The sequence below is a fragment of the Tripterygium wilfordii genome, chromosome 23 (genome assembly GCF_013401445.1).
Source record: "Tripterygium wilfordii isolate XIE 37 chromosome 23, ASM1340144v1, whole genome shotgun sequence".
Taxonomy (NCBI): domain Eukaryota; kingdom Viridiplantae; phylum Streptophyta; class Magnoliopsida; order Celastrales; family Celastraceae; genus Tripterygium; species Tripterygium wilfordii.
This window is the reverse complement of record NC_052254.1, coordinates 5,562,961-5,635,049: the sequence shown is the minus strand read 5'-3', so window position 1 is coordinate 5,635,049 and position 72,089 is coordinate 5,562,961. Positions and strand designations below refer to the sequence as shown.

General features: G+C 37.4%; 3 protein-coding genes and 2 long non-coding RNA genes across 5 annotated transcripts; 2 read left to right on the top strand and 3 right to left on the bottom strand.

Annotated features, from left to right (window-relative positions):
* Nucleotides 1-1,205: 1,205 nt before the first annotated feature.
* On the bottom strand, nt 1,206-7,630 carry LOC119992731. Its single transcript, XM_038839524.1, has 6 exons — nt 7,402-7,630; nt 7,019-7,136; nt 2,613-4,931; nt 2,217-2,531; nt 2,027-2,126; nt 1,206-1,934 (listed from the first exon to the last, which is right to left on the bottom strand). Exons 1-6 carry the CDS (start codon nt 7,628-7,630, stop codon nt 1,206-1,208), a joined length of 3,810 nt encoding a protein of 1,269 aa, XP_038695452.1.
* A 4,281-nt stretch (nt 7,631-11,911) lies between these two features.
* Nucleotides 11,912-13,441, bottom strand: LOC119992730. Its single transcript, XM_038839523.1, has one exon. The coding sequence runs from the start codon at nt 13,439-13,441 to the stop codon at nt 11,912-11,914; it is 1,530 nt and encodes a 509-aa protein (XP_038695451.1).
* A 34,355-nt stretch (nt 13,442-47,796) lies between these two features.
* Nucleotides 47,797-48,509, bottom strand: LOC119992591. Its single transcript, XR_005466414.1, has 2 exons — nt 48,207-48,509; nt 47,797-48,102 (listed from the first exon to the last, which is right to left on the bottom strand). It is a non-coding gene; the product is annotated as an uncharacterized LOC119992591 (long non-coding RNA).
* Nucleotides 48,510-48,961: 452 nt separating this feature from the next.
* Nucleotides 48,962-50,352, top strand: LOC119992592. Its single transcript, XR_005466415.1, has 4 exons — nt 48,962-49,101; nt 49,218-49,288; nt 49,367-49,425; nt 50,060-50,352. It is a non-coding gene; the product is annotated as an uncharacterized LOC119992592 (long non-coding RNA).
* An 8,123-nt stretch (nt 50,353-58,475) lies between these two features.
* LOC119992729 (putative disease resistance RPP13-like protein 1) lies at nt 58,476-65,857 on the top strand. The gene is made up of 7 exons (XM_038839522.1): nt 58,476-59,120; nt 59,185-59,925; nt 60,058-60,414; nt 60,481-60,687; nt 60,748-61,164; nt 64,526-64,980; nt 65,716-65,857. Exons 1-7 carry the CDS (start codon nt 58,476-58,478, stop codon nt 65,855-65,857), a joined length of 2,964 nt encoding a protein of 987 aa, XP_038695450.1.
* The last annotated feature ends 6,232 nt before the right edge of the window (nt 65,858-72,089 follow it).

The window sequence follows — 72,089 nt, the reverse complement described above, 5'->3', positions numbered from 1 at the left end:
TGCCAACAATTGCAGGTGACACGCCAAAAATTAAAAGAACAAAATTATCTACATCAACAACAAAATTAGAAGAACCACATTAAACTGAAGGTTTCCTAACCTCACGAGCAAACACATAAACACCCAAACCCAGTATCATCACTAATTAACCAAATTTTACGAAAGTTAGTCATCAATATTTATCCAAAATGATGAAGCACAATCGAATATACTGACCACGTGAGGGAAAAGAACAGTATTCCCATATGCCGCCCATCATCAATGAGATGGTATAACCCATTGGAAAACCAATAAAAGAGTAGAAGCATTCAATTGTGTACTAAATTTCCCAAGAGACTAAAAAATTTACACCAATAAAAGAGTAGAAGCATTCAATTGTGTACTAAATTTCCCAAGAGACTAAAAAATTGACAGGAGGAAAAATAATTTCATAATATCATTAAATAAGCAACTAAAAATCATATAAGCTGAAAATTGCCGTATTCACTCAGATAGACCCACGAAAATCCAAAATTCAGAGGGAACAAAAAGCTCTTGCAACTCCACAATAAGCAGAACAACTCCCCCACAAGTAGAACAAATCCAAAATGATGAAGCAAAATCGAAAATACTGACCACGTGAGGGAGGAAAGCTTGAAGCATGCGTCCTTGTTCATCCTGGTACGCGTGAGCAGGGTGGAGCAGTGGTGACGGCGTGGAGCAGTGGTACGGGTGGCAGTCGTCGACGGCTTGGAGCAATGGCGACAACGGATGTGGTAGAGGCGTGGAGCAGTGGTGGGTCGACGGCACACATAGAAAAATAGCACTTCGTTCTCTTGTAAAAGTAAAGTGTAAAAATGAAGTTAAAGTAACAATTAGTATAAGTAGTGACGGAATTATGCAATTCCGTCACTATTTGAAATGTTTAGCAAATATGCCGCCTCTGAGTATGGCGCTATTTTTTGGCCTGATTAGATTTTTTTAATTTTTCTTTTGTTTTCATACGATTTTTCTATTAATTAGATAAATATCTACTTTATAATTATTTGCCCTTTGCCTATTAATTATTTTTCATGGTAATTAGTAAAATAATTAGTTTCTACTTATTTTTACTATTAATATTATTATACTATTAATTAGAAAAATAAACAAATATAGTAATTAATAAGATTTATGCATAAATATTAATAACCATATTTGTTACATTAATAATCATCTTCATTACATTAATCGTAGTCTTCGAGATCTCCCTCAGTATCCGAATCATAAGATTCAAATTCTTCTTCATCGTCATCCTCAGTATCTTCTTCGACCATTGGTTGTCTTGTGGAGTTTTGTACAACTACTTCCTCGGGTTCAAAATCATTGTCAACAAGAGAATCGAGTTGGTGATCAGTATCTACTCTAACTGGCTCAACATCAACTTCATTCTCTTGGAAGGCATCATCTACCTTTGCTGATTGTGCGGTAATTGTGTTCCTCGCTTTTGTCTTAATCACAGCCAACCAATCTTGTCGATCACGTATCCCTTCTGGATAAGGAGCAAAATAGACTTGCTCTGCTTGTTGTGCTATTATAAATGGATCATACTTTCTGTACCTTCCCCTACGTTTAACCTCAACAAGACCATAATGTTTATTGATTCTTGTACCTCGATTAGGAGTTGGGTCGAACCACTCACAATTGAAAAGAACAATCTTCTTTATCGGTAGTCCTGAGAATTCGAATTGTACAATTTCTTTTAGTACTCCATAGTAGTCACTTTCTGATTGTCCGTAATCAGTCCCCCGTATGCATACACCACTATTGCTTGTTGACTTGCCTTCACTCCACGCATCGGTGTCGAATTTATATCCATTGACATAATATGTGTGCCATAGCTCAACCTTTCTCAACGGTCCAAATGCTACATTTCGAACTGTTTCATCGGTTATCATGTTGACTGGATCATGAACCTTCAACATGAAAGATAATAAGTTTTTATCAACGCATATATTGGCTATTTAAATAAAAATGTGTGATGTTAGTATAAAAAGTGTATACTTACATATTGTCTGAACCATGACGCGAAACCTATCTCAATCTGATAATCGACAGCATCATCATTCAATGTAGGTGCTGATGCTCTAACATAATCTGTGTACATGCTGCAACGAATATACAAATGTCATCCGTTAGCCTTCTTTAATTAAAGTATGTACATATAACAAAATGTGTCAAAATTTGTTTACACTTACTTTATAAACGGTTGTACGATGTCGCAATTCAAAAACACGTATAATGTGGCAGCATTGTATTCTCTGTCAGTGAGGTAGCGTTTACCGGCAACACCAGCAAGACGACCAGGTTGATTGAATATTGAAATTCTTGGGATTTCCATGTCGAATGTACCCCAATCATAATTTCGAGGAACTCTAGTTCGTCGAGAGCTCACATGTGGTTCAAAATAATATAAAGCAAATGACGACGTCTCTTCGACTATATATGCTTCACAAATAGATCCTTCCACACGAGCTTTATTTTTAACCTTCTTCTTCAAGAAATGAAGGAACCTATTGCATAATTTAATTGCACATGTTATTAAATAAGCAAATTTATATGATAACAGTATTATATATATAAATAAAGAATACCTTTCAAAGGGATACATCCATCTATATTGTACTGGCCCACCCATCCTTGTTTCGAATGGTAGATGTATCAGGAGATGTTCCATCGAGTCAAAGAATGATGGAGGAAATATACGCTCCAATTTGCAAAGGATCATAGGAATATTGTCCTCCATGATGCTCAATTGATTCTCCCTCAAAGTAGTCGAACATATATCTTTAAAAAAATGACTGAGCTCAGTAATTGTAGCCCAAATGGGCTCGGGTAATGCCCGCAATGCAATCGGAAGTAGCCGCTGCATGAAAACATGACAGTCGTGACTTTTCATCCCAAATAGCTTTCCTTCCCTCATATCTACACACCTGCCTAGGTTTGATGCATAACCGTCTGGCAATTTCAAATTGCAAACCCAAGAACAAACAGCTCTTTTTTGCTCCATAGTGAGGCAAAATTGTGCTTTCGGTTTAAAGGATTTGCCATTATCATACTCCACCAACTCTAAAGCTCTGCGCTTACAATAATGTGAAAGATCCAACCGAGACTTCACATTGTCCTTTGTTTTTCCCTTAACATCCATACACGTATTGAAAATATTATCAAACACGTTCTTCTCAATATGCATGACATCCAGGTTATGTCGTATGATATTGTTGCGCCAATAAGGTAGATCCCAAAAGATGCTCCTTTTTGTCCAATTATGTTCTTGACCATATCCCGGGAATGATAATGGACCTGTCTCAGTAATCTTTGGAAAGTTCCAAACTCGTGCCAACACTTCTTCTCCAGACAAACGTGGAGGAGGTTGTGATTTCTCCAATCGATTCTTGAAAAATGCATCCTTGTTCCGCCGAAACGCATGTGTTGTAGGCAAAAACTGTCTGTGACAATCAAACCATGAATTTTTCCTACCGTTTTTCAAGGTAAACGCCTTCGAACACTCCATGCAATAAGGACATGCTAACTTCCCCTGTGTCATCCATCCAGACAGCATACCATAGGCAGGAAAGTCGTTGATAGTCCACATCAACGCAGCTCTCATAATAAAATTTTCTTTCATAAACACATCGTATGTTATGACACCTTCGCACCACAATTGATTTAGCTCGTCTATCAAGGGTTGAAGATAAACATCGATTCTGCTCTTTGGATTATGAGGACCCGGAATAATTATTGTCAGAAACATAAACTCTCTTTTCATGCACATCCCAGGCGGTAAATTATAAGGAGTCAAAATGACAGGCCAACATGAGTAGTTCTTACCAGATTGTCCAAAAGGAGTGAAACCATCTGCACACAAGCCTAATCTTACATTACGTGGGTCTGAAGCGAAATCTTCAAATGTTCTGTCAAAATATTTCCATGCTTCTCCATCAGATGGATGACACAAGAGGTCGGACTCGCTTTGATGCTCATAATGCCACCTCATCTCCTTTGCGGTAACTGTCGAACTAAATAACCTTTGAAGCCTGGGAATTAGTGGCAGGTACCACATACGTTTGACCGGAATATCCTTCAAATTTTCACGTCCAGTTCTCCGAGGTTTATAACGGTTTGCCCCGCAAAATTTGCACTGCGTCAAATTCACGTCGTTCTTATAGTATATCATACAACCGCCTATACAACAATCGATTCGTTGATACCCAAGTCCAAGTTTAGACACTGACTTCTTGGCTTGATAGAAATTTTCAGGCATACTATTGTCTGCAGGCATCGTCTCTTTCATAAGGTGAACGACGTCATCAAAACAATCCTGCGACATATTATAGTCAGCTTTAATGCTTAAAAGCCTCATTGTGGCTGACAACTCCGAGTGCGACTCACATCCATCCCATAATGGAGCTTGAGCAGCCGACAACATGTCAAAGAAACTTTGCGCATCGGGATTAGGTGGTTCCGGCACGAACTGCTGGTTGTAATTTTCTTCTTGTAAGAGATCCTCCCTAATCGACGGTCCAGCAGCGTCCATTACCATCTGCTCGTACGGATTGAAATTAGACCGATCATTGCTTTGCCAGTAATAATTTGCAGCATCTGCTTGCACATCAACAGCTGGGTCACGGGGAATATTCGGCATTTCTTCACCATGACTGGTCCAGTAGTGATATCTAGGCTGAAAACCTTTTTGGTATAAGTGCATCCTTATATCATCCAAACCACGATATCTTGTGCATTTGCACCTAACACATGGACACCTTATTTTTCCTGTATTTTGAAAATCTGAACTACTTTGACAAGCAAATTGAATGAAATCCTCAACCCCCTTCAAGAACTCTTCAGTAATTCCAACTCGATTGGGGCCGATTCTGTTGTACATCCACTTACGAGACTCAGGCATCTCCATGCTGAATAGAAAGAAAACCAAATATGATGGAACAAGTTGAAAGAAGTAGCAAGAAAGATAGAGTAGAGGTTGAAAGAGGTAGCAAGAAAAATAGAGTAGAGAAATGAGAGAATAAACGGGGGAGAAGTAGAAAAAGTGAATTGGGTCAAAAGAAAAGTTGCAAAGTAGAAAATTTTTATTTTTAATTTATTTCTTTAGTGACGGATTTTGTGACGGAAATTAAATTAGTGACGGAATTTGTGACGGAATTTAATTTCCATCGCTAAGAAAAAGCTGATAATTATACCCGTTCTGTGGTAATCAGTTTTGTCAGAAGCTTTAGTGACGGAATTAGTGACGGAACGTTATTTCCGTCACAACAATTAGCAATTAGTGACGGAATTGGTGACGGAAATGCATTTCCGTAGCTGATAAAAGGTTGATGATTAGACACTTGATGTAGAAGTTTTTGTCAGAAACTTTAGTGACGGAATTCGTGACGGAAATGCATTTTCGTACATAGCCTGCAAAAAGTTGATGATTTGACACTTCATGTAGAAGTTTTTGTCAGAAAAGTTAGTGACGGAATTCGTGACGGACATTATTGTCTGTCACTATAATTTCGTGACGAAAATGATTTTCCATCGCAAAAAAGCCACACCTATGACAGGCTGTCTTATCGGACATATTCGTGACGGATTCAGTGATAGAAATTTTATTGTCCGTAATATTAGTGACGGAATTATGTTGTCGTCACTAATCCGTCACTAAATTACGTCACTAATCCGTCACTAAATTTGGAGGGTTTTCGCGCGAAAATCTGTGACGGAATTAGTGATTAAATCTGTTAGTGACGGACACTTGCGTCACTAAATCCGTCCCAAATTGATTGTTAATAATATCGTCACTAATTCCGTCACTAATAAAAAATATCAGTGACGGAATGAAATCCGTCACTAATTTCCGTGACAATATTAACAGTTTCTTGTAGTGAATCATAAACCCTAAACCGTAAGTGAACACATCCATACTAAGCAAACAATCATTAATCAACCCTAAGGCCTAAACCCTAAGTGAACACACCCATACTAAGATATTAATAAGTCAACAATCACGAATCATACAAAATGATGACAATGATCAATGTTTATAAATTATAACTATGGTTTTATAGGTTCCAATTAATATTTGGTTACATATACTGTAGAGGATAAGTGTATGTAAGTACTATTTACATTAAGCTTTCATGCAAAATGATAGTAAAATTGCATGTATATTTCGTATAGACTATTAAAAAAATGTAATAGATTAAAACAAAAAGATATAATTATTCATAAATTAGTCAACATCTTTTTTTATATGAAAAAGATAATCTATGGAAAAGATAATCTTAAGAGTTGGAAATTGGAACTAACAGTTGGAATTTGTAAAATATGAAGAACCTATTGAAAACACATTGGAAATCTCTGTTTATTTTTTTTATAACCACCCTTTCTTCACTCGTCATCTCCATAATTCATCATTTCATCTTCTTACTTTACTTTACTTTTCTATTCCTGCCATAACGATCCATTCATATCTGCATATTTTTAAGAAATATGGTGTTTGGAAGAAGAAGAGTGGAAGAGATTTCAAGTGAGGATCAAGATGACATAACTGACATACAAGAGGATTCAGGCCAAGAGCAAATTTAACAATCTCATCCTCAGGCTCATCCAATTGAAACGTCAGATTCAAAATCAAAGTCATTGCTCAATGAAGTTATAAGTGGTGCAGCAAAGGGCAAAAATCCAGGTGGTTCAAAGTCATGGACATGCAAGCACTGTATGGGTCAATTTACTAGTTCATATACTAGGATTCACTATCATTTCTTTGGTGGTCCACCTGGCTCCAAGTCACAAATCAAACATTGCCAAGCTTTGCTGAAGAATCGGGATGAATATGAACGAGTGAGAAGGAGAGTTCAAGAAGCAGAGAAGTCAGGGGTGTCCTTGTCCTTGAAAAATTCTACCATTACTAAAAGACAAAAACCATTGCCTGCTAAGTCCATTGAAGATTCTTTCAACATGAAAGAGAGGGACGTGGTTGATTTGAAAATTATAATCAAACTATTCACGCAATAATTTATTTTCTGTGGCATTTTCAGCCATCTTTTCAAAAGCTTCCATGACACCCATAACAACTTCCTTATCAACATTTGGAGCCCTTCTTGCAATTCCTCCAGGAGCTAGTGTTTCAAAGTAACATGGATTATAAAATCTTGGAGTAAGTGCAAAACCAAGAAAATGCATAGGAATATTCATCTGTTCCCACCTTGCTAACTCAAGGACACCCCTGACTTCTCTGCTTCTTGAACTCTCCTTCTCACTCGTTCATATTCATCCCGATTCTTCAGCAAAGCTTGGCAACGTTTGATTTGTGACTTGGAGCCAGGTGGACCACCAAAGAAATGATAGTGAATCCTAGTTATGAACTAGTAAATTGACTCATACAATGCTTGCATGTCCATGACTTTGAACCACTTGGATTTTTGCCCTTTGCTGCACTAGTAATAACTTCGTTGAGCAACAATGACTTTGACTTTGAATCTGACGTTTCAATTGGATGAGCCTGAGGATGAGATTGTTCAATTTGCTCTTGGCCTGAATCCTCTTGTATGTCAGTTATGGCATCTTGATCCTCACTTGAAATCTCTTCCACTCTTCTTTTTCCAAACACCATATTTCTTAAAAATATGCAGATATGAATGGATCGTTATGGTAAGAATAGAAAAGTAGTAAAGTAAGAAGATGAAGTGATGAATTATGGAGATGACGAGTGAAGAAAGGGTGGTTATAAAAAAAATAAAAAGAGATTTCCAATCTGTTTTTAATAGGCTCTTGATATTTTACAAATTCCAACTGTTAGTTCCAATTTCCAACTCTTAAGATTATCTTTTTCATAGATTATCTTTTTCATATAAAAAAAGATGTCGACTAATTTATAAATAATTATATCTTTTTGTTTTAATCTATACATTTTTTTAATTAGTATATACGAAATATACATGCAATTTTACTATCATTTTGCATGAAAGCTTAATGTAAAAAGTACTTACATACACTTATCCTCTATAGTATATGTAACCAAATATTGATTGGAACCTATAAAACGATAGTTATAATTTATAAACATTGGTCATTGTCATCATTTTGTATGGTTTGTGATTGTTGACTTAGTATCTTAGTATAGGTGTGTTCACTTAGGGTTTAGGCCTTAGGGTTGATTAGTGATTGTTTGCTTAGTATGGTGTTCACTTAAGGTTTAGGGTTTATGGTTGATTTGTGGTTGTTCACTTAGTATGTGTATTCACTTAGGGTTTAGGGTTGGATTGTGATTGTTGGCTTACTAGGGGTTTGTTCACTTGGGGTTTAGGGTTGATTTGTGATTATTGGCTTAGTATGGATGGGTTCACTTAAGGTTTAGGGTTGGATTGTGATTGTTGACTTACTAGGGGTTTGTTCACTTGGGGTTTAGGGTTGATTTGTGATTATTGGCTTAGTATGGGTGTGTTCACTTAGGGTTTAGGGTTTATGGTTGATTTGTGATTATTTGTTTAGTATGGGTGTGTTCACTTAGGGTTTAGGGTTTATGGTTGATTTGTGATTGTTCGCTTAGTATGCGTGTTCACTAAGGGTTTAGGATTTTAGGTTTGATTTGTGATTGTTGGCTTTGTATGGGTGGGTTCACTTAGGGTTTAGGGTTGGATTGTGATTGTTGGCTTACTAGCGGTTTGTTCACTTGGGGTTTAGGGTTGATTTGTGATTATTGGCTTAGTACGACCCGTACGGGTGTGTTCACTTAGGGTTGATTTTTTATTATAATGTAATCATATAAAACCATATTATATTATAATGTATTTAAAACTGATAAATAAACGTATTTTTCAAATTGATGATGTAATCATTTGTTCCAATATTATATTATAATGTATACATTAATTTTATAATTACAAGATTATTAATATTTCTAACTCATTCTCAAGATTTTATATTTTAGTGCAACTTATTTTTAATTTTTTTGAAAACTGATAAATAAAAGTATTTTCAAATTGTGAATGTAATCATTTTTGGGAAAATTAAATATAAGTCCTTTATGGGAGAACTTTGTTCCAATAGGGACATTTTTAAAAGGCTTATTCCATAAAGTCCATGTACTTTAAATTAATATTCCAAAAAGGACAAACTCTTATCCTAATTTTTTTAAATGACTAAAATAACCTTAGTTTAGTTATTTAAATTTTAAAAAATTAATCATAAGGTTTATAGAAATTCTTCTCTCACTTACGAAAACTCCTCTTTCACCATTATAGCTGTAGGGAATATTTTTATTTCCAATTTTCTTCGTGAAATTGATTTTCTAATATGAATCTTTCATCAATTTTGAATTTGTATAATGATTGACCTTGCAATCTTGTTGATTTTGGATATTCTCGGTGTTTGAATTTCTAGATCTGATCATACTCACCATGGGACGTGTAGTTTTCCTTCGATTTGTCATCAATCATTACTTTTGAAAGTTTCTATGGTGATTTTTCGTATTTTTTTGGTTCTGATTCCTGTTGCAAACTGCAGGTGATATATTATCTGTTTCGATTAATTTGATATTTGTTATAATGTTATCTGTTTTGTTAAAATGTTATATGTTCTTAATGAAATGTTATCTGTTTGAAGTTTCAAAAGGACAAAAATATAATATCTACATATTCATATTCGATTTCAGAAGAATATTGACCGATACAAAACATATATTATTGACAGATACAAAACAGATATAATATCATATACGAAACAGATATAATATCTGCAGATTCAAATGGAAAAATAAATTCGAAAAAAAATAAAATCTCAAAGGTGATGTGCCTTGGTCTATGGAGTTGATTGGAGGTGTTGATGGTCGTCAGCGTTGACCGTATTGGTCGGATCTAGCTCTTTTTTCAAATGGTGACCGTTATTTCATGAAGTTTTTTTGGCGACTCAAGTGATTTTCTACTGTTGGTGATGACTGGGCTTTAATCGGGCTGATCTAGAGCTTCATTTCGATAGTTTGTTCGTCGAAAATGATGGCCGGACGACCAACTACCGATATGGTGGCGCAAGGAAGAAGAAAGAGGAAGAAGAAGAAAGGAGGAAGAAGAAAGGAGGAAGGAGGAATGAGGGTATTTTGGTAAGTTGTTAGGCTTTGTCATTTTTCTAAAGGTTTTTTTAGATTGTCCTTGTTGGAATACAACTTTTAAGTTTTGTTCTTATAAATAAAAACCCCATCATTTTTTTCTATATTATATTATAGTGTTTACATTAATTTTATGATTACAAGATTCTTAATAGTTCCTTCTAACTCATTCTCAAGATTTTTAATATTTTAGTACAACATAATTTTTATAATTTTTTAAAACTGATAAATAAACGTATTTTTCAAATTGTGAATGTAATCATTTTTTCCAATATTATATTATAATGTATACATTAATTTTATGATTACAAGATTATTAATATTTCTACTCATTCTCAAGATTTTTAATATTTTAGTTCAATATAATTTTTTAAAATGATAAATACACGTATTTTCCAAATTGTGAACGTAATCATTTTTTTCTTTGAATTACAGTTTATTTTATCCAAAACAAATAATAACAAATATTAAAGATTGGATGAAGGTTAAAATCTTCTGCAATTGTCCAGATAAATTTAAAATCTAACCGGTAAACCACTCATATTTTATAACAAATATTAAAATTTGGATGAAAATATTGTACAAAATTGTTAATATGGTAGTTGTATTCTTGTTTTGTAGGTAAGTATTATTGGGATTGTTGGAATTTCAGTAGATATAGAATATTAATTGAATGCAATGAGTCTAAAATCTCAATGAATAAACATTTTAAAAAAAGATTTAAACATTTATATATTTTCTTTCTTCAGATGTCGTTTGAAACTTTTTGATGACATTTGTTAAACAAAATAAATAAATAAATAACGAATTTAAATATCAATTGGTTATATCCATTTATATATATATATATATAGATATAGATATATCCATTCCATATTTATTAGCCGCATTTATCTCTCTATTCCCAACATATCTTAAACCCTAACTTTTCATCTTCCGTTGAAAATTTCAATCCACCAAGACTTTCATCCATTCCCATCAAGGGGCAAAACAGGATATTGGAATGATTTAAAAAATAAAATAAAAATCTGATATTTGAATGATTAATATTAAAACAATTCATTTTTGTAAAGATCAAAACGTTTCGTTTTGGAATGTTTGGTTTAGGGAAAACAAACAATTGACACCTAGCCCACTTCCCCGAACATCATCTTCTTATCAATCTTGACGGCACTTGAGCAAAACTGAAGAAGAACAGACAGACGGTAAAATCAAAAATCTACTTGAAGCCATTTGTGCCGATTTCGACGAGGAAGTTTGCTTTCTCCTTGATGCTCAGTCTGAGTCTTTGAGAGGTTATTGAGCATACTCGGGCTAGGTGGGTTTCTCAGTATACCACCAACGTCGGCATTCGACGTGCTTTGACAAAACACACCGAATTGCAACGGGTAAAAGTTGTTGCATAAGAACATGATAATCATGAGACTTTAGGCCTTAAAGTTTAAAGTCTTTCACTGACACAAGATTCTTGATGTTTGACGAATACCTATCAGGAACCTTGATACTCTTCAAAGTTTTGCAAAAGCTTGCCTTTTCATCTCTAGTTAATGTGTAAGAAACTGGAGGAAGAAAGATACGCTTACCATTTACTAATGGTACTAATTTGTCCCTAATTATCATTGCCACAAGATCCTTCCTTGACTTAAGACCATCTTTGGTCTTTCCAGGAATGTGCAACAGTGTTCCATATATGCTCTCACACATATTTTTTTCGATGTGCATATTATCTAATTGATGTCGTACCAGCAAGTACTTCCAATAATCTAAATTATAGAATATGGATTTTTTCTTTCACCAGACACGTTCATCATTGTTGATCCTTTTACGTTTTTTAGTCTTGCTCTTTCCCCATTCATGTTCAATAGACTCAACTAGCTGTAAAATCTCCTCACCGTTCAACGATTTCGGAGCTTGGTCATGCTCTATTGTGTTGTCAAAGGCTTTCGCTTGGCATCTGAATTCATGATTAGAAGGAAGCCACTGACGATGACCCATATATGCATTTTTTCTACTATGTTTCGGTCTACATTTGGGTGTGTTTACACTACAATATGGACAGGCATTGTACCCTTTAACGGTGTAACCCGCTGAATTCCCGTATGCTGGAAAGTCAATTATAGTCCATAGTAACACAGCTCTTAAATTAAAGAATTCCTTTTTGTTGGCATCATAAGCATCTACCCCAACATCCCACAAAATTTGTAAATCTTCTATCAAAGGAGCCAAGTACACATCAATGTCATTGCCCGGTTGTTGAGGACCAGAAATCAATCGGGACAACATCATAAATTTCCGTTTCATACACAACCATGGCGGAAGATTGTATGTTATAAGAAGAACTGGACAACAACTATATGTACTACTAAGAGAGCTATGTGGATTGATTCCATTAGCTGAAAGGGCAAGATGAAGATTTCTAGGATCCGATGTAAATGTAGGCCATTTCTCATCAACTAGCTTCCATGATGGTGAATCAGCCAGATGTCGGAGCTTACCATCAATGGCCCTCACATTTGCATGCCAAGTCAAGTCCTTCGCAGTTTGAGATGAATGAAACACACGCCTAAATCTAGGAATGGGTGGGAAGTACCATAAGACCTTCATAGGTACACCATTCCTATATTGGTCAACTCTACCATCCTTTTTCTTCCATCTAGATAAACCACAAGTAGGACATTCAGAAAGCCGTTCATACTCTTTTCGGTAGAGTATGCAATCATTTGGGCAAGCATGTATTTTCACATATTCTAAGCCCAAAGCGGACATTGTTTTCTTTGCCTCATACATGGATTCTGGAATTTCACTGTTTTTAGGCAACAATTCTATCAGAAAACTCAGTAGTTCGGTAAAACTATTATCAAACCATCCAAATTTACCCTTGATATTGAACAACTTCACCAAAGTGCCTAACTTAGTGAATTTTGTACATCCTGGGTACAAAGGTTTCTGAGCCTGTTCTAGTAGTTCCTTAAATGCCTTAGGATCTCCATAACAATTTTTGTAAGCATCATTCACCATATCCCCTGTGTTACCATCGTTGTAGTCCATAGACTCAAACGGAAAATCTACATTACAAGATGGTGTGGTATGAATATCTTCCACATGCCACGTCCAGGTTTTATAAGCCACATCAAAACCTTTCCAAAATAGATGTTCGGTTACTTTCTTAGTAGGGAGAAAGGCTAGATTCCTACATTCATAACATGGACATCTAATGACGCTAGCATCCATGACATTTTCAACAGCAAAATTCATGAAATCTTTGACCCCTTTATCATACTCAGGTGATGTTCTACTACATTCAATCCAAGCCTTATCCATTAGAGTTCCAAATCAACAATTTTTTTATCCTGACACATAAAGGAGGGTAAAAATGAAACAAGAATTACTTTTTTAAAAAGGTATTCCATTTTGAGTAACATCTTTTGACAATAACAGTAACTTTAACAAGAAAACCAAAATTTTAGTGACATCAAGACCTTGGCCACCCAACAAAAATTCAGTTCCATAGAAAAAAAACGCACAACCAACAGAGCAAGCAATTGACTACCTTCCTAACATCATTCAAATACCCACTGTTACCTTAAACTTTATCTTTTTCTGGATAGCCCAAATACCACATCAAATATTTTCAAAATTAACTAGAGAAAAGGCAGGTAAATTTATAACACAAAAGGCAATAAGCAGTTATAAAATGATAAGATAATCACCTGTCTGGTTTGTATATGGCTTGAAGGCTTCTATGGGGTGTCAACGGTCTACAATGGAGGCTAGGGCTCTTTTTATGTCAATGGTGTCCACTAGGCTTGGATTATCTGGAATCGCAGAAAACCCACAACAAAAATCATAAATAAAAGCAAAATGCACAATGGAGTAAAAGGAAAGAAGAGGATGCACGTACCTGAGTTAGGAATGAAAGATTCGTCGTGGGTGAGTAGAGGGTCGCCCGTCGATGGCTTCCAATTTCAGTGGCTTCGATCTTCAAACAGCTGCGGAGATGCGTAGAGGGTCGCTTCGTCGATGGTGTCAACGGTGTCGATGGCGTCGGATTTCAGGCCGGTCTTGAGATTTGAGAGTGAATCGTGACTTCGATATCCAATTTAGGTCTTGCGAGTTGTGACAGTGAATCGTGAGAGAGTTGAGCAAACACTTAGAAACACTAGGTAGGCAACGATTGTATTAGGTTAGCAAAATGCACCGTTTGCTTTATTTTTTTAATAAAATATTATGAATATACGGCTTATTTTGTCTAACAAAACGCAGAGTTTGCTTTATTTTGTCTAATAAATAATTAATTAAAATTTGGGTCAAAATATGGTTCATATTAAAATTTTATCAGAAAAAATGTGATAGATATAATTTCTATCACAAATGTATCATATTTTATTGATAGACAAAAATTATATCATACGTCTATCACAAGACTATCATCTATTCACAATATACAAAAGTTCTATCACAAATCTATCATTAATAGTCTGATAGACCGTTTTTCTATCACAAATTTGTCATTGTTTTGTGATACAACGATTTTTATCATAAATACTCTATCATCTATTCCCATTTTTCTTGTAGTGGAGGGATTTGATGGTGGAAGAAGTGGAGAAAAATAACTTTTGAATGGTGGAAGAAGTGGAGACAGAGAACTTGTGGCTTCATCAAGGAGGAGAAGGATCTTTGGAGAATTACCTAATCGACCAAGGTTGTAGATCTCAAGGGGATTTTTGGTTTGATTTTTATCTTTTTGAAAATTTGATTTGTCAAAATCCATGTCAATAAGTTCATATATTACTAGTATTTACTTAATTAAATGACATGTCAGAAAATGGTGTCCACGTCTGTGATTTTTAAGGTTAATGGATGGAAGAACAAACGTGGATCATCTGTTGAAGTCTAGGGGCTCATTTGACAAGGAAAAAAAAAAGTTTGAGGGCTCAATTGACCATTTTTGATAAGTTTAGGGGCTTCTGTGATACTTACCCCTTTCAAATTCTTCACAAAATTAATGATAATGCTTATCTTATCGATCTTCCAGATACATATGCCATTTCGAAGACTTTCAATGTAGACTTATATGAACATCATGGATCACATCTGCAAGCACTGCCTTAGACGAACTCGGGGACGAGTTTTCTAAGAGAGAGGGAATTGATGTAGGAGGAAGTCAACTAAATCACATATTTTTTTTCCGTTATTTATCTCCCCATTTTATTCCCATATTATCTCTTTATTTTGTTCTCTTTATTTCCCTTTCGTAATTACCTCCTTAATTGGAGCAAGACCATTTGTAATAATCCCTATTTAATGGGGATAGTATTAGCTTTGTTTGGTATCTTTTCATCAATCAAAAACTCAAGAGAATTATTCTCTAATATTGGAGAATACGTGTGTTCCATTTTCTCTTCTATGAGAACCTATAAGCTAGAGCGAAATCTAGCTAATCGCTACGTCAGTTGCTGCGAAGAAAAGAATATGGCTAACTTTTGTTGTGGTCTCTAGCGTTTACAATATATAGTCTATTTATACTATATGAGAAGTTTCAAGTGACTTGAAACTTTAAAACACCCAAACGTCCTGAAATACTAAACTGATCCACGTTAGAACTGCTATTGTACGTCAGTCGTCCGCTCATATCCTTGGACGGTCTTCAGGGCTTGGTCTGCTATGGGCCAGAGACAGTCATCGAGGTCATGTGGGGAAGGTCCCTGGACGGTCGTCAGATGACGATCTTATCTTTAATAATATTTATGTTTTCATTTTTTTGTTTTAAATACGCAACCAAGGTAGTCAAATTTATGTTTTCATTTTCAGTTTAATATTTTATGTTTTTATTTTGCGTTAATTATATTTTTTGTCGCCGAAAGATGGGTGTCGTTCACTTTTAGCACCAAAATCTTTTATATTACAAAGTCGTCATCCATTGGTTCAAAATGAGACATTTAAGCTGGATGCCAAATAAGCATACACATCAGCACTTCTAATGTTACAATACTTGACCATATGTCAAATTAGCTTTGACCTTGCCCCTTACTATAACAAATCTGACCAAATCCCTTAAATGTCTCTTTTTGAATCAATGAGTGATCACTTTGTAATAAAAAATCTTTTCATGCTAAAAGTGAACAACGCTTATCTTTTGTGACGAAAAATATAATTAACCCTTTTGTTTTCATAATTTTTAAAAGTGATACCAAACACAACCTTAGTTTTCCTCCAACAAGTCCAACAAATTTTGTTCCTAAAAAGCATGAAGTCCTGAGACAACTCCTAAAATCAGAGTTATGTCATTATCACTTAAATGGACCTTCTTCTTGCCCATCACAAAACATCCTTTGTTCTCGTCGAATGTAGAAATTATGTCACTTATCACTTTATTTTGTGTCCTAGTCTTCACTTCAATTTGATCTTCTTTCATAAACCTTTTGTACATCGACCAAAATGGAGTCTTTTTAAGACTCCTTCTATGTATTCTCTTAAAAGTAAGGCTCTTTACTTGGGATATAATCCCTAGGATGTTCGACCTATACTGATTGGCATGAATATTCTTCTCTTTCGACGCAGATCGAACCACCTTCTCTTTTGAAGAAGAGGCAACCATATCGCTTTTCTTGTCAATCCGTCTTTTCTTAACTGCTCTAATCTTTGTCATTCTGAAGACCATGAACATGTAATATAAATCTCAAAATATGTGATTATGGATAAAGGATGCCAATGATAAACACTAAATACTAAGCACCAACTAAAACCGAATTTATACCATGTCATTATCAAACAAAAACATATGACCATTATGTAATAACGTGTAATAACTACATTAATACCTTATAAACACAAAAACACTTAATCGGACCCTTTTAGATCTCAGTATTGTTATATGTTTTTCAGACTAAGACGTATGTAATTATAAGTACAATATCCATACCCAAACAAATTTTTAACCCAAGAAAGTGTCACAACGCCCATCAAATATGTAAATATAACAAATTTCAAGGCATCAATCTCCAAATAATTTATAAAATCGCCTTGGTATATCACAATCAAGAACACTGTCAAAACTTTGTCGGAATAGTGCAAGAACACCATCGGAAAAGTTCAAGAACAATGACGGAATAGTATAAATGTTCAAATAACCTACTTTAAATCTCGTCGAAATAGTTGGATTTACCTGTAAATCTTCTTTTGCCCAAATCTCGTCGAGTTTCCGGTCACTTCTGTATGTGAGAATCGATCTTCATCTCTCCACTATTTTCTCGGACATAACGTTCGGTTTTAGGGTTTCCGCCTTTTTTATCTGTTAAATGCCGCTCAAATTTTTCGTCAGTTTCAATTTCGAATTTCAATTACACTTTGAAAGTCAAATGCTTTAATATACAGTCAGCAACACATGTGGCATGCCACATGTGTTAGGTATACTTATGTATAAGACTTTTATGTACAACTAGCGGGACCGGGAAACTAATTCTCCATTGTAATCGGGTCAGCATTCAAAAAGAAATGGCCCAAACCTTAAGCGAATAAAATGGGTAATTATCAATTTGGTTTAGAAGCAGAAGGCATGGAGTCAAGGGTGCAAATGGGGTGAATGTGTTTTTTCTTCATTTCCTTTAGCCATTTTTTAATCAAATTGATGACGCCTTCCAAGAAGATGAAGTTGTAGTTCAGCCAATTAGAGTAGACATTGACCAAATAGAGTCTCTAGTGGACAATGACGTTGAACCTGAGAAAGTAGATGAAAATGCTGCAAGGCAACTAATGGTTGAGCAAGAGACTGTTGATGATGAACAAGAATTGGAATCTTACCAATCTGAAATAGAGAAAGAACCCAAGACCTATGATGTGTCATTAAGATGATTAACTTAATTTAATTAATTATATAATTTTTGTTTTACTATAATGGACAAGGTACAAAAAAAAACTAAAAATACAATATAAAAATGAAATTATAATATACAATTATATTTTTAAACAGCAACGGAATATCTATCCATCACAATTTAATTGATTTTTTCGACGGAATAGTACATGTCGGCGTCAATATATTTGGGACCCCGTCTATGATCGTGAAATAACGAAATTGTGGAATAAGAAGAATGGAGAGTTATTGGGGGAATGATGGAGAAGGTTCAAAATAATAAAGACAATTGTGAATGGGGGAAACATAAATATAGAGATGACATTCACAGGATTTGGGCGGACCCAGGTTACATGAGGAAAAGGGATAAGGGAAATATGAACCGAGCATCTGAGACTGTTGGGTGCACTAATACAGGTGGCTCTATTCCAAACTTGAATGATTATAAGAGATTCGTAAATTTTATAATTTTAAAGCAAGTTTACATTTTCAATTGTTTATCAGAAAAAAGGGTACTCAAGAATTCGTTGATAAACGAGCACTCAAAACATATGTGAATAATATAAATTTTATTAAATGTTAATATTTTTTGGCACTATTAAATGTGAATATTAATGTGATATTTAAATCATGATAATATTTGATATTATAAATTTTTTAATATTGATACAGGATGACTACAATAAGTTTTGAAGGAAGCCCGATTCACTTAAGCATTGACCTCTATAGAATCATCTCTTGAGCCGTTGGATGAGTTGCGGTTCTTTAAGCAATTTGTCCAAACACAAAGCCAAATGATGTAGGAACAAGACCGGAGGTTGTGTTGGGGAAAATGATAGGAATGTAGTGATTGTAACAATCTTGTACAGAAATTGGTGCTTTAAGGCGCGTAGTCGCTTTCCTTAAGACATTATTTACCCCCACCAAATGGTTAGACTGGGTTACAATAAATCGACCTCTAGGATACAATGAAGCCTAGTCTATGGACCACATTCCTTTTGGTGCAATGACAGTAGAAGGTCAGAGTAATTTGGAAATAATCAAGAGAGAGAAAGATTTCTCTCTTTTTATTTTTGCAGTAATAGAAACACAATAGAAATCTTTTTACTAAAAGAAAATGTGAGAAAGTTGATAGAAAATTGGATTTTAAAATGGTTGGAGAATGTTTCTATTTATAGAGTTTTTGGTGACTCTTCATATAAGACTCCATAAAAGATATGTTTTTACAATGAATGGTCATGTATTTACAATGGTGATTATTCACATAAGACATCATAAAAGGACATGTATTTTCAATGTGAATAATCACGTCTTCTAACGGGAAGAGTTGCATCCAAACCAATAAAACATGTGTTCTCAAATGAAAGAGTATGTTAAATAGTCATGCCTTTTCAAATATGGAAGAATTTTTTAAAAACACCAAATAGAAACTCATACTTATTTTGAAGAATCTTCAGCAGGTTGTAGGTACAAGACCGGATGATGGAGGTACAGAGTTGAATGATGCGGGACCACTTTTTTTGGTTTGGGATGCAACCACCCTATGATATCTCTGATGATGATTGCGAGGAAGCTGGGCACACTTCAAATGAGGGTTAGGTTTTGAGGTTGTTTTGTATTGCAAACAGCGTGAACATAATTGACTTTAATTGTAAATATTTTTAATTCATTTTAAATACAATTATATTATTAATAATTGCATTAAAATATTAAAAATACGAAATATAAAAATAAAAATTTATTAAAATATTCAGTCATAAAATAATAAAATATATAATTTTTAAAAAAAATTTAATAGTTCATTAGCAACAAAAATACAGTTGCTAATTGCATCGAGAGTTGGCTTGATTGACAATCAATTAGGTTAGACATATGTGTGTTTAATATTCGATTTCAATTGCAAACATGATTCTCTGTGATATTTAAAAAAATATATATTGGATTAATAATCTTCCACGAAAATCATTATGCAAGTAATGACTACTAATACCTTCTCCAGGTTATGTTTTGATGGGTACTTTTTATATGTAATCTCTTACAGATTGTACTCTTTTTTTAGTCTGGCAATTTTCATCACATTGAATCATTACTCAATTATTTCGAAGCAAAGGGACCCAGAAGGCCAATTGGCATTTGAACCTGGTGGAGGTAGACCACTTGGATGATTTCCAAGTCTTGGCAATAATTTTGTTTATTAAAAGACCAATTAAATGATAGACCCAAACAACCAACCAAATTTTATTTCTTTATTTATGAATCAAGAGTGCCGCCTTTGTCTTTACCTATTTCATTTAGATGCTTTCTAAGTCTTGGCAATGATTTTTTTTTAAATATTAAAAGAGCTATCATAGGCCCCAACAAAAACTAACCAAATTTAATTTGTTTTTATATGATAAGAGTGCTTCCTTGTCTTCCCTAATTCATTTGGATGCTTTCACACTCTTTTTTTAAGTCTTGGCAATAATGTTTTTTTTTATTAAAAGACCTAACAACTCTGTTTTTTTGAGGCCTAATAACTCTGTTTCGTGTAATTAGAGTGCCGCCTTGTCTTTACCTAATACTTTCGTGAAGGTCTTTGTTTTATAGCAGTCCTCCAAATATTAGAAATTTCCAATCAGCATAGAAAAGGAAAAGAAAAAGATTTTCTTAGGATAAAGCATCACAAAGAAGGATGGAGACTACATTTTCATCGAAGTAACTGTACTATGCACAATAATACAACTCTATAATTACTCAATTATTTCGAAGAAAAGAGATGCAGATGGCCAATTGACATCTGAACTGGTGGAAGTGGAATAATTTTGACTATTATAATATGTTTTCGAAGACTAATTTTCGTCCTCCATAGCGTCCCAACTGGGGGCTGCCCGGTTGAGATCATTTTCAAGCTTAAATTACTTGTTTAAGACAGGCTGACGGATGGTCAAAGTTTTATTATTTTTTGTTAACGTTTCGTTTTAGTCTGTTTTGTTTTAGTTAATGTCATTGTTGGTGTTTTTACTTAATTAGAGTTACCTAGTGACTATTTAAGCAGTTGGTTGTTTGTTATTTGGATTATTGAAGTTAATAAACTCTTTGGTTTTACAACCTGCTTTCCTTAGTGGATTTCAAGTTTGCTCTTGAGGATTTTCATTTGTATTTTCGTAGATTGTTTCCCACTGCATCATATGCACAATAATACGACTCTATAATTACTCAATTATTTCGAAGAAAAGAGATGCAGATGACCAATTGACATCTGAACTGGTGGAAGTGGAAGTGGAATAATTTTTTACTATTAAAAGACTTATCTTCACTTGGATGAATATACACACGGATACATTTTCTCTGAAAGCAGCATACATAAAGGTGTCTTTTCGTCTAAACCGGAAAGAACCACATCATTTCATTGGAGACACGGCTACAAGACTCTGTCCTGCTTGATAATTTTCAGATACGTAAGTCCCTTATCACTCCTATTACGCCTTCTATTAATATGTCGTGTGCGGAGAGTCTCTGTGGATGTGTGCGATAATCCCAAATTGGTTAGTAGTGTTGTGGATTTTATATGGCTATTTGAATTGGTGGGTATGGCTTTGTGTATCATCAAACTCTTCAAGTTGAATTCTTTGATTGCAGTGATAAAGGCATTATACTCGGGCCTTAATCCGTATATAATTACCTTTCTCATTCTTTTCTTCAATAATTTTGCTTTAGAATCTAATTCTGCAATTTCACGACATATATATTTATAATTTTCATAAAGTAATCACAGATAGACTTACCTCCTTGGGTGGTAGACATAAACTCATTCTCTAAATACTGGAGCCGAGCATCATTAATCTTTGATTCGCCGGAACAGTTCATCCTCAATCGTTGTCTTAAGCACATACATAGCCTTACTGGCCTTGATCTTCCACTTTTGGAGTGCTCCGACATTGGAGGGTGCGCCGATATCACTTCCGTCAACAACTTCCCATAAATTCAAGGTAGAACTTGATGCAACTCCTCCCTTCAAGGTAGGACCGGAAGTGCTGAGTTTAAACTCCTTTTTAGAAAGAAAATATATAAAATAAATTTCAATTGCAAGTGCTGAGTTTAAACTAATTTACTCCCATACTTGTTATAGTCAGTGACAATGTTTCACTTTGTCTGTGACTATAGAAAATCAAGACAAAGGTAAGGAGAATAAAACTTTTGAGAAATGGCAAAGATTGTTGTTCCAATTTTATGTTGCTGTGTGAATTTGTGTGTCTGGTTTTGTGTATGGTTGAGTTCAATAGATCATATACTCTGCAAGTTGAATTCATTCTTTGATTGCAGTGATTTTGAATTCCTATGAATTTCTAGTGGCTCTACTTTACTTGGGCTCCTTCCACCTGCCGCTTTCTTCTTCGCAGGTATTTGCTTTGGTTATATTTACTTTGTAAGTATCGTTAATCATTGATGAAGTATCACTTGATCAATGATTTCTTAGCTAATTTCTTTTCATGTAATAAGAGTGCAGCCTTGTCTTAGCTAATGGTTGTAGGTGTGAGTCTTAATGTGAACTAATGATGGATGGAGACTTCTCATATATTGTTCAAATGTATTCTCTTTTCGACAGCTTAACAGAATATACATATAGAAAATTTACACATAGACCTCACAAATGATGCTACTCTTTTGCTCTTTATTATTGCAGGTCTTCAACGGCAGAGAGTAATAGCTGTGATGCATGGATAGAGTTAGAGATCCCAAGAAGAAATAACACAATTGGTGCAGTTGGTGATAGAGTTACACTCTGTCCTTCATTGTAAATTTAGGGTACGTGAGTCGTGAGTCGCCTGTCATCCCTTCTACTATTCTATTATTAATACTCATCATTCATCAATGAAGTACCACTTGATTTATGAAAAAAATCAGCATATGTAGAATCATATTTTTTTTAAAAAAAATTTATCATTTACCCGCGTATCTTATTATAGTCAGTGACATTGTTTCACTCTGTGTGTAACTACAGAAAATCAAGACCAAAGTAAGGAGAATCAAGCTTTTGGGAAATGGCTGAGAAAGTTTTTTCCTTTGTTGCAGAGCATGGAGGTGTAAAATGGATTAAACGTCAAATTAGCTATGTGCACAACTTCGAAAAAAATGTAGATAATGTTAAAGATCAACTCCCTAATCTGAAACGTAAGAGAGAGAGAATTGAGCATGCTGTTGTCGATGCAACCAATAGAAAACTGGAGGTGACTGAAAGGGACGTTGAACACTGGCTGCAGAGCGAGACAACAATTAATGAGAATGCAGAACGTCTTTTCGAGGAAACAGAGAGGGCAAAGAGGAGGTGTTTGTTTGGGTTATGTCCTAATCCAAAGGCAATGTACCAGGTTAGTAAGAAAGCTGAGGACTTATCAAAGGCCGCCAATCTTCTACTGGCAGAGCAGTTTGCTAGTGTTTCATATCGTCCTCCTCCACGAGGAATACCTTTTGCAACCATCAAGGATTATAAGACCTTAGAATCAAGAGCACGCCATTTAGAAGAAATTATGAAGGCCTTAAAAGATCCTAATGTCAACATGATTGGCGTTTGGGGTATGGGTGGTGTGGGCAAAACTACACTTGTGAAGAAAGCTGCTGAACAAGCCAATGAAGACAAGGTTTTTGATGTGGTGGTTTTTTCGGAGGTATCTTTAAATCAAGACTTGAGAAGGATTCAAGTAGAAATTGCAGAAACCTTAGACTTCACATTCGAGGCAGAGACAGTTCATGGGAGATCCAACCAGTTACGTAAACGTTTGCTGAAAGAAACGAAAATTCTAGTGATTCTTGATAATATTTGGGCAAGGCTTGATCTGGGAGAGCTGGGAATACCTTTCGGGGATGAACACAGAGGATGCAAAATATTGATTACATCTAGAGATAAGCATGTATTAACCAAGATTGGTACTGATAGTTTGAACATCAGGGTTGATACATTAAAGGATGTGGAGGCTTGGAATTTATTTGAGAAAATGGCAGGGGATGTCGTGAAAGTTCCCAACTTGCTACCTATTGCTATTGAAGTAGCTAAAAGATGTGGAGGTTTATCAATTTTGATTATCACAGTTTCAAGGGCTCTAAGAAATAGAGATGATTTACATACATGGAAAGAAGCCTTACGACAATTAGAAAGGTTTGAAAATGCTGAATTTGATAAACGAATGTATTCAACTCTAGAGTTAAGTTACAATCACTTGAGAAGTGATGTGATGAAACAGTTGTTCTTGCTTTGTGGTCTACTTGTAAGTAATGATTATGCCGTTGAGGATTTGTTGAACTACTGCATGACCCTTGATTCTTTCAAAGATATTGATCAGTTGGAAGATCGGAGAAACAGGTTGCATAAATTGGTTAGAGACCTCAAATCCTCATGTTTGCTATTAGATGGTGAAAAAAATGGTTACAAAAAAATGCATGATGTGGTTCACAAGTTTACTGTGTCATTTGCACGAGAAAAGTATAATATGTTCATGGGAGAATATGATGGTGAATTGGACGAATGGCCCAAAAAGAATACAGTTGCAAAGTTCTCTTCGATATGTTTTCCTCACAATTATATTCACAGACTACAAGAAGGGTGGAAATGTGAAGTGCTAAAGTTATTTATTCTGCATTCAAAAAATCGTGATTTGGAGATTCCTAGTTCATTTTTCCAGGGGTTGAGAGGAATTATAGTCTTAGATATTAAGAATATAATAATTCCATCTTTGCCTTTATCTCTCTGTCATTTAAAAACCCTTCACACTCTCTCTCTTGAAGACTGTGAGTTGGAAGATATAGGCATAATAGGAAATCTGGTTGGACTAGAAGTTCTTCGCATTGTGAATACAAACATCTCCCATTTGCCTGATGAAATAAGACAATTGACTCGTCTGAAGTTGTTAAGTGTCAACAGATGTTATAATCTTGAAGTGATTCCGCCAAATGTAATTTCATCTTTGACTCGATTAGAAGAATTGTCGATGGAAGAAAGCTTTGTAAACTGGGAGCTGGCTGAAGGAGTTAATCGTCAAAATGCTTGCCTTGTAGAGTTGAACAAATTATCTAAGCTAACTAGCTTAGACATTCACATTCTGAATTACCATATCATGCCGAATGACTTGTTCTCAGTCAAGTTAGAAAGATTTAAAATTTTAGTGGGAGATGGCTGGGAATGGAAATGGCCTAGCAAGTATGAAACTTCACGAAGGTTAAAACTTAAACTCTCCACAAGCATTCATTTGAAGCATGGTGTTAAGTGTTGAATCGTGTAAATATATTTAGGAGATTTCTTAGAATATTTTGTTTATTCTTTGTGATATTCTTTTTGATTGTATTATATTTAATTTAGGAGTCAATCACGTTTCTTCCTTATTTAGAAACATGTATACGATATATTTACCTCTAGTGGTGAGAAGAATAAGAATTATTATTATTCCTCTCCTCAATTTGAGTTGGTATCATAGGCAGGAAACCCTAACGCTCTAATCTACCACAAATCGCCACCTTCTTGGAGCCTACTGCTCTCATACCTTCTTGGAGCCTACTGCTCTGACCAGTTTCATCAGGCCGACTGCTTGCTGAACCAGACACCTTGAACATGGCTGCGTCCGGTGACTTACCTACAGCTGACCTATCTACTTCTCTTTCAATACCACCATCTGTGGTCATGCCAACACCACAAGAACCAACCTCAATTCCTTATGGAATTAAACTGAATGGAGGGAACTATACACTTTGGTCTCAAGTGGTTACTATGTTTGTTGCCGGAAGAGGGAAGATGGGATATCTCAAAGGTACAACTCCTGCACCTGCTGTTAATGATTCTATGTATAACAAGTGGGTTATGGAGGATGCGACCGTGAAAGGATGGCTTATTGGCTCCATGGAAGCCGATATCATGAATTTATTTATTCGTTTACCAACTGCCAATGAGGTCTGGACAGCCGTGTCTCAGACATATTATGAAGGGGCTGACAAGTCTATTTTGTATGATTTATCTTGAAGAGCTATGGTGACTAAACAGGTTGGGCGACCTGTAGCCACATACTATTCTGAGCTTAAGGTTATCTGGCAGGAGCTCGACCATCGCCGCCCGATTACCTTTACTCAGCCGGATGTGATTAAAACCCGTATGGCTGAGATTGACGAGGATCGAGTCTATGTCTTCCTGGCTGGACTTGATGATATATATGATTCTATTCGAGGAGATATTCTTCGTACAAATCCTCTTCCTGGACCTGATTTGGCTTTCTCAACCGTAAGACGCGAAGAACTTCGTCGAAATACAATGATGACTGGAGAAATTCCTCAGATGGCTATGGCAATTAAAAAGTTTGGAACCAATACAGTCCCATTATCTCCTTCTATACCTACTGGTGGTAAGTGCACCCATTGTGGTAGTTCTAAACACACTGAAGCTACTTGCTTTAAGAAGCATGGTTATCCCGACTGGTGGCAGGCTCACAAAGAGCGACTACATGCTCGGAAAGGTGGAAAAGCCGCTCTATGCACCTCCATGTCACCACCATCTGTATCAATGCCATCACCTTCCCTAGCGGACACAGTAACTAACCCAACTGATGTTGCTCACTCCGTAGTAGATCCTACTCTTCTCCAACAGTCAGGTAGTATGGGTCTAGCCCTTCTTGCAACAAACTCTGAAAAAGATCCTGGTTGGATCCTTGATTCTGGTGCAACAAATCACATGACTTTTGATGCATCTTTATTACGTGATATCTGCCCACCTAATTGTTCTACTGTTACCAATGCTAATGGTGTATCATATCCGGTTACTGGGGCTGGAAGGGTGGATTTAACCTCTACTTTACCATTGGAACATACCTTATTGATTCCTGCTCTATCTAATAATCTTTTATCTATCCCACAAGTTACTACGCAATTAAATTGTTTAGTATTAATTTATCCCACTTTCTGTCTTCTTTAGGATCTCTGCCGCGGGGAGATAATTGTGCGTGGTACTAAGAGAGAGGGATTATATTATGTCGACGACGTTTGTGTGGGACGATCTTTATCAGCAAAAGACTCATCTCGGGTATCTGAAGATCAAATTCGGCTATGGCATAACCGTTTAGGTCATGTTTCTTTTGGTTATTTGAAGTATTTGTTTCCTACGTTATTTTTAACATGTGAACCTTTAGACTTTAAGTGTGACACATGTATCTTGGCAAAGAGTCATCGTGCTACTTATTCTGCTAGTCCTAATAAAAGCGGTGTGCCATTTTCATTGGTTCATTCAGATGTTTGGGGACCTGCCCCTGTTACTACCTCTAGTGGTTTTAGATGGTTTGTTTTATTTATCGATGATTGCACTCGTATCACCTGGCTTTATCTGATGCGTCGTAAGAATGATGTTGTCACTTGCTTTCGTACTTTTCATACCATGATCAAAACCCAATTTTCTGCTAATTTACAAGTTCTTCGCTCTGATAATGGTGGAGAGTTTGTAAATCAGGAGTTACAGGCTTACTTTTGCGCTCATGGAATTTTGCATGAGACCACATGCCCTTATACACCTCAGCAAAATGGTGTAGCTGAGCGCCGAAATAGACAGATTTTGGAAATTACACGAGCAGCTCTTATTGGGGCCCACATGACCCCACGTTATTGGGAAGAAGCTGTTACTTCTGCTGTGTACCTCTTGAATCGTGTCCCTACTAGTGTTCTACAATTTCAGACACCACTTCAAAAATTGGCCTCCTATATCACGTTACCATCTCATCTAACACTCCCTCCCCGGGTGTTTGGATGTGTTGTCTTTGTTCATCTACAAAAACACCTTCGCACCAAACTTGATCCTTGTGCTCTCAAGTGTGTCTTTGTTGGTTACCATCCTTCACAAAAAGGTTACCGATGCTATCATCCTCCTACTGGTAAGATTTATGTTACGATGGATGTTACATTTTCTGAACATGAAATCTATTTTGATTCCAACAATTCTAAGCTTCCGGGGGCAAGTGGTACTGAAGCTTCTAATTGGTTGGAGTTGTTTCCTGATAATGAGTATGAAACTGAAGTAGTCAGTGAAGTTGAAGGTGGTCAACCTGTTGAAGAGGCAGTTTGTGATGATACTGAAGTAGTTAGTGAGGCTACTGAAGCAGTCGATCCCTCTCTCTCGCACCAAGTACTTACCCCAGATTCTCCTCGTACAGATACTCCTGAGGTAAGTATAGATTGTGTTATTAATACTAACAATGATTGTGATGTTACTTGTCCACAAACTGCAACTGACAGATATATATTACCACCAAGGAGCAATCGCGGGGTACCGCCAGACAGGTTTTCACCAGAAGCTACGAAGAAAGTTAAATATCCAATTGCTCACTATTCTTCTACTCATCGGTTGTCAAAGGAATGCCAAAGCTTTGTTGGTAATATGAATGCTATACATATTCCCACCAAAGTGCAAGAGGCATTGTCAGATTCGAAATGGGCGACAGCAATGACTGACGAGATGACGGCACTTGAAAAGAATCAAACTTGGGAATTGGTGAAGCTACCGGAAGGAAAAAGGCCTGTTGGTTGCAAATGGGTATACACTGTCAAGTGCAAACCTGATGGTTCGGTTGATAGATATAAAGCCAAACTTGTGGCTAAGGGGTTTACTCAGACTTATGGGGTTGATTATCAGGAAACATTTGCTCCCGTTGCGAAGATTAATACAGTTCGAGTACTAATATCTCTAGCTGCAAATTACGATTGGCCTTTGCAACAATATGACGTAAAAAATGATTTCCTGCATGGTGATTTACAGGAGGAAGTTTACATGTCTTTACCACCAGGATATGAGGCTCCAGGAGATCCGAGTGTTGTGTGTAGACTAAAGAAAGCTTTATATGGTTTAAAGCAGTCACCTCGAGCATGGTTTGGGCGGTTCTGTCTTGCTATGAGAAAGTTTGGGTATGAGCAAAGTAATGCAGATCATACGCTATTCTTAAAGAAATCAGGTGGTCTATTGACAGCTCTTATTATCTATGTTGATGACATGGTTGTGACAGGCAATGATCCGGGTGAAATGCAGAGACTGAAGGACTATTTGTCAACTGAATTTGAGATGAAGGATTTAGGTGGACTAAAATATTTTTTGGGTATTGAGGTCGTTCGTTCTGAACATGGCATATTTTTGTCTCAACGAAAGTATGTACTTGATTTATTGACTGAAACTGGTATGCTTGGATGCCAGCCAATTGGGTCTCCTATGGAACAGAACCATGGATTAGAAGAAACCTCGAATCAAATCCCAGCAGATAGAGCACGGTATCAAAGGCTAGTTGGACGTCTAATTTATTTATCTCATACCAGGCCTGATATTGCATATGCCGTAAGTGTCTTGAGTAGATTCATGCACAACCCTGGTAAACAACATATGGATGCAGTTATTAGAGTTTTGAGATATTTAAAATCTGCACCTGGAAAAGGCTTGCTCTTCTCTCGAAATGGACATGCGGATGTATGGGGTTTTACGGACTCTGACTGGGGAGGTGATGGAGATCGAAGGAGATCAACAACTGGTTATCTGACTTTTGTGGGAGGAAATCTAGTCACTTGGAGAAGTAAAAGGCAAAAGGTTGTCTCATTATCCAGTGCTGAAGCCGAGTATCGAGCAATGGTTAAAGGTATTTGTGAGTTGTTATGGCTGAAACGGCTTATGGGGGAGTTGTGGTTGTCTGTTGACAAACCAATGGACTTGTATTGTGATAATCAATCAGCCATTAAGATTACTGAGAATCCAGTGCAACATGATCGGACTAAGCACGTGGAGATTGACCGGAACTTTGTGTATGAGAAGTTGGAAGAAAAGATAATCAAAGTGCCATATATGAAGACTAAAGACCAATTAGCGGATGTGTTAACTAAGGCTGTGTCAAATTCGGTATTCAACGATTCACTTGTCAAGCTGGGCATGTGTGATGTCTATGCGCCATCTTGAGGGGGAGTGTTGAATCGTGTAAATATATTTAGGAGATTTCTTAGAATATTTTGTTTATTCTTTGTGATATTCTTTTTGATTGTATTATATTTAATTTAGGAGTCAATCACGTTTCTTCCTTATTTAGAAACATGTATACGATATATTTACCTCCAGTGGTGAGAAGAATAAGAATTATTATTATTCCTCTCCTCAATTTGAGTTTAAGGAATTGTTGAAGAAAACTGAAGATCTATATCTCGATGAATTGAGTGGTGTTAACATTGTTTCTGAGTTAGATAGGGAAGGTTTTCCAAGATTGAGATGTTTACATGTCCAAAAGGGTCGCAACTTTCAATACATTGTAAACTCAAACACAAGGGCTCCTTGTCACATTTTTCCTGGCTTGGAGGTATTGTCTCTTACAGAATTGATTAACCTTGAGATGATATGTCAGCGCCAACTTGGAGAAAACTCCTTTAGTAAATTGAGAATTGTGACAGTGAGAAGGTGTGACATCTTGAAGAACCTTTTCTCATTCTCTATTGCCAAATCCCTTTTGCAACTGCAAGAAATCAGAGTGAAGAAGTGTAAAAACATGGAGGAGATTTTTTCCTGTGAAGGTGAAGAGGATGGAAAATGCGATGTGATTGAGTTAAAGCAAGTACAATCCATAGAACTATGGCATTTACCGAAGATCAATAGCTTCTGCTATGATGTGAAGATTGTAAAACAGAAGCCGCAAACAATGGACTCATCGGGGTCATCTCAAAACTTGCAACTTATGACTAAGGAATCTGTGTCCATGGGACTCCAAATACTCACCTCTCTTAAATATTTATATATCGGAGGCTGCCCCAAGCTCCGATCCCTGCCAAAGGAAGCCCTGCCTCTCTCTCTTACAAAAATAGATATCGCTGGTTGTCCGCTCCTAAAAAAAAAACTACTTAAGGGACGAAAGGGATTAAGCGTCCGCTATTATGATTGAGAAGATAATCAGTGGTGGTATTATTTGTAGTCCATTTTCAATATGTGAGTAACACTTCCTTTAACATATCCTGCTTCACCTTTTCAGTACTTAATTCCTGCTACTTCTGTAACTCTTGCCAAAGTAATTAAAAATACTTGTTATATATATTGCAGAGCTTCAGAGAGTTTAAACCAAGTGGGTCTCTTTGATCATACAAGGCAAGTCATAAATCATAAGCAATCAGAGTTTAAGAAGTCCTGCAGGTCTGCCCACCCAGCAAACACAAAAATTGTTTTTTCTTGTTTATGTGAATCTACTAACTAATTCATAGTTGCTGACATGCTTTGTAATTTCACTGCCAATTTGAATTCTCCTACCATCCTTTTTATATCCATACCTTTCAGGTCGCTGAACGAGTTTTCTGAGGTCGTTTTATCAAAAAGTGGATATTGATGCAAATTGGTAGTGGACTAAGTCGGTGTTTTTGTTGCTGAGATGTAGAGAGCTTGGTCCTCTCATTCCATGATAAAAGGAGGGTTATTTATGGAGCTTTGGATGGCTGAGAGATGACGTAGGCCATGTCAGTATAGGTTGCAGAGCAGTCGTGTGAAGGTGGGGTTGACAGTCGGTGCATGACAGAGTGCATGATGCAATGTGATTGGTTGAGGGGAAGATCGTGCCTAAATCGGTGACTTTGTGTCCGTGAGTAGACAGGTAGCGATTGCAGATTATGTTTGTTTCCACCTGCGAGGCTCAGAGGCTGTGCTTGGTTGGTGGGATAAGAGTTGACAACAACCTATGATGACTGCCGGCGAGACAGAGCGAAGAGGCAGTTGACAGAGCAGAAAGGTTGGGGAGTCGGGTGATCTGACAGTGATGGGACACTTGAGAACATGAGTATCAACAAAAAAATCTGATCGAAATGAAAGACACTACTTGTGCAGAAGAATCCTCAAAATTCATATCTGATATTTTTGTAGATCTACTGAAAAATATAACAGGAAGAGAACTTGCATTATAACGTTGATGTACACCATGTCAATCCATAAGCGTAGTAGGCCAAACAAAACAAATAAGCTTTGCTAACGTGGGAGGTTGTAAATTAACTCACCTCAACTGTTTCAACATTATTTCTCACACGGATTTCAACTTAATCTTTCTTGTCGTCAATGTAAAAGCAGACCGGAGTTTAGAATTGACCTAACTGTTCGGGTAGTCATGTTTGGTTGGGTAATTCCCGATTACCCAAAAAACCCAAAAAAGAGTAGGGACAAACAATGTTTGAACAACATACCGGCTATTACCAGAGCAATTAGAGCCAATAAAGCCAGCCATCATTCTTGCTCAAAAAATAACCAACGGTGAAAACAACATGAAAATCAAGAACCAAGCACATATTCTAAGCCCTAACCTTTAACCCACCAAAAGCACTACCCACTAAACTCCACAACAATGGTAAACCCATGTGTAACCACCAAACTCCACCCCAATGATAAATCTATGGGTCACATGCAATACCCACAAACTACATTGTCTGGTTAAGGCCTGAGCCACAATTCAATGCAAAAATAACACCAAATTGGGCCAAAATGGGTGTTAGAACTTGCAACCTCCCAAACACATGCGCTAAGTGTAGTACCCGGTTTTCGTCCGGCCCAAAAAAAAAATTTTGAAAAAATAGAAAAATTAAAAAATACAATAATAATAATAATAATTCAAAAGCCCGTTCTGGAGCCCGTAAGCTCACAAAAAATTCAAAGCCTGTTTCTTGGACCCACAAGCATGCAAGAAATCCTAAAGTCTATTTCTTGGACCATAAGCCCATAAAAATTCCAACCCAAACCCAATATAACTAAATCCTAGAAAATATCTAAAAAATAGGAAAATTAAATAAATAATAAAGAAAATCCTTAAGAGGGAAAGGTGGTTCCTTTATTAGGGTTTCACAAAAATAAGGAAAAGACAAAAATGTAAGTCTTGAGGGTTTTAGAGAAGGAGAGGAAAATAGGGTTTTTGGGGGCATTTTGGGATTTTTTGAAATAAAGATAAGTTAAAAGGGAGGGCAGCCGCACAAGAAAAAGTGGGGTTTTGGATTGAGAGAGGGAGGTAGCAGCCGGACAATTAGGGAGGAAAAAAGAGGAACAAAAAAAGAAAGGAGAGAAGGGAGCAGACAGAGAAAAACCGGGGGAGATAAAGAAGAAAGGGTTCTTGATAGGGGGTACCGAGAGAGTAAAGGGGGGACTGCACAAACACAAAAACCAGCAGAGAAAGGGCCAAGAGAAAACAGAATCGGGAGAAGGCAAGGAGAGTGAAACCGAGAAGAAAGAGAAGAGGTAATTTCTCATTACTCTATGGTGTTTTTGCTTCAATTTCTTTTTCAATTTGGTTTAATGACGTGAAGATTATTCAACTTAGATACATGGATTTGTGTTTGGATCTGGATTGATATAGGTTTATTCTCAGCTTCATTTATCTGGGTTTGTTTTTGATTCTTCTAGGTTTATCAGTTTACTGTTTGCATTAATACATGATTTTGATTTGCTGGTTTTGATGTCTGGTATTGGCATGTTGTATTGATATCGGGTGGTGATATTATGGGGCTGAAATGTGATTGTTAATACCTGATTTGGCTCACCGTGTATGAAGTTACTGTTGGATATGTATGGATTTTAACCCGTTTGTGGATATATGTGGGCTTGTTCTCCATGGTGCTTTGTGCGGCTATATAATGTTCAGCTTGAATGTTTGATTCAGTTTGGTACCTATGGTTACATGATGTTTAGCTCGAATGTGTGATTTAATTGATACATGCCTATTTCTTGATTGTGTGGATGTGCCTTATGCGCTATTTCGAATGAGAAAGTTCTGGGCCTGTAGCTAATATTCCTGTTATGAATGCAAGGTTGATTGTTATCCATGTTACCATGATCATGATAGACTATTGGTTCTAAACACAGTCCTGAATGTTCGGTGTTGAAATTGTTGATTGTTTTGGCTTATGATTCGTGCATCTTTGAGTCTATTGAATTGGTTGAAATTGAGTATCCATTTTAACCCATTTTTGTGTTTGCTTGTTGGGTTTGGATCGGGCTCGACCCTACTTGGGCCGAGGGGCAAATTAGAGGACTTGGGCCGAAGGGAATATTTAGAGGATTGGATCTGGTTTGAGCAGTTAATGGGTTCCGTGGGCCATATTTATATTTGTATTTTTATCTTTATATTTCATTATTTGTATATATTTTTATCTTATTTGACATGTATATTCTTGTAAATATAAGCCATGTAATAGGGTAGTGAAAAATAATGAAAGTAGTGTAAAGTAGTGTAATTTATATTTATGCATATTTAAATTGATTAGTATGCATGTTAGGGATTATTAATTTAGAATGCATGTTTAGAATGTATATTAGAATTGTATGCATAGATCATTTTACGCAAATCCGTCAATTCAACAACCACGTCTTTACCAACTTTTCACAAAAAACAAATTAATGGATACTACATTAAAGTCAATTAGGAGGAGGACTTGATGACATTCAGCTCCTGCCTAGACTTTAATTGTGTTATCCTTATTTAAACAAAAAAACAAATGATAAATTAATTTATTAGATACCTAAATTAAAGTTCATTAGGAGGAGGACTTGATGACATTCAGCTCCTGCCTAGGCTTTAATTATGTTATCTCTTCAAATTAAGGTATCATTTGTACTCGAAAACATAATGGTAACTAAATTGAAGTTAATTAGGAGGAGGACTTGATGACATTCAGCTCCTGCCTATGCTTTAATTATGTTATCTTTTCAAATCAAAATATCATTTATATTGGACAAACAACTTTTCAAGAAAAAGCACATAAATCCATCTAGGTAACCTTTTAGGGAGTTGTGGGGTGCCTAACACCTTCCCCACACTCAATAGACCCCCTTACCTATTCTCTGGTTCGTAGACCATTTTTAGTGTCCAATTGCACTTAAATCAATTGGTGGCGACTCTAAATCATTTTTCATCCATTCATCACCGGTCCACGTCGTGACCCCGGTTACGACAACTGGCGACTCTGCTGGGGATATGGATTTTATCCCAAAGGGGTTGAGCCTGTATGATTGATTTTTGTGCTTTTCTTGTATAGTTTTTATGTTAGTTCCTATTTGTATTTGTATATTAAATTTGAAGAATTTGATGGATTTGTTCAATGTTGTAGATTTCTTCATCAGATATGGGCCTTGTGAGATTTAAATGTTAGGGATATTGGTTTGTATGCCCCCGCACACACATTCACTTATCATTGCACACACATAACCCTATACCCGGGTTACTTAGTGATTAGTGAAGGTTGACCTACCACTTTCATGGGATTCACTTCCCTGTATGGGTGGGGGAAGACACCTTCCTGGATTGACGTCCTCTTATGACATTAAGGGATGGGCTTTTGTGATCCAATGGAGCAAAAGCCACCTGATCCAGAGACCTCGTGATTAGTTAGTTAAACCACCCATATGCACCATAGATAAACCGTAGCCATGGTTCTAAACCTCCAGACATTTTTAGGCGGTATTACCCATTTTAGGAACAAAAGGGGGCATTCCTATCCCTAACTATTTATTTCACATGCTTATATTATGTTATATTCTTGTACATTTATATACCATGTATCTTTATCCCTTATTTACATACTCATATGTACTTGACACATCAATTAGATTACACTTGTATACACATTTCTTAAACCACACTGTTCATACATTTGCCATGTATATGTTAGCCTAGGTTGTACCCATGTGCATGCTTGTTAATTATCCATACATGTCCATATATGCTTGCACACTCATTAATCATCCATACATGTACATATATACTTTTCATATACATAACTATTGCACATATAATAGATCAATTTTTTTTAAATCATCTTGTTAATTGTAAGGAGTACTTAGGATTTGCACAAATAATAACCACATGCATGCATGTTCTTAAAATAAAATAAATGAGGACTAATGTCATTGTTTTCAAAATGCACAGAAAATCATAAATAATCATAGCGTCCAAGAAGCACCATCGACACCCCTATCAGACTCGCCTACAATCAAGAATTATTGAGAATATGGAGCAGGAAAGGGGTGAGCATAGTTAGAATCAGGATATAGCTGAACTGAAAGAGCAGATGGCCTTATTGATGAAGAATATGGCGTTGCTAATGAAAGGAAAGGGAGTAGTTGAAAATTCTGAAACACCAGAGGTTCCTGAGAATCATTTGCACCAAGAAGTACCAGTTTACCCACCGGGGTTCACTCTTGTCCGTAACCAATCTTTGCCTGGTTTGCACCAGCATCAGTATGTTTCTCAACAGGCGACGACTCAGAACCCAACGTACATTCATCAAGTTGATCCTCATGGGCATGAGAATCCCTTCCCAGTCGGTGCTGATACCGCGGGAACTTTTATTGGCGGGGTAGTAACTGAGGGAGTTCAGAATGAAGATAGTAACTCGATGGATGCGATTAAGAAGTTAGAAAAGCGACTAAGAGCTATGGAGGGTTTCAATGCTTCGGGAATGTTAAACCCAGCTAATTTGTGCTTGGTGAAGAATTTGAATGTTCCACATGACTTTGTACTACCAAAATTCAGTTTGTTTGATGGCACTGGAGTCCCTTTGGATCATTTAACGATGTATTGTAGGCGCATGCAGCCATATGCAAGCGATGAGAAAGTGTTGATGCATTATTTCCAAGATAGTCTGACTGGGGCAGCTCAAAGGTGGTTCAATACCCTTAATCCTTCGTCAGTAGCTTCGTGGGAGGATTTAGCTGAAATGTTTATGAAGCAGTATAAGCATAACGAAGAAAAGATCCCTACCATTTACGATCTGCAGAACACAGCAATGAAAAGTGGGGAAAGCTTTAGGGAATTTGCCCATCGATGGAGGGATTTAGCAGCCCAGATAATTCCACCCCTTTCAGAAAAGGATTTGTTGAACGCTTTCATTGATGCTCTCCAGGAGCCTTATACTTCCAATCTGGCGGGAGGCGGTTATAGTAACTTAGCTGATATGATACAAGCAGGGGAGCGAGTTGAACGATGCATGAAGAGAGGTACTCTGTATTATCCCACCCTTGATAAATCAGACCCAGCTAAAGCAAGTAAAGGCAAGAAGGCTGAAGTGCATTCTGTGAATTTTGATTCAAATCCAGCTGTTTATGGTGTGCCTACTTCAGATTATCGCCCTAGAAGCAATGCCCCAAGGATGTCAAGCCCAGGAGCCTACTATAATCATACCCACACCTAAAATCCTTATCCACCCCGATTCAATACACCATTACCCAATCAATACTCGCAAAACCCAAGCACTTACCAAAATTTTCAAAACCCAAACACTTACCAAAACCCTCGTCCAAATTTCCAAAACCAAAGACCCCGAAGGCCTGTTGAGCATTTCGATCCTTTGCCCATAACCTATGCTGAATGCTTCACGAAACTTCAAGCGCAAGGAGCAGTGGCTCCTGTTCCGGGACGGGTCCACCAACCTCCATATCCCCATTGGTATGATCCTAATGCTACATGCTTATATCATGGAGGTACACCCGGGCACTCTAGTCCAGGGGATGATTGAAGCGAAATGGCTGGATCTTAGTGCAATCAATAAACCAAATGTCAACAACAATCCATTGCCTAATCATGAGAAAGAGGGGGTGAATGCCATTGAAGAATTTTGTGCTACAAAAAGATGGGTATCAGAGATTGCAATGCCGTTGGGCCAGTTGTTTATGGTGTTGAGGAAAGAAGGATTAGTTGAGGAAATGGCAGTGGATATGCCCGTTCAACGTGGACTTTTTGATGACATGAAGACTTGTGAGTTCCATAGAGGACAAATGGGACATGCTATTGAGGATTGTTATGGCTTTCAGGAGAAGGTACAAGAGTTGATGGATTTGAAGATAATAAAGTTTGAGGTGAAAGACCAATCAAATGAAGTCAGTGTTATAGGAGGATATTATCAAGGGCCTAGGCCGAACCGTGCTCCGCAATTTGTCTTGCAGTATTATGTGGAAGATGCGCCACCAGTTGGGCCACTCTAACCAAAGATAGATCCTTTGTACAAGAATGACAAGGCTGTGCCATGGAATTATGAGGCTGAAGTTAGAGGAAAGCAAGGAGAAATGGTAGATAATGTTTCTGGTGTTAGTGGAGTTACCCGGAGTGGGAGATGTTACACGAGAAATGAGCCAGAAGGGAATATGGTAGTGGATCTTGAAGCTGAACGCAAAAGAAAAGGGAAAGCAATACCTGAAGTTGAAGGATTTGGTTCTATTCCGGAAGAAGGTCTTTTTGTACGCCTAGAGGAGAAAAAGAAAGTTGTAACTGATGTGGAAGTCCAGGAGTTCCTGAAAATTATTCGACAGAGTGAGTACATGATAGTGGATCAATTGAAGAAAACCCCTGCAAAAATTTCGATCTTGGAGTTGATAATGAGTTCTGAATCGCATCGACAAGTCTTGATGAGAATGTTAAATCAGGCATATGTATCAGATAAGATTCCTACAGACTCTTTTGATGGCATTGTGGGAAATGTGTTAGCGTCCCATTTGTTGTCCTTTACTGAGGATGATATTCCGCCTGAAGGGATGGGGCACAACAAAGCTTTGCATATTTCAGCCATGTGTCGTGGAAAGGAATTAGCAAGTATTTTGGTGGATAATGGGTCATCGCTCAATATTTTACCAAAGGAGACTTTTGAAAAGCTGCCGATTGACAGATCTTATTTAAGACCAGTGCCGATGGTAGTAAGGGCATTCGACGGAACACGTAGAGAGATTATGGGAGAAATTGAAATACCTTTACAGGTTGCAAGCGTAACTTTCAATGTACCATTTGTGGTAATGGATATCTCACCAACCTACAGTTGCCTGTTGGGACGACCTTGGATTCACACTGCAGGAGCCGTTCCCTCATCATTGCATCAGATGCTCAAGTTTGTTCACGATGGAAGGGTTTATATAGTAAAAGGCCAGTCAGAATGGATGGTTGCTAGTTTGTCTAATAATTCTCCTATTGATGCTCCAACAGAAGGGATTGAGAGTTCATTCCAATCTTTTGAAATTGCTAGTGCTAGCTATGTGAAGGAAGGATTTTCTCCCCTAATGCCACAAGTATCCAAGGTTACGAAGAATGTAGCAAGATTTATGTTGAAAAAGGGATTTCGCCCGGGAGAAGGACTTGGTAAGAATCGACAAGGAATTAAGAAGCCAGTAGAAATGGTGAAATATCCAGAACGTTGGGGTTTGGGTTATAAGCCAACTAGAGCTGACAGGAACCGTGCACAAGCAGAAAAGCAGGCGAAAAGGTTTGCTCGTCTGGAAGGAAAGGAGTTGGAAGTTGAAAAGAAATCGATTCCTTGGCTTTATGACAGTTTTGTGTATGGAGGGATGCAGAACAAGATAAGTTTGGCTGATACTGGGGCAGTTTTTGGAAAACTGGCAGTTGAAAACTCGACTGATGTAACTGGGGCAATTTTGACAAATATATGTGATCAGTTTGAGGAGTTCCAAGTTGCTGTGGTGGAAGAGGAACAGAGTGCGACTGCTAGACCTTGCTTTGTCATCTCGCGTCCTTCAAATTTCAAATTAGGCAACTGGACCAGTCTGGAGCTCCCAGTATCTCTCAAGAACTTGCAAAAGTAATCCCGAGTGCACTACCATCGTGGGCCCAGCTCACGGCCTTCGTTTGGGTCTTTTGTAATGAGCATGCTTTACTTTGCTTTCAATAAATCTTATAGTATGGCGATTGCATGTTCAATCTTTGTACATATTCCCTTTTCCATGAAATGAAAGTCTTTTGACAGTCATCCATATTCATGTTTCTCCATTTCCATTCAAGTTTTGTTCTCCATTCTCAAAACCATTTTTATTCATTTCTTTCACAGGATTGAAAATGATGATAACGAAGATGACGAACTTAATGAACCATATTTTGATGCACCCATTAGCAATGTTGAATCTGACTATGAAATAGAGGAAGAAATTGAGATTTTACCTGAAATGTTAAGACAAGTCAATCAGGAAGAGAAACTAATAAAGCCGCACCAAGAGATAACTGAAGTTGTTAATTTGGGAACTGAAACGGAGAAAAAGGAGGTTAAGGTAGGAGCTGCCTTCGAAGGAGAGAACAAGAAGAAATTGATAGATTTGTTGCATAGTTACCAGGATGTCTTTGCTTGGTCTTATCAGGACATGCCCGGTCTTGATACAAGTATTGTTGTTCACAAGTTACCATTGATTCCAGAAAGTACCCCAGTGAAACAAAAGCTAAGGAGATTGAAAGCAGATATGCTTTTGAAGATAAGAGATGAAGTGAAGAAGCAGTTCGATGCTGGTTTTTTAGCAGTGGCTAGATACCCTGAATGGGTGGCAAATATTGTACCTGTTCCCAAGAAGGATGGGAAAGTGCGGATGTGTGTCGATTATAGAGATCTCAATCGTGCAAGCCCGAAGGATAATTTTTCTCTTCCTCATATCGATGTTTTGGTGGATAATACAGCTAGACATTCAACTTTCTCTTTCATGGATGGATTTTCGGGTTACAATCAGATCAAGATGGCACTAGAGGATCGTGAGAAAACGACTTTTATTACCCTCTGGGGAACCTTTTGCTATAAAGTCATGCCGTTTGGTCTGAAGAATGCTGGTGCTACTTATCAACGAGCCATGGTCACTTTGTTTCATGACATGATGCATAGAGAAGTTGAAGTATATGTCGATGATATGATAGCAAAATCCAACGAAGGTGAAGATCATATTGTGAATCTCCAGAAGTTGTTTGATCGATTAAAGAGGCATCAATTGAAGTTGAATCCAGCTAAGTGTACATTTGGGGCAACCTCGGGGAAGTTGTTAGGTTTTATTGTAAGCAGGAAAGGAATTGAGGTAGATCCTGATAAAGTGAAGGCAATCTTGGAGATGCCACCCCCTCGGACAGAAAAGGAAGTTAGGGGTTTCTTGGGAAGGTTAAATTACATTGCCAGATTCATTTCACAGTTGACAGCTACTTGTGAACCTATCTTTAAATTGTTGCGTAAGAGTAATTCTACTGAGTGGAACGAAGATTGTCAGATTGCATTCGAAAAGATCAAGCAATACTTGAAAAGTCCTCCAGTGTTGATGCCTTCTGTAGCTGGCAGGCCGCTTATTCTCTATTTGACTGTCTCGGATAGTTCGATGGGATGTGTGCTTGGACAACATGATTCATCGGGAAGGATAGAGCATGCCATTTATTACTTAAGCAAGAAGTTTACTAGTTGTGAAGCAAATTATTCGATGTTGGAGAAGACTTGTTGCTCTTTGGTTTGGGCTGCACATCGGCTTAGACAATATATGCTTTATCATACGACGTGGTTGATTTCCAGGATGGATCCTATCAAATACATTTTTGAGAAACCTTCTCTTTCAGGGAGGATAGCAAAATGGCAGATGTTGTTATCAGAATATGATATTTTGTATGTTACACAGAAGGCAATCAAAGGGAGTGCAATAGCAGATTATTTGGCAGATGGAGCAATTGATGATACTCAGTCTATGGATTTGAAGTTTCCAGATATTGATGTCATGACTGTGTCGATAGAAGAGGGGAATCAGAAAGATTTGGCAAAATGGACTATGTTGTTCGATGGGGCTTCTAATATCATGGGATGTGGAATTGGTGCAGTGTTAATATCACCTGATGAGAATATTATCCCGTTTACAGCTAAGTTGTATTTCGAATGTACTAACAATGTGGCTGAGTATGAAGCATGCACGATGGGAATTCAAGCTGCTATTGATATGGGGATCAAGAGGCTACAGGTTTATGGTGATTCACAGTTGGTGATTAGGCAATTGAATGATGAGTGGGAAACCAAAGATGACAAGCTCATTCCATATTACCAGCATATCAAAAACTTAGTCAAGTTTTTTGATTGGGTTGAGTTTGATCATATCCCAAGAGAGGAGAATCAAATGGCGGATGCTTTGGCAACTTTGGCGGCAATGTTTGATGTAGACCCAAAAGGAGAAGTGCAGGTGATTAAAATCGAGAGACGAGAAGTTCGAGGTTACTGTTCAAATTTGGAGGGAGAGCCTGATGGTAAACCGTGGTATCATGATATTCAACAGTACATTGAAAAGAAAGCATATCCATCAGGGGCATCAGAGAATGATAAGCGTACCATCAGGAGACTGGCAGGATCTTTCTTCTTGAGTGGAAATGTTCTTTATAAAAGGAATGATGAAATAGTTTTCTTACGTTGTGTTGATGTTGCTGAGGCTAAACAAATAATGGAGGAAATTCATGAAGAAATATGTGGGACTCATTCCATTGGATATGCAATGGCACGGAAGATTATTCGTGCAGGGTATTATTGGTTAACCATGGAGAGAGACTGTATAAGTTATGCAAACAGATGCCACAAGTGTCAGATTTATGCAGACAGAACACATGTTCCAGTTAATCCATTGCATGTGTTGACATCACCATGGCCTTTTTCAATGTGGGGATTAGATGTCATTGGTCCAATTGAGCCAAAGGCTTCTAATGGGCATCGGTTTATTCTGGTTGCTATCGATTATTTTACCAAATGGGTGGAGGCTGCTTCGTATTCTAATGTGACGAGTAGCGTGGTTGTTCGGTTTTTGAGAAAAGAGATTGTTTGTCGATATGGAGTCCCAGAAAGAATTATCACTGATAATGGCACGAATTTCAACAGTAAAATGGTGAAGGATTTTTGTGACCAATTTAAAATTTATCACCATAATTCGACTCCTTACCGTCCGAAGATGAATGGGGCTGTCGAAGCGGCGAATAAGAATATCAAGAAGGTCATTGGGAAGATGACAGAGAATTACAAAGATTGGCATGAGAAGATCCCTTTTGCTCTATATGGTTATCGGACCTCAATACGGACATCTACTGGGGAGACGCCTTTCTCCTTGGTGTATGGCATGGAAGCGGTTTTGCCTATCGAAGTGGAGATTCCATCCCTTCGAGTAGTTCTGGAGGCAGGATTGGAAGAATCAGAATGGACTCGAATGCGTTATGAGCAGTTGAATTTGATTGAAGAACGAAGACTAAGAGCAATTTGTAAAGGGCAATTGTATCAAAGAAGATTGATGAAAGCACATAATAAGAAAGTTCGACCTCGCAGTTTCAGGGAAGGAGATTTAGTGTTGAAGATGATCCTGCCGCCTCAAAAGGATCACCGAGGGAAGTGGACACCGAATTATGAGGGACCATATGTGGTGAAGAAAGCCTTTGAAGGGAGGGGCATTAATTTTGACAAGAATGGATGGAGAAGAATTGCCTAATCCGGTGAATGCAGACGCCATCAAAAAGTATTACCCATAGCAAAAAAAAAAAAAGAAAGAAAAAAACTCACTAGATTGAAAACCCGAAAGGGCAGTCTAGGCAAAAATTAGAGTTAAAAAAAAAAAAAATTGCTAGATTGAAAACCTGAAAGGGCGATCTAGGCAAAAATTAGAGTTAAAAGCTCGCTAGATTGAAAACCCGAAAAGTCAGTCTAGGCAAACATTAGAGCAATAAAAATCCTTCTGAAGTGAAAACCCCTCGTGGGCGCTTCAGGCAAAAATTAGGGAAAAAAGAAAAGTCTCTACTAAAGTGAAAACCCTTCCTGGGAGCTTCAAATAATATTGAGATCAGAAAGGTGTCGTGAAAACAACTAAGGAGAAGGAGGCAGAGGCCTTTCGAGGATTTGAGATGAATATAAAGAAATACAATGAATGACAGATAGCGAGGCTGTACAAAGGTGAATTGGTTATGTTTAGGGGTATGCATGATGAGTCTATGAAGGAGAAGCTTCATATGGAAGTAGTCAGATTCAATAATTGCAAAATAGGGGCACACAAAACTGGGGCAGTTTTGTGCGGAATCAAAGTTATCTCATTTTATATCTTGTAAAAATTTCTGATATTTCCTTTATTCCTAACCCTCTTGAATCATATATATACTTGATCAGTCTCTCCTGTTATCTATTTATTCTAAATAAAACTCTCTGAGGTCATTCAATTCATTTATGAATTCCTTATTCATTGCTTGTGTTCTTCACGATTTTTATTGCTTGTATATCTTGCCTTCAGAAATCTCATGTAGTACAAGCATTGCCATACTATTGAATTTATTTGGAAGTTAAGTAAAGTATTAAAAGAATCATGACAAGTGTATCAGGACATTGTTCTTAGCAGGAACTTGAGAGATTTTGGTGTTCTTGACTGTAAAGGACCTAAAAGAAATTAAATGGCGCTAAAAAGCATGGTGGAGCCGAAGAGATTGTGGTGTTCTTAATTCCAAGAGAGCTAAAAGAAATTATATTATGTTAAAAGACATAGCGGGGCCCAAGAGATTTTGGAGCCGAAAAGCTTTTGTTTGGCGTTAAAGGTATGTCGGATTTGATGGAAATAAGATGGAAGCAGTAAATCGATGGAAAGACCAGACAAAAAGAGAATGAAAGATACAAGAATAAGCGTAACATGGCAGATTGAAGATAGGGTGGAATCAAAAGATGCAGTCTTCTCATGATGGATGATTGTAGGATGATAGGGGTGATGGTGCTTACAACAATTAACCAAAATAAAATTTTCAAAATGAGAAAAATAAAAGAAAATACAATTTTCTTCATACATTCATACACTCATGGATATTTTCCTGCATAAATTCAAACAAACATTTCTGGCCAAGCCGGGAATGACCTTGTGATCCCGTGCCCTTTATTTTTCTGCACAAACATTTGGCCAAGCCGGGAATGGCCTTGTGATCCCGTGTCCTTTATTTTTCTGCACCAACATTTGGCCAAGCCGGGATGGCCTTGTGATCCCGTGCCTTTTATTTTTCTGCACCAACATTTGGCCAAGCCGGGAATGGCCTTGTGATCCCGTGCCCTTTATTTTCTTGCACAAACATTTGGCCAAGCCGGGAATGGCCTTGTGATCCCGTGCCCTTTATTTTCTTGCACAAACAGTTGGCCAAGCCGGGAATGGCCACAGTGATCCCGCGCATTTCAGTTCCCGTACGAAACTCGGTTGACTACACCTTTGTTTGTCTTTTATTTCATAAAAGACATACAAAGGGGGGCAGCTGTAGTACCCGGTTTTCGTCCGGCCCAAAAAAAAAAATTTGAAAAAATAGAAAAATTAAAAAATACAATAATAATAATGATTCAAAAGCCCGTTCTGGAGCCCGTAAGCTCACAAAAAATTCAAAGCCTGTTTCTTAGACCCACAAGCATGCAAGAAATCCTAAAGCCTATTTCTTGGACCATAAGCCCATAAAAATTCCAACCCAAACCCAATATAACTAAACCCTAGAAAATATCTAAAAAATAGGAAAATTAAATAAATAATAAAGAAAATCCTTAAGAGGGAAAGGTGGTTCCTTTATTAGGGTTTCACAAAAATAAGGAAAAGACAAAAATGTAAGTCTCGAGGGTTTTAGAGAAGGAGAGGAAAATAGGGTTTTTGGGGGCATTTTGGGATTTTTTGAAATAAAGATAAGTTAAAAGGGAGGGCAGCCGCACAAGAAAAAGTGGGGTTTTGGATTGAGAGAGGGAGGTAGCAGCCGGACAATTAGGGAGGAAAAAAGAGGAAAAAAAAAAGAAAGGAGAGAAGGGAGCAGACAGAGAAAAACCGGGGGAGATAAAGAAGAAAGGGTTCTTGATAGGGGGTACCGAGAGAGTAAAGGGGGGGACTGCACAAACACAAAAACCAGCAGAGAAAGGGCCAAGAGAAAACAGAATCGGGAGAAGGCAAGGAGAGTGAAACCGAGAAGAAAGAGAAGAGGTAATTTCTCATTACTCTATGGTGTTTTTGCTTCAATTTCTTTTTCAATTTGGTTTAATGACGTGAAGATTATTCAACTTAGATACATGGATTTGTGTTTGGATCTGGATTGATATAGGTTTATTCTCAGCTTCATTTATCTGGGTTTGTTTTTGATTCTTCTGGGTTTATCAGTTTACTGTTTGCATTAATACATGATTTTGATTTGCTGGTTTTGATGTCTGGTATTGGCATGTTGTATTGATATCGGGTGGTGATATTATGGGGCTGAAATGTGATTGTTAATACCTGATTTAGCTCACCCGTGTATGAAGTTACTGTTGGATATGTATGGATTTTAACCCGTTTGTGGATATATGTGGGCTTGTTCTCCATGGTGCTTTGTGCGGCTATATAATGTTCAGCTTGAATGTTTGATTCAGTTTGGTACCTATGGTTACATGATGTTTAGCTCGAATGTGTGATTTAATTGATACATGCCTATTTCTTGATTGTGTGGATGTGCCTTATGCGCTATTTCGAATGAGAAAGTTCTGGGCCTGTAGCTAATATTCCTGTTATGAATGCAAGGTTGATTGTTATCCATGTTACCATGATCATGATAGACTATTGGTTCTAAACACAGTCCTGAATGTTCGGTGTTGAAATTGTTGATTGTTTTGGCTTATGATTCGTGCATCTTTGAGTCTATTGAATTGGTTGAAATTGAGTATCCATTTTAACCCATTTTTGTGTTTGCTTGTTGGGTTTGGATCGGGCTCGACCCTACTTGGGCCGAGGGGCAAATTAGAGGACTTGGGCCGAAGGGAATACTTAGAGGATTGGATCGGGTTTGAGCAGTTAATGGGTTCCGTGGGCCATATTTATATTTGTATTTTTATCTTTATATTTCATTATTTGTATATATTTTTATCTTATTTGACATGTATATTCTTGTAAATATAAGCCATGTAATAGGGTAGTGAAAAATAATGAAAGTAGTGTAAAGTAGTGTAATTTATATTTATGCATATTTAAATTGATTAGTATGCATGTTAGGGATTATTAATTTAGGATGCATGTTTAGAATGTATATTAGAATTGTATGCATAGATCATTTTCCGCAAATCCGTCAATTCAATAACCACCTCTTTACCAACTTTTCACAAAAAACAAATTAATGGATACTACATTAAAGTCAATTAGGAGGAGGACTTGATGACATTCAGCTCCTGCCTAGACTTTAATTGTGTTATCCTTATTTAAACAAAAAAACAAATGATAAATTAATTTATTAGATACCTAAATTAAAGTTCATTAGGAGGAGGACTTGATGACATTCAGCTCCTGCCTAGACTTTAATTATGTTATCTTTTCAAATTAAAGTGTCATTTGTATTCCTAAACACAATGATAAATTAATTTACTAGATACCTAAATTAAAGTTCATTAGGAGGAGGACTTGATGACATTCAGCTCCTGCCTAGGCTTTAATTATGTTATCTCTTCAAATTAAGGTATCATTTGCACTCAAAAACATAATGGTAACTAAATTGAAGTTAATTAGGAGGAGGACTTGATGACATTCAGCTCCTGCCTATGCTTTAATTATGTTATCTTTTCAAATCAAAATATCATTTATATTGGACAAACAACTTTTCAAGAAAAAACACATAAATCCATCTAGGTAACCTTTTAGGGAGTTGTGGGGTGTCTAACACCTTCCCCACACTCAATAGACCCCCTTACCTATTCTCTGGTTCGTAGACCATTTTTAGTGTCCAATTGCACTTAAATCAATTGGTGGCGACTCTAAATCATTTTTCATCCATTCATCGCCGGTCCACGTCGTGACCCCGGTTACGACACTAAGATGTTCAAACATCTAACTTAACCATCTGAACCAACAATTTTTCGTTTCTAAGTCCTAAACCCTATACACTAAAACCTAAACCCTAATGCCATTTTCAAAAAAAGGAAAACCATAATTTAACATTATTTTGGAAGAGGAATTGCAGCTCAAAATTAGAACCCCTCCCAGCTTGACCACGTATGATACTATTCCTGTTACGACAGTACAAGAAACAATCAATACCTCTTAACGAACAAGCCTTCAAACAAGTGACGCAAGCAAACAACAGAAACAAAATGATAGTATGCAGAAATCAACCATTTATGCTATAAGGAGAGAATATGTTCAGAGACCTGAAGGTGACTGATACACACAATGCATGAGAGCAAGTGAAATAACTATTACAGTCCAAACTAGTATTACTATGGTATATGAGGGTGCTTCATTTTCTTCTAATGCAGGCTGATGTTCATGAGAATGGATAATACCCAACAACAAAAGCTTTGTAAGGAGGGAGACTGATGTACGCCAAAACTCCAAAAAGCCAAATGTGAATTGCCACCCATTTCAGATTAATTCTTCACGATCATATTTTCGCTCCTTGCATCGCTGTAAAGGGGTGAAAGCATAGTTACTAACTTTAATTATTTATGAAATATTCAGAGAAAAATGTAGCTTCCGCTGAAAAAAGTGACCAAGCGAACAGGGTATACCTTCATTTCTGGTGAGATTTTACATTACCAGCTCTGCTAAGTCTCTCGGGTTTCATTCTTCATCATCATCATCGTTATGGAAACAGAGCAGAAAGCTCTGACAAAACAAAGGATCTACTAAACCCTTGCGCTACTTCACCGTTGTTCAAAGATGAAAAGAAGCTTAGAACCAAGTATGGTGGAATGGATCAATTTTATTGTTCATTAGAGCAAATACATCCACGCCAGTTCACCTTGGTTCTCTATGCCTGCACCCTTGCCAGTTGACAATCACAGATAGCGCATCAATCATACTTTAACCTTCCAGCTTGATGTATGAACGGAAGACAGTATACATATTAATAAATTGTGACATCTTGATGAAACATGCAATGACACGACACTATCTAGTGCTGAAAGATTCAATCCATGATGAAGAATCTAAAAAAGAGGTCACACAACAGTCAATGGTGAACTAAGAAGGTTGCAAGAACATCTGCAGACAACCGTTTCGACATAAATAAGGTAATATCTAAAAAAGCTCTGTGAAAACCCAAAATAAATAATAAATAAATAAATAAAATAAAATATATGCTGAAGTGTCCGGACACCCAAACAAAGTGTCCGGACACTTCGAGCAAATTTTGAGCAGTCATACACTCTGACTCATTTTCTTCACAAAGTGTCCGGACACCCTTTAGAGCCGTCCGGACACTTATGGGGAAATTGGGTTTTAAAAACACTTCTAACGATTTCTGGGTTCATTTTCTCACACTTTGACAGAGAGAACGCCGAGAGAGAGAGAGAGAAATAGAGAGAGAAGAAGTATTTCGGTGTGAATCAAGGAGAAAGGAGCTTGAATTGAAGCTTTTGGATTTTCTAAAGCTTGGATTTGCAAGATCTTTACAAGATTGAGGTAAGATTTTCATGGGTTTTGAACTAAGGTTTATGGGTTTGGGTTGATTTCGGGGAATTGAAGGTTTGGGGGGTAGAAGTTGTTGTTTAATCAAAGTTTATGGATATTGATGCTAGATTTGAGCTTGGATTGAAGTGTGGAGGTAGGAGGAGAAGGGATGGAGCAAGGGTTTGAAGAATTGACTAAGGTAAGTGTCTTTATTGTGAATGTATGTGTTGGAATTGATATTGTTGGAAGGGAAATGATTGTAAATGTTATAAATTAGGTTATTTGAACTTGGAGAAGTGGTTGCTAGAGTTGTGGTGAGGTTTTTGCTCAAACGAGGTAGGGATTTTCTTACCCTTAATCTCAAAACACTATTGGCTACCCGAATTGTGTTAAATTCATTAGTTTCCGCCTTTTTGTTCAAGGGGAAATAAACCTTGGATTGGGTACTACTGTGAACTCAAATTGCTATGTTGTGTGTTTAATGTTGAATGCATTACCTGTGGACACTCGGTCATCTATCGAGTAGTCGATATTCTTGATTACATGGTTGAATGACATTGTGCGCAATGAATTTAGTTGCATAACATTCATGTGTGATGTTGCATTTGTGCATGGTGAAAGTGGTGGTTTGGATTTTGGTACGTACGTCAACATGTACTAGTGGTTCCGGATATTTGGCTCTAGTGACACGGTTGATGGTACTCATATGAACATGCACTAGTGGTTCCGGTTAATTGGCTCTAGTGGCATGGTACGAAGTATTTGTGAGAGCATGTGCTAGTGGTTCCGGCTAATTGGCTCTAGCGACATGGCTCGGTTAGATGTACGGAATTGCATTTGTTTGACAACATGGCATATTGTTGCATTGCGTTATTTCTTTATAATATTCTGGACTGTTTTCTTATTTTATACTCCTATTCGATATCCCTACTGAGCCTCCTGCTCAACGTTTTATTTTTCCCCTCCTCAGGTGATATAAGTACTAGCGCTAGTGCTCCGACTACGGATCAGCAGGGAGGAGCGTGACGCGGATGGCCTGGACTTGTGGTGGTTTGTTGTGTTATTTTTGTGTGATGTTTGATTAGTCTTTGGCTTAATTGTATTTTGGGATATATACGTAAAATGTGGGATGAATGATGATTTTGGATGGTTAGGCTTGATGCCTTGGTATGTATGTGTGTATGATGATTTATGTTTGGGATGATCTGGCCTGAGGCCCTGGATATTTAGTTGGTGGTATGAAAATTGTTGGTTTAATTGCTATATGTTGTGCAGGAGGCATTCTCCAATATACGGGGAGGTGCTGCCGGATTTTTGTTTAACTTAGTGTTGGTATAATGGTATTTGAGTCCTTGTTTTGGGTGGCGACACGTGGGTGCACACACGTGTTGCCAATAAGTCACATTCCTGGAACGGGGCGTGACAAGCTCAGTGGAAGAAAATACAGGTGGTGATAACTGATAACACTATTCTTGATGTAATGGCACCCCCATTGAAGCCCATAGGAAAAACAAAAAATGGTGAATGACAACCATGACATAACAAGGGCTCGGCGTCGGGCCGGATCGGCCCGGCCCGCAAATATGAGATCCGGGTCCTATTTTGAGTGATCAGGCTTCGGGCCGAGCTTAGCTCTCCTTACATGTTTCTTGATAGATTGATTGCGATTCCACGGCACGGAAAGTTGCAGCGGATCCATGAGGAATTGGAGAGCACAAAAGGAGTAATCTGAGCAGTCGAATCGAAGGTAGAAAGCGAAGATCGATGGACTGGATTGAGCGAAGAAGAAGAGAAGAGGGTGTTTGTGTACGCCATGGAAATGATGGGAGAGTTTCTTTGATTGGCGCTGTTTAGGAGGGAATGAGCCAGCAGAGGGAGTGTTGCCTTTTGGGCTTTTGCGAGGCTTTTGGTGGGATTAGATATAATATTCTTTCTGAGTGGGCCCATTAGTGGTGACGCGTTGCGTCACAGTGGACCCACATAGGTCGTTGGAGTACGGGTCGGATTGCATGAATAAAAGGGTAAGAGGGTATTATTTGTTTTCAAGACGAGTTGGTTTGATTGACAATTGATTGAGTTAATCATATATGTGTTTAAGGTATGATTCCAAACATAATTTTTTGTGTATTTTAAAAGAAAAGGGATTGACTATTTGAGGATAAATACTACTCTAAGTGCATGTCCAACGGATCCCTCAAAATGGAGGAAAAGTCATTTTGAGAGACCCTTTTATAGAAACACTCCATCCAACCGATCCCTCAAACAATCCCTCAAATTAGAAAAATACCAAATTTTCCCCCAAACTTGGGGAGATTCCAACCTCCCCAGACCATTATTTTATTGTTTTCTCTTTCCTCAATCTCCTCATCTTCTCTTTTGTCTCTCATCTTCTCTTTCCTCTCTAATAAAATAATTAAAATCAAAATACTTTAATAATAATAATGTATTTGATGTGATGTTAGAATGAGGATGTGGTTGGAGTGGTGTTAAAATAATGATCCCCTAAAATAAATTTTTGATTAAAATGGGGGAGAGGGTATCCCAAACTATGTTTTGGATTGGACTTGCTCTAAAACAGCTTCCCACTGCTTCTTCAACACTTGAAAAGGTTTTTAACTCATTTTTCCGCGTGATGACCCTCTTTGCATCTGGAATTAACGAAAAGAAGACTGTCACAAGAATACGTGGAAAACGGAAGGGGAAAAGGGAATTTTAAGTGAAACATAATGAGAGTGAAAGAACTGAAACCCAATTGGAGAAAAATCGCACCTCGGAGTTACAAAATTTCAAGGGCTTTGATTTGTTATCACTGTCAGTGGCATCTATAGGATTCACCGGATGCTTGAAATCAACAGGGGGTCCCTCAGTTGAGCAAAGCATAAATCCAATCACCCCATTGAAAAAAAAAATAAGACAAACTATTAAGGTTGGAAAGTGTTCATCACGCATTTTGTAACCCAGGGCAACTCAACCATGCATATCCTAGCGTAGTACCATACAAAAACATACATAAAATCTGCAAGAAACAATCACTGATTCAGACAAGGAGGAACTCAAAGGTCTTTCATTTATGGTGGCTATCAAGGAATTAACACAAAGAAAGTAGGTAAGAAAGCAACGCAAAGCAAATCTATAACATAGACAAGGCCCTTGAGAACTGAGACATCAGTAACCCTGTGTGCATTAAGGCCAAGCAACCTTTACAATCCAAAAGTAAAAAGGGGTCCCAAAGTCGCACTCTTATTGAAACAAAAATGCAAGCATCCAAAGAGATGAAGATGAAAAGTTCGAGAACATGCATTGGATATGTAGGGACTGTCGTCCACTATCCAAAGAGATGAAATGCAAGCATCCAAAGTCACACTCTTAGAATATAGATAGAGAAAATAAATGATAATAGTAATGAATGTTATATAAATGTACATAAAGTATAAGTAATGAACTAAAGTTTGTCTAACAAGGGTATGATAATTTATAGAGACCAAGAATTTATTTTGCATGCCGAACTAGCCTCACACATGATGTATGAAAAAAAAAAATTATTTTGAAATGCATGAATAAAGATTAGAGAGGTTTGGGGAAAACGGATAGCATCACACCATTAATCAGCATGAGGCGTTCATAGGAAATAAAGAGTACGATATTGTGATTGTATAAGACTAAAATGAATATTGGCTAGGAACCAAGGACGTTGGTCCGAGTCTTCTTTACGATAAGAGGATAGGAAAAGACCCCACTCAAACTTGAATTGTCGGCAAAGGTGAGGGTTACCACCGCTACTACATTCAAAGTATTTTTACGTAACTAGCAAATTATTTGAGTTGCTTTATGTGAGAGAAGCATTTGTTTTACATGCAAGTTGTTGACATGCTTTCTGTAAGAAATGCAATTGTTTTAAATATTCAAGTATTATGACAAATCCGAAAGTTTAAGTCGTCGTAATTTACAGATTATACCGTTTTGTGTGATTATTTACATATTAACAAAGTGTGTAACATAAGCTTTCATTGATCAGGAAATAAGCAAGTTTTTCAAAACAGAACCTAAGATTATTACAAATCCAAAGAAGACAAAGAAAAAGCAGGTTCCAGCAGCAAAGCAAAGCAAAGCATCCCCCCTCCTCAGTGGCAGCAGCAGCAACAAGCAAGCTCCAGCTCTAGTAAAAGAGTTCAAAAATCATAATAGAACCACCCAAGCATAAAAGTCAGTTCCTTCACATACATCGTTAACAAACTAACAAACTACAAATTTAATAAAAATTATGGTAGACCTGACAAACATACTCTAAACCCACAAATTTCAATGTAAGCAAGAATGCCTCGACTTTGCTTAACGGTGATTGATGTTTTGCCGAGCCTAGTTTTCTATTACTTATATACCAAATTAATATGTATGTAATCGCGTTCTTCACTTAGTATGCAAAATGACATTTTCTCAAATTCTTTTCGATGATGGGTTTTGATAAATGACATTTTCTCTTCTGGAATGCTAAGCAATAAGGTGCTGGGAACCATTCGTATTAGGAACCATTATACTAAAGACACCCACAATTCAATCTCCCCTCCATTGTTCTCAACCCAAATAGCACAATAATCAAATTAAAAAATAACCAATTAAAATCTAAAAAAATTTAATGAAACAGCTTTGAATCCACTCACCTAGTGAAAGGAGAAAGAAAGTCCAAATCTCTCCTCTGATTCCTTCCACGAGAGTAGAAGAGAGCTGCTTTAGGTTGTCTTTATTTCTTCCCGAAAACTTCATGACTTGGGGGGATTTCTAGTTCAAAAGAGAGTAGCTGGAACAAGCCGGTGACTGTCCCAGAGAGGAGTTTCGTTTGTCGGATATTTTGTACGGCCGATTTTTCCATCAAAAGTCGACATAATGTGCCGATATAATTTCAAAAAAAAAAATGACACGTTATGTCGTTTCTTCTCCCATAAAACGGCACATTGTGTCGTTTCAAGACCCAAAAAACGATAATGCTTGTCGTCTATAAAACATAAAAATGGCACGGTCTTGTTACATAAAACTAACAAACCCTAAAATACTGGTGTAAAAGGAAACAGCTTTTGGCATTTGCAGCAAACAATGTGAGGGGACTGACTGACTGGCTAATGGAAAATGGAAAATGGAGAATGGAGATTCCAACGTTGGAGCCAAACCCATCTCCATATCTTTTAAGCTTATTTTTTGTGAAATAATTCCAAATTCTTTCTACTGACATTTCATTAATCCATATATGTTAAGAGACTCTGATTCGAGTCTTCATAATTCACAACTATATTATGCTGCACAACTTGCATGTTATAACTTTTAAAGGTAATGTTTCATCATAGTTGGGCTACGTTCAGTTGTAACAATCCAAACATTGAGCTCCATTAAAGATGTGTTATTGGTTTCCCGTTCGAAAAGTCTGTGTCAACTGTCCACCAAAGGAAGAAAATGTCAATTCTACTATTCGTTGTATTAACCTCTCTCTGTTAAAGATGTGGTCCATTCCAGAGACTGGAAAAGTCTATGTCCATTACTGTCTACTACCAATGGAAATGTCAAAAAGTAGCTATCAAAATGTTTCATTATGAATTAGTAATGGTAAGGATTTCAACAGTTGGTATATCAACTATATCAACTGTTAACTCATACGCATAAGCTTTTATATGTATTATGTGGGATATGTGGAGCTCACGAATTCATTTGACTCATGTGCATCCAACTCAGCAGCTTCCATAACTGGGTGCGTCCAACTCAATAACTAGGATAACTAATTACTGGGAATGATATTATTTACATACTCAACCGCATCATCAAGAGCAATAAACTTCACGAATTAAATTTAAATAAAAACAAAGAAACCATCTAAATGGTGATTTAGTTTGCTGTTGATATCAGAAAAGTCTTGAATGTGGGTCATAGTTCAAATATTGTTGTAAATATATTTTTAGGATTTTTAGTGGACATCCCGATGGACACGAATATGGGGGACTTGGATATTTCCAGGTCAAGGGCGGATATGAGTGTAGATTTAATTAGTATAATGGATATGGATGCGGATGTGACCATACTTACTGGGAATGGTCAATCCCCCCTCATACCCTGAATTAGGATGGACGTCCATGGGATGCCCAAATTAGTGTCCCAAAAGTCTGTCATCATTTTTTTTGTGGATTCAATCAAATTAGTTTTATCATAATCAACAACGTAGCTTTTGGCCTCCTCTTCACCCAAAGTTTCAACAGAGTTGGTCAATGTAGTATTCTACTCAACTTTTAAATTGTAATCTTTTTTACTTAACTTCCTCTTCTTTACTTTGCTGCTGTCAATCTGTCATGTTCTAACTTCCATACAAAAACATACAAATTTCAGACTATGTCGGAGGTAGTCACAGAAGAAGACGAGCGTGGCGACCCAAATAACACTTCAAACCATACCACGATCCCACCTAGTGTACCAACTAATCCTACCCCAAACGTACCACAAATTAATCAAATGACGTACTCCGTTCCTGTACCAGTACCACAACACAGAGCGCACTAAGTTTCTGGTAACTATGGCTGGGACAGTATCCTACTCGAACTCGATTCGTTATCATTCCTACCGTCAACTTCAAAAGCACCAATAGATGCGTCGACTTCATTGCTGGCTTTTGTTGTAATTTCGTGGAACCTCAGCAGAAGAATCAAAGAAGTCGTCATGGGCCTCATGGCCTCTTTTTTTTCTCTCTAAGTAAAACAAAAAAAGAAGAAAGGAAAATAACACAGAAAACGCCAACAAAAAGAAGAAAGGAAAATAACACAGAAAACGCCAAAAAGATTGTTGATGTAAATTATCGACAATCGAATTGTGGAGAATGCATGGGCAAATATAAGACAAAACAGAGAGATTTTACGTGGTTCGGCTTTTAGCCTAGGTCCACGGTGCAGAATGATATGGTATTTTATTTATCACTTGTGAATACAGTGCGAGTAAGAAATCCCAATCCGAATCCCCCTCCACCCTCCTAATGAACTCCTTTTATGCTTTTCTTGAGCAGTTACCAGCAGTTGTGGCAGTTAGAGAAGTTCATAGCAGTTTGGAGGACTTTACGACAGTTTGGAGGAGTTTGTAGTAGTTTGCAGCAGTTTGTAGTAGTTTACAGTAGTTTCGGTTGTTACCATTTAACGAGGAACTGCCTTATCTTCGGCTTCGTCCCTTAGTTATTGGTTGGGCCTTATTTGCATCGGCTTGGTACTGCCTTGATAAGACCAAGTCATTTTTGGACTGTAAGTTCTGGTCTGTTTTATGTTGTTGGGCTTCGGGGCCCTAGCCTCTGTTGGGCTTTTATTATTGTTGGACTTCGGGGCCCTAGCCTCTGTTGGGCTTTTATGTTGTTGTTGGGTTGAACATGAGCCATATAATTTGTTGAGGTTGACTTTGACCCCTGCAAAGATGTAAAACAAAAAAAGAAGAAAGGAAAATAACACAGAAAAAGCCAAAAAGATGTAAAACAAAAAAAGAAGAAAGGAAAATAACACAGAAAACGCCAAAAAGATGTACAGGAGAAGCTTATCTTGTCAGATTTGTCTTTTAAACATCATTATGATGTAAATCCTGGCCCAAGCTCAGCAACAAGTAGGTCTAACTAGCCACTAGAAAACCGGTTAACTAATGTTAGGTTTACCAAACTTATATATTGTAACTTGGAACCACAGACCACCGATGTGGTATTTCACATTCGATGTTCTACATCATTCTCACCCTCTACGACACGCCGCTGCTACCCCTGGGCCGCCACCACGCCCAGTACTACGCCCCTCGGGGCCCGGCAAGTGGCACGAAAATTCCAGTAGGCCCCAGCTGACACGTGTTTTCGAAACCTGCTCTGATGTAAATCCGGACCCAAGCCCAGCAACAAGCAAACCTAACTAGTCACTAGAAAACCGGTTAACTAATGTTAGGTTTACCCAACTTATATATTGTAACTTGGAACCACAGACCACCGATGTGGTATTTCACATTCGATGTTCTACATCATTCTCACCCTCTACGACACGCCGCTGCTACCCCTGGGCCGCCACCACGCCCAGTACTATGCCCCTCGGGGCCCGGCACGTGACACGAAAATTCCAGTAGGCCCTAGCTGACACGTGTTTTCGAAACCTGCTCTGATGTAAATCCGGACCCAAGCCCAGCAACAAGCAAACCTAACTAGCCACTAGAAAACAGGTTAACTAATGTTAGGTTTACCCAACTTATATACTATAACTTGGAACCACAGACCACCGATGTGGTATTTCACATTCGATGTTCTACATCACATTCTCTCTCCCATTTGAGCTTGAGATACATCTACAATTATGTGATATAATAAAATGGAAGGCAAGTCTGTATAATTGTTGACGATTGCTTTATATTTTTGTACTCTTGCGCAAGATGTTAAGTGTGTTTGTGTGTATGGGAAAGACAAAAAAGGTCCTCTTGTGTCAAAAAATTCCTAAATATTAGTATTCTGAGCACGAAACGGTTAGTTGGATTATTTATGTTTGTTCATCATTTCACGCATTTGCGACAACCCTCTCTTTGTATGTATTATCAGATTGGAGCGTTAGTCAAATATGTGGTATCCACCATCTACCAATCGAAAGACCAAAGTAATCTTAAAGGATTGTAGGTCTCATCTATTTTTTTAAAAATTATTTTTAAGCTTATCTTTTGTGAAATCAATCCAAATTATTTCTACTAATGACCTCTCATTAATCCATATATGTTAAGAGTTAAGAGTCCATGATGCGAGTGCTCATAATTCACAACTATATCATGCTGCACAACTTACATGTTTTAGCTTTTAAAGGTGATGTTTGATCCAAGTTGAGCAAATTTTAGTAATTTAGTTGTAACAATCACATATTGAGCTCCATATGCATTTTATTTTTTGCTTTTTAATTCATGGTGTATATTTTATGGTCAGAGGGGTAGGTCCTCCCTCTATAGTATAAACACATGACCACAGCTTTGTTCTTGGTTTTCCACTAGAAAAATATGTGTCCATTGTCCAGCGAAAGAAAGACTTGAAAAGTCTCCTTCCACTAATGCCTATCTATTGGCAATGGAAATGCCAAAAAATTAGTAGCTATCAAAATGTGTTATTGTATCTCCATCTATAGCTCCTCTTGGAGAAGAATACAAGTATCCAATCTTATTCATTCACCAAAGTACCAAACCATTGATTAATGGTGCCACTTTAATCACAAGTGGTGCAGATGGGACGGTATTTTTTTTTTTCCAAGGAAAAAAAAGAAAAGAAAAAAAGAACGCGAAAGAGATATGCAGGAGGAGGACCTTACTTTGTGAGATTTAATTTGTCTTTTGAAACTTCATTCTCTCTACTATTTTGTGTTTCTTCTGTTACAATGGAGATCGCTACTACTGTTGGAGGAGCACTCCTCTCGGCTTCTGTTCAACAATTGATTGAAAGGCTGACCTCTCATGAACTCAACATCTTTACTCGACGGGAGAAAATCCATGCTGACCTCAAGGACTGGGAGATTATGCTGGGCGAAATCAACTCTTTGCTCGATGATGCTGAAGACACGCAAATGACAAATTCTTCTGTGAAAAAATGGCTTGATGAGTTTCGAGATCTGACCTATGACATTGAGGATGTGTTGGATGAGTTCAACACTGAAGCTTTGAAGCGCAAGGTGATGGAAGATCCTCAAGCAAGCACAAACAGGCTGCGAAAGTTCATCCCCACTCGTTTCACTTCTTTTGGGTTCAATATTAAGATGGCATCCAGGATAAAAGACATTACTAAAAGATTACATCGTATTAATGTGAGACAAGCGCAGACTCTCAATTTGAGGAGGATTGCGAATGGGACGAGATCCAACCAGCTGAAGGAAAGGCCACCGACAACTTCTTTGGTAGATGAATCACATATTTACGGAAGAAACGATGACAAGGAAGCTATTATTAAGATGCTGTTATGCAATGAAGAAGGTGGTAACAATTCCTTTTCTGTGATCCCTATCGTGGGGATCGGATGGGAGGAATTGGTAAGACTACCTTAGCACAATTAGTCTACAACGATTCTGTAGTAAATGACTATTTTGACATAAGGTATGGGTATGTGTATCTGAAAATTTTGATGTTATTATGTTAACGAGAACAATTTTGCGGTATGTAGCTCCGGAGATCCGTGATTTGAGGGATCTAGATTTGAATTCACTTCAAGAAACATTGAAAGAGAATTTGTCTCAAAAGAAATTTCTACTCATCCTAGATGATGTTTGGGAAGAGGATTACAATCAATGGGATCTACTACGTAGACCTTTTGTTTCTACAGCATCCAGTAGCAAAATAATTGTCACCACTCGTAAGAATAATGCTGCACCTATCACAGGTGATGTTCATGTCTACTGTGTGAAGGAGTTGCCAGATGATGATTACTTGTTCTTACTAGCTCGCCATGCTTTGGCGGCACAAAGTTTTGATGCACGATTAGATCTAAAGGATATTGGTCAAGAGTCGGTGAAAAGGTGTGATGGACTTCCGTTGGCTGGAAAAGTATTGGGAGGCTTGCGCAATAAACGAAGCCGTGAAGAGTGGGAATGTGTATTGAGAAACAAATGGTGGAACTCACCAGAAACGAGCAACAATATCCATCCGACTCTAAAATTGAGCTACAATGATCTCCCTTCTCATTTAAAGCGATGCTTTGCTTATTGTGCATTATTCCCTAAGGATTATGAATTTGATAGAGATGAGTTGTTTTCGCTATGGATGGCAGAAGGCTTCTTGCAACATCCCCGGGGAAGGAAGACAATGAAGGACTTGGGAATTGAGTACTTTGAGGATTTGGTATCAAGGTCATTTTTTCAGTCGTCGATCAGTAATCAATGAAGATCATTCTTTCTACCATCAAGTAGGACGAGCAACAGTAACCATCCAACTCTAAAATTGAGCTACAATGATGCCCCTTCTTATTTAAAGCGATGCTTTGTTTATTGTGCAATATTCCCTAAGGATTATGAATTTGAAAGGGATGAGTTGGTTTCGCTATGGATGGCAGATGGCTTCTTGCAACATGCCCAGGGTGGGAAGCTAATGGAGGACTTGGGAATTGAATACTTTGAGGACTTGGTATCAAGATCATTCTTTCAGTCGTCGAGCAATAAATCAAGAATATTCTATCAATCAATATCATTCATTGGACCAACAAATAGTACGAGATCAGTATTTGTGATGCATGATCTCATAAGTGATATTGCTCAAACTATTGCAGGAGATATTTGTTATAATTGTGAGGATAAGACAGAGGTTGATATGTCAAGTTCAAAGTATGAAAAGGTTCGTCATGCATCCTTTTCTTTTTGTGAAGACTCGCAAGAGTATTTAGTCTATTCTTGAATGAAGAGGTTGATAACAATTTGGCAAAGAGGTGGTTCTTTTCTTGACCGGGGATACAACATGTTGGACGAGTTATTAACACAATCAAAATGCGCAAGGGTGCTCTTTCTTTCAGGATCTCGAGAAATAAAGCTATCGAATTCAATTGGAGATTTGATACACCTGCGGTACATCAACTTATCTAATACATTTATTCAACAGCTTCCAGAGTCCGTGAGCACTCTCTTTAATTTGCAAATGTTGCTATTGTGTTATTGTTATATGTTAAAAAAGTTGCCAGATAAAATTAGTAATCTGGTGAACTTGCGGCATCTTGATATTTCTATGACACCTATGTTACAAAAGTTGCCATCCGGCATAGGTATGATGACCAATCTACAGACTTTCTCCAAGTTTATTGTGAGAGAAGGCCATGGAACTACAATTGCTGAACTCAAGAACTTGAATAATCTTCGTGGCAGTTTATCCGTTCAAGGGCTTGAAAATGTACAAGATGCAAAGTTAGCAAACATAAAGGGGAAACAAGGCCTTGAAGAATTGGAATTATATTGGGTTTATTGCCTTGGAAGGAATGGAAGGAATGACATGTCGGTGCTTGAATCACTTGAACCTTATCAAAACTTGAAGAGGCTTACCATTTCATCCTACTGTGGTGCTGAATTCCCATTTTGGATGAGTAATATTCCTTTGGTTTCCTTAACTCTGAGATATTGTGGAGAGACCAAACTGTTGAACAGGAATTTTATTCTAGGGTATAAAGAACACTGTCTATTCCATCTGCAACAGATCCAAGTTGTACTGTGATCTCAGTGATTGATTCGTGCAATTTATCTGGGTCATGAGTACTTGCTTGTCTGCCCCATGACATATATCGAACACCTTGTATGGCATACCTTGAAACCATAAGTTGCCTTTTGTAGTCTTGAACTTTGTCGGTTGCTTTTTTAAGTCTCCTTTTGGTTTCCATCAAAGCTTCTTGTAGAGATTCGATGGTTTTCTGGGGATCGTCCTCGTATACGTCTTCCCTTATAGGGGAGAGGTTGAATCTGGGATCATTTCCACCTTCTTCTTCTTTAGAAGTAGAACCTTCATCAGTTCTAGACCTTTTTACAGGTGGAGAGTTAGGAGTATCCATCCTTGAAGATTTCTTGAGGAAGATATTGGTTTATGTTGATTCTTAGCTTTGAATATTTATACGAATGAAATATGAAGGAAGTGTTGGACTAAGACTTAGTGTCTAGGTCAACATTGTGTTTTTGATGATTGTGTATAATTGTATACTAAAATGTGTGTGATCATGCTTGACTTGAACATATCCTAAAATGCTAGAAAACATGTTTAAATGGTTATTTGGTTAATTGTTTAATATCTTAATTGTGCATATACAAATGAAGGCTTATGTATATCTCTATGTGCATTTGGTATCTATATATTTTTGAGATAGTGCTGGAAATTAAGTTTTGGAAACAAACATACATGGACTAAGTTAGGGCATTAATCTTCTAATGATCATAATTTATCTTACTTAGGTCCAAATGACTTGAAACTTGAACCACATGCACATGAAGGTTTAATATATGTTCTAGGACTATAATCATGAGAAATTAAGTGCATCACATATATATTTGGTCATATGCTTAAATTCCGCCAAAACTAGGTTTTACCTAATTTTGTGCATATGTGTTCTTTGTGAACGTGGTGAACCAAATGAACTCCGATTTAAATGAAATTTCGTGTGCATCTTAGTTTCATCACTATGAACATATTTGATTTAGTAAAGTTCAAGAGAAAAGGTCATTTACACTGAGTTTGCAAAATGACTTTGAATTTACACTTAGAATTTATCGGTTTCACTATTAGTGAGCAAATTGCTTGGTTGAGTGACCAAACGATTTCCGATTGTTATGAAATTTTACATGGACATTCTAATACATATAAAATGATTTATCATACAGTAATATGAATTTTCTGGGTTGTTTTTCTAATGTAATTAACCTATGCGCTCTATATGAAGCTCTTTGAGCTTACATGCAATTGAGGAGTTCTACCTCCTATTTCTTTGTAGGTTAATCATCATGAGGATGTTATATCACTCAGAATTCAGTTTTCTCAAGTGAATTGAAGTCCGGTTTTCAAGTATGAGCTTGGATCTCTAGAAAACCAAGAAAAACCTATGTTCATCAACCTTCCACTAAGGCATTTTGATTGATGATTGGAATTAGCTTTAGGGCTGTATAATATGGATATATTGGTGCTGCCAAATTCAGAGTTTGAAGTCAAGATTGGAGGGACATGTTTGGTCAAGTGAAGGATCTCTTATCTTCATCAAACAAGATCTTGCACATGCTTCCTTTATTGAGGTCAATGATAAGATTTTTGTGAGAAGACAATTGATGAAGCTAAAGGACAAATGCAATGGTTGAAATTTGTAAGAGATGAGAAAGTATATTTTGCAACTAGACAAGACTTAGATTATGAAGATATTCTTGAAGACTACAAGCTCCAACGGTACTCTAATCTATGGCCGAGATTGAATTGTTTTGAATTATGAATGGATTAGATTACAACAAGACTTGAAGGGTTAAGATGACCATTTAAAAGGTGAATCCAATGGTTGTGCATAAGACCATATTCTTGCTTGCAATTTTTGACTTAAAAGAAGATCTTACTTGATTTTTGGAGTCAAAGATGGTTGCAAGTTGCTACACATTTTGTAGGAAATCATTGGAGATACCAAGGCCAAGATTTGGTGTAAGTTTGATCAAATGGTCAAAGATGACAAAATTGTTGGAGATACCAAGGTCAAGATTTGGTGCAAGTTTGATCAAATTGTCAAAGATGGCTGCAAGTGCACATGACAACTCAAATCTTGGAAAGCTAGACTTGGAAAATGATGCAAGTGCAACGGCTACATATTGCAAGGTTGAGATTTAATGATCTATTCATTCAATGGCCAAGATTTGCACATGTAATTGAAGGTCGAGATTTGAAGATAGAAAAAGATCCAATGGTGGAAATCACAAGAGCTTGGTAAATTATAAAGAGGGGTTCTTCCTCATTCCAACTCGGAGAAGCCAAAAATTATATTGAAGAAATTCTTGCTCTCAAAGCTTTCAAGCTAGTTTGTGCCATTGAATCCAAGCTTCTACCCAAGCCACTCTAAAGGCTTCCTCACTATTTTGCTTTTGCAAAGAGGGAGTGCTTCTCATTTGGCTTCCTATTTTCAAATTCGAAAATCCTCATTATTCTTCATTTTCTATCCAACCCGTGAGGTGATATTGTGATTCTTGAGTGTTCCTCAACCCCATTGCTTAGTGCAAACCTTGAGTGAACCATTTATACCGAACACTTGTAAAAGTCCCTTCATTGGGCAAAAACCTTATTGAGGTTGAGTTTAAGGGAGTGCTTGAAACCCTTGGTTGTAAAGTTTGAAGATTGTCTTGAAATATTCAGTTTTAAGGGTGACCTAAAAACCCTTGTGAGTTTTGTGGAGCTCTTGAGAAAACCACATCCTTAGTGGAGGTTGGAAAATCCTAGGTTGGTGAACCTAGGTAGTAGATGTAGGAGAAGAGTCTCCGAACTACTATAAATTGCTGTGTGGATTTTCTTGATTGCATTGCTTGCTTGTTGATTGATTAAGTGTTTTGATTGCAGAATTTTCTGAACCACTAGTCTGTCCGTGCACTGTTCACATAGCTAAACTTTGAATTTTAATCTGAATTTTTGATATAGTATTCATTAGGATGTTGTGATACTGCATACCAAATTTCATTGAATTCTGACTTGATTTGCTAGGTGAAATTTGAGTTGTAAAATCTGTGTGCAGTGTGTTGTTTGAAAAAAATCTGTTTTTGCAATTCCTTGATTATTTGATAATTGATCATTCACCATATTGTATCACATCTTGCATTGAAATGAATATTGATTAGGATAATCATTAGAGTTCAAATTTGTGTGTCAATTGTTAATTGACATTGATTTCCTTTTAAATTATAAAAAGAGATTCCTATCGGAATTTGGGGACACAATTCACCCCCCCTCTTGTGTTAAGTACGATCCATCACAAACTCTTACCACCACTTGGGCATCTTTGCTTACTCAAGAGCTAGGCATAATTGGATTGAAGGCGGTGAAAACCATAGGTGTCGAGTTCTATGGGAATGTTGTGCCATTTCCATCGCTAGAGAGGTTGGAAATTGGTCATATGTCAGAGTGGAGGGACTGGTCTCATGGCAATATGAGTGGTGAAGGATTCCCTAATCCTCAAGAGCTTAGGTTATATGATTGTCCTAAACTGATTTGGAATTTTCCAAGTGGATTGCCATGTAGTCTAGAATGCATTGAAGTTAAAAATTGTGATGCTCTCGAGTGTTTCCCGATGATAAACACTAGAGATGGAAGGGAAAGCCTTCTCGAAGAACTAGAAATTGAAGATTGCTCCTCTCAAGTACTTCGAAAGGAACTTCAAGTTGCCTACCTCATTAAGGAGATTGGAAATCAGGAATTGTGAAATTCTATTGTCTCCACCTGATGGATTGATGGTGCAAGATGACAACACAAGACTGTTTGAGTCTAAGAGTGTGTTTGGATTGAGGGATTTGGGTGGAATGGAAGAGAAGGGAGGGGAGGGGGAGAGAAGGGAAGGGAGGGGAAGGGGGATTATTTTTCCCTCTTCCATATTTGGATAGATAAAAAAAGAAGAAAAGAAAATTTGTTTAATTTACTAATTTATCCTTATTTTTATGTTAAAATATTATGTTCAAGGGTAAAATAGATATTTAACTTACAAATGACTTAATTAGTAATCCCTTCCCTCCAAATGACTCCATTTTGGAGAGAAAGAATTTTAACAAAAATTTAATGAAATATTCCTCTCAAATCCCTCCCCTTAATTTTTAATAAACTATCCAAACAAGGGATTTGGAAGGAAACTCTATTTCCCTTTCTTTCCCTTCCCTCCAAATCCCCCAATCCAAACACACTCTAAGTCTCATCTCGAGAAATTAGAGATTGTGGGATGTCAGGGGCTTACCTCCTCTCTAGCCGGCAAATTTCCTGCCACTCTTAAACCCCTTGGAATTGGGGGTTGTATTTGTATGCAATTGGAATCATCAATTTCAGAGAAGAACACGGCACTTGAGAGTATTAGAATTGAGAATAGCGATAACGTAAAAGCATTGCCCTCCATTGACTGTTTGCCAAGTCTCTGGTGTCTGTACATATCTGGTTGTCCTGCTTTAGAGTCCTTCCCTACAATGGGCTTCCTCAGCACCAGACTTCAATACCTCGCAATCGAAGAATGCTAAAATCTGTCGTTGCTGCCCATTCCAATGCAAAGCCACTTCCCTTCACTTCGAGGGCTGATCATACGGCGTTGTCCTAATGTGCGGTACTGTGGTTTCTCTCGAAACCTTACTTACCTTGGAATGTGGCTCTGTGAGAATATTAGGAACCCAATACCAATAGCAGAGTTGGGATTGGGCATGCTATCCTCTCTTGAGACACTTGAAGTCCATGGTATATGTCCTGCAACTGCAGATGTGGTATCATTTCCAGATGATAATTGTTGTTGGCTTCCCACCTCTCTGAAGCGACTCAAGATAAGAGATTTCGTGAGTCTGGAATCTGTGTCCATGGGACTGCAAATGCTCACCTCTCTTAAATATTTACATATCAGAGGCTGCCCCAAGCTCCGATCCCTGCCAAAGGAAGCCCTGCCTTTCTCTCTTACAGATATATATATCCGTGGTTGTCCGCTCCTCAAGAAAAAACTACTTAAGGGAAAAAAGGGAATATCCGTCGACTATGATGATTGAGAAGATAAATCATAATCAATCAATCAGAGTTTAAGAAGTCCTGCAGGTCTGCCCACCCACAAAACACCACACAAAATTGTTTTTCTTGTTTTTGTGCATCTACTAACTAATTCATAGTTGCTATATATATATGTTTTGTAATTTCAATGTGAGTTTGAATTCTCTTCCCATCCGTTTTATATTCATACCTTTCAGGTCTTTTCTTCTTTTTTTTTTATGAACAACTTTCAGGTCATTAATAAGGACGAGTGGAGTTTGGGCATGCTATCCTCTCTGGAAACACTTATAGCTCGTGGTAGATGTCCTGCGACTGCAGATGTGGTATTATTTCCGGATGATAATTGTCGTTGGCTTCCCACCTCTCTGAAGCGACTCGAGATAAGAGATTTCCTGAGTCTGGAATCTGTGTCCATGGGACTCCAAATACTCACCTCTCTTGAGGAACTGAACATCACCAACTGCCCCAAACTCCGATCCTTGCCAAAGGAAGCCCTGCCTCTCTCTCTTGAAGGAATGAGGATCTCTGGTTCTTCGCTCCTCAAAAAAGACGACTTCGTTGAAAGAAAGGGATTAGACGTCTATTATGATTCAGATTCTTCGGCAACTGACTTACTTTGATCTTACAAGACAAGACATAATCAGAGATCAGAGTTTAAGAAGCCAAGGTCTGCCCACCCAGCAAACACAACGCTTGTTTTCCTTGTTTATGTGAATCTACTAATTCATAGTTGCTACGCTTTGTAATTTCAATGCCAATTTTGAATTCTCCTAATCCTTTTTATATTCATACCTTTCAGGTCGTCAAGGATGAGTCACTCAGGACACTGAAGCAATTTTTGAGGGCGTTTATCAAAGAGTCCATTTTGATGCAAATTGGGAGTGGACTGACTAATTGGGTGTTTTTGTTGCTGAACAATTTCTTCATCACAAACTCCATAGGGTTGCTGGAGAGAGAGAGATCAGCAAAAGGAAAAGACCATATCTTAGATGGCTTCATTTTCTTTTTATGGGGTATGTTGTTACATCTTATATTGTTATTGAACTTCCATTCCCATCGATGATCTGTATAGTTGATAATAATTCACTGCTACACTCTGCTGTACAACTTGTAATATTTTAAACTCGAGGCTTCACCCAATTTCAATAACTTCTAGGCTGTAATTATCAGACATTGAGCTTCATATGTATTTTCACTCTGGTAACTGGTTTTAAGAAAAATAAAAAAATCAAGGTTTAATTTTCAGAGGAAAAGTTGTTAAATTTTTCATCACGACTGTTATGAAAATATGTAAAGTATTACTCTTTCAAAAAAAAAGAAAGGTCCAGAAAATCATATGCTTTCGTAGAACTTAGTAATTTTTCTTGAAACAAACAGAGCATTTATCTTTCTAGTAATTTGTTTCTAGAAAAAAAATGAAAAACACCCTTCTTTGAACAACTTCAATCCAAAATCCAAATACTTTCGCCCAGCTCCCACAAACACATAATTAGGAGAAGGGCTACTCTACATAGCTCCAGCCTGCAGCTCATGCAAATCATTCTATTCCCAGGTGGGTTGTGTGGGACTAATTTTTCTTCTGAAGGTTTCCAAATCACGCAGACGGCATTGATGTCAGTTCACCATCTCATTGTCTCGCATTTGCATGATGCTGAATAAATAAGCTTAGTCTAAATACTCAAAAACTTTTCTTAACTGAGTAACCACTCAGCCCAACATGCCCTTCGTATACTTCAGGCCGCCAAATCAGCTCGCGTCACTCTAGCAACAGGTAAGATTGGGTCAAAACCCATGCAAGTAGAGGTCTGGAAAGTGGGACATGCTCATGGAATCAAGATTTCATAAGTAAATATCCCAATTGGTTGATTTCGAACTCCTTTCACAAAACCTCAGGTCGCCACACCAGCCCGCACCACACTAGTGGCAAGTAAGACTGAGTCGAAGTGCATGCAGGTTGAGGCCCGGCAGTGAGACAAGCCACAGAAAATATCATAACTAGTTCGTTCGAACTCCCGATCTCGTGCACCGTAGACTATAAAACCAACTAGGCTGTTGCCAAATGGTTCAAAAAATAGTCAAAAACTGCTACTGCTTGCTGCATCACTCTACATTTCTCCACATACTTTCCAGCAAAAACTCGAGCAAACGACAAGGAAGTTTTAATTGGAATCTCTCCTAATGCAACGAGGGCAATAACCACAGGCCTAGCCCAAGCCCAACAACAAGCGGCCCTAACTACCCCCTAGAAAATCGGTTGACTAGTGTTAGGATTGGTTCACTTATATACTGTAACTCTGGGCCAGTCACCACCGATGTGGGATTCCTCCACAACGTGGACTATTCATCCTGCATCATTCCCTCTTGCCAAGAGAGAGCACGTCCTCGTGCTCCCACTCCCCAGGAGCAAGTCCAGACGGGCAGGCCCCCGAGGCTTCGATACCAACTGATGCAGCGAGGGTAACAACCGCAGGCCCTGCCCAAGCCCAACAACAAGCGGCCCTAACTACCCACTAGAAAACCGGTTGACTAGTGTTAGGATTGACCCACTTATATACTGCAACTCTGGGCCAGTCACCACCGATGTGGGATTCCTCCACAACGTGGATTATTCATCCTGCATCATCTCCAGAGTCCAGAACCAAAAGAACTTTCAACAATACAAGAGTCGTAACATAAGCCCACAAAAAGAAGAATGAAGGAAATGGGGATTTCTTTACTTGCCCGGACAGAGAAAATACAATCTTAAACTGCAAATAAGAGCCAAAAACTTGCACCCAAAGTTTGTCACAATTTTCTCCAACTACAAATTGAATAAGAAGTTCAGCCGGTGAGTACTCTAATGATCATGTTAAGGGAGGTTGCTAATACTTGTCGTCCGGCCGTATACATATCTTTGTTTTTTTTTTCTTTATCATACCATGATGATTGGACATTGGACATATCATGAGATGCGTTTGTTTCCGAATTCAGAATCCCATTTAAAGATGTGGTTGGATATGAATGTTAGTCCTGTTCTCTGCTTAGGGAAAAGAAAAAGGATTATTGCAGGTCAAAGTTGTTTGAGTAGGTTGCGGCTGAACTGTGAACTGTGGTCTTTGTCAATGATGGGTAGTCATTGAGTGATTCTCTATTGATCCATTGAGGCCAGGATCTTGCTTTATGGCCTAGGGGTCTGCTTGTTGTGTATATTCAGCTTTTGCACTTTCGCTGGTCGGCTTGGCGCAGGTGGTGTTTCTAAATATTTTGTCAGGTATTCACTTGTTTGCTTCCTTTTTGTGTGTTTGTTTCAATATTCTGGGTTTAAGTCCCAACATCATATGACAATGGAAATGATTCACATACAATGTTTATTGGCACCAAGAAATGATTATCGACATCGATAAATAAACAATTCTATAAATAATAATTGGCTCTACATATGATGTTTGTTGACACCAAGAAACGATTATTGGCACCAAGAAATGATTATCGACATCGATAAATAGATAATTCTATAAATAATAATCGGTTCTATGATGTTTATTGGCACTTGACGTTTGTTGTTACCAAGAAATGATTATTGACACCGATAAATAGACAATTCTATAAATAATAAGTGGTTCCACATATGACATTTATTGACACTAAGAAACGATTATTGGCACCAAGAAGGTTCCACATATGACATTTGTTGGCACCAAAAAATGATTATCTGCATCGGTAAATTGACATTTATATAAATAAAAACTAGTTCCACATAGATGTTTATGGGCACCAAGAAATGATTATCGACACCTATAAATAGACAATTTTATAAATAATAATGGGTTCCACATACGACGTTTGTTGACACCAAGAAACGATTATTGACACCAAGAAATGATTATTGACACTGATGAATAAACAATTCTATAAATAATAATTGGTTCTACATATGACGTTTGTTGGCATGAAAAAATGATTAGTGGCACCAAGAAATGATTATTGGCACCAAGAAATGATTATCGACACCGAAAAACGATTCTCTGAATCGGTAAATAGACATTTCTATAAATAATAATTAGTTTCACATACGACGTTTAAAGGGACCAAGAAATGATTATCGACACCGACAAATAAATAATTCTATAAATAATAATTGGTTTCACATATGATGTTTGTTGGCACCAAGAAACGATTATTGGCACCAAGAAATGATTATCGACACCGATAAATAAACAATTCTATAAATAATAATTAGTCCCACATATGACGTTTATTGACATCAAGAAATGAGGGTTTAGGGTTTAAACTTAGCCTCCGAAATTAGTCTTGCGCATAAGGAACCTTTTAAGTAACGATTGGGTGGTTCAGGTTAAACATGTGTATCGTGAAGCTAATTTTTGTGCGGATAGCCTTGCTAACCTTGGTTTTGATTTGTCACAGGGTGTTCATGTCTTTGATAGTCCTCCTACTGTTACTATTCCTTATTCACGGAATGATATTGTAGGGGTGTCCTGCCCTAGATTTTGCCCGGATTAATAATATTTCTCTCTTTCGAAAAAATACTTATAGCCTCCTATAAGTTATAGGAGGCTTGAAGCAATTTCAACAACTTTTAAGCTGTAACAATCAGACATTGAGCTCTGTATGCATTGAAAAGTCAATTGATTTGTTATGGTCTTGAGAAACGGAGAAGGTAATCGGAAGTAAATCAGGCAAGGTAAATGTGCATGTAAGAAGCAAGGTGCAAGATGAGATGTAGAGAGTTTGGTCTCATGGTTAAGCAATGGGGTTGAGAGTGTTTGGGCTGCTTAGTGAGTAATATTGGTCCTCCCACTCCATGATAAAATGAGAGGGTATTTATCAAAACAATGAAATTTAGAGAATAGGAGATAGCCTGGTTGGTCAGGTTGTCTGCCCAGGACCTTGAGGTCCAGGGTTCTATTCTCACCAGGGGGGTTTGGGATTCGGGTAGTTTTTCATCCGCAGTGGTGGCCTTCATGCCCCTCGGGCATGGCTTAGCGTGTGTGTGGCCTGTGGGCCTTTCAAAAACAATGAAATTTAAAGAAAACAGAATCAGTACTCTCAAATCAAAGTGAAAAGAAATCACAGATCAGAAGATATAGTAATAGAATTTATACTTTTGAATTACTAACATCACAATATAAGGTACTTAGTTAGAACATATTTCAATATTTTCAAATTTTGGAGATATTTCAATGTTTTTAAAATATAGTGAACTGTTTCAAGTTTAGAAAAATTTTACTGTTTTTTCAAAACAGAGAAACTTTGTAGTGACAGAAACCTTTGCAAATATTAGAAGACAACGAAATTCAATAGCCCATGTTATTAGTAATTAAACTTTTTTAAAAAAGACTTGAAAAACAAACCAAAGACCAAGACTTGTACCAATATTATTGTTGTGGCGTTTATATCACGTATCACGTATAACAATTATTATATTTCAAAGGGGATTGACTCGTGGCCTAACATAATGTGAAACCAATCCAAATTCGGGTCATTGCTGACATTTCATGGCATGGAAAAACGAGGCATAATTTGAAAATTTTCTCATGATGAGACAATTTGAAGGTTTTGTATATTGAACAATGAAAAGGCCAAGTCATTAAATAATACATATGCGTTTTTGATCGAAACTATCCGTCTATATACATAAAATACTTAAAAGTTAAAATCCTCATACGTAATACCACATGTCACGCAATTGAAAAAAAGAATAATAATTACTTTAAATACGAAAATGACATGTAACCCATCTGATAGTAGTCCATGGGAGCCCAACATGTTTATTCCATTGATTTAATTAATAACGTAATTTT

Excerpts from the sequence above, each read along its gene's own strand:
- LOC119992731 (XM_038839524.1), bottom strand. The coding sequence starts at position 7,630 with ATGGTGTTTGGAAAAAGAAGAGTGGAAGAGATTTCAAGTGAGGATCAA. Across the intron at positions 2,532-2,612 it reads TGGATGTATCCCTTTGAAAG|GTTCCTTCATTTCTTGAAGA; the intron begins GTATTCTTTATT and ends ATTATGCAATAG. Across the intron at positions 2,127-2,216 it reads ATCGTACAACCGTTTATAAA|CATGTACACAGATTATGTTA; the intron begins GTAAGTGTAAAC and ends TATTCGTTGCAG.
- LOC119992730 (XM_038839523.1), bottom strand. The coding sequence starts at position 13,441 with ATGGATAAGGCTTGGATTGAATGTAGTAGAACATCACCTGAGTATGAT.
- LOC119992729 (XM_038839522.1), top strand. The coding sequence starts at position 58,476 with ATGGAGATCGCTACTACTGTTGGAGGAGCACTCCTCTCGGCTTCTGTT. Across the intron at positions 59,121-59,184 it reads GGATCGGATGGGAGGAATTG|GTATGGGTATGTGTATCTGA; the intron begins GTAAGACTACCT and ends TTTTGACATAAG. Across the intron at positions 64,981-65,715 it reads GAGATTGGAAATCAGGAATT|AGTCCTTCCCTACAATGGGC; the intron begins GTGAAATTCTAT and ends GTCCTGCTTTAG.